Source organism: Chlorocebus sabaeus, chromosome X, assembly GCF_047675955.1.
Source record: "Chlorocebus sabaeus isolate Y175 chromosome X, mChlSab1.0.hap1, whole genome shotgun sequence".
Lineage (NCBI taxonomy): Eukaryota > Metazoa > Chordata > Mammalia > Primates > Cercopithecidae > Chlorocebus > Chlorocebus sabaeus.
The window spans coordinates 144,146,525-144,218,613 of record NC_132933.1 but is presented as its reverse complement, the minus strand read 5'-3'; the positions used below and the strand labels follow the sequence as shown (position 1 = coordinate 144,218,613).

The 72,089-nt window shown below is 39.0% G+C and overlaps 1 protein-coding gene and 1 pseudogene across 1 annotated transcript; both read right to left on the bottom strand.

Annotated features, from left to right (window-relative positions):
- Nucleotides 1–27,789: 27,789 nt before the first annotated feature.
- Nucleotides 27,790–31,917, bottom strand: LOC103231570 (draxin pseudogene; annotated as a pseudogene).
- A 3,582-nt stretch (nt 31,918–35,499) lies between these two features.
- Nucleotides 35,500–43,277, bottom strand: FAM9A (family with sequence similarity 9 member A). The gene is given in 8 exon segments (XM_037986266.2): nt 35,500–35,568; nt 37,830–37,928; nt 39,294–39,486; nt 40,325–40,439; nt 42,232–42,263; nt 42,445–42,565; nt 43,048–43,180; nt 43,182–43,277. Coding segments are annotated over 8 exon segments (804 nt in total). The 5' UTR covers nt 43,224–43,277.
- Between the last annotated feature and the right edge of the window lie 28,812 nt (nt 43,278–72,089).

The window sequence follows — 72,089 nt, the reverse complement described above, 5'->3', positions numbered from 1 at the left end:
CAAATATAGAATGAAGGTATCATTATGTAAAACATAAAAATAGCATAAAATCTTATTATAAGTAATATTTAATGCTTATTGTTTATTATGTCCCTGTGAGAGCACACATCTCTGTCCATCTACTACTTTCCTTGTACCTGCCCTCACTGTTCCTGGACTACACCTTCAAGCTCTGGCCTCAGGCTCTCTTCCAAGCAGGCACCCAGCTGGTTGGGCCAGTGGGAGGCAGTGGCAGGTGTCTCCGGGTGTTTGTGTCCTTTGTGCGTTTCCAGCATCTCTGGATATGCCTGTTTGGGTTTCAGCTTCCACCAGGTGGTGCCACCTTGAGCTTGCTAGTAACTTCCTCCCACCTAGGATCCTCCCTCTAGGGGTCTTAGTAGCTTCCGGAGTTTGCTCTTTCATCACTTCCTGAATTGCATTTCCTCTTTTAAATACTCAGAGTAGTTTTCCTGGCAGATCCTGAAAGATTTTTATATTTCTTCTGGTTTTTAAGTTGTCTGGAAAGTCAGGTCAGAGATAGCAAATCAACGCAATGGGCATTAAGTTCTTGTCCCACCACATAATAAAACCAAATAATTTTGCAGCTCAATAAGTTCAGCAGAAGTACTCTCATTTTATAAGTTTTCTTCATTATTAGAAGAGAGCTAGCTGCATCATCAATCACCACGTGTGGACAAGAGCTATAATCTGATGTACAGCATAATAGCAGTTGTCTATGGCAAAGTAATTTATCATGAGCTTTTAATGATACAAAGAGACACATTAAATTTATCTCTGTGTCCTTATCATTCAGTTCAATGCCTGGAATGTAACAGTTACCCGATAAATGCTTATTTAATGATGAAAAGAATGGACTGAAAGTATTAAAACATTATGCACAGGATGGCTATATGTTACACATTACAATACAAGATAGCACAAGAATTCTGGCAACCCATAAGCACATGAATTAAGAAAGATCTCCCTGGTTTGCAATACAAAAATGCTAAGGATGAAGGTGTCGTGCAGACAGACATGCTGTGAATCATAAGAGGGGGGAATTTCCAGGGAGTTCTCAGGATACCTGGGCAGGCAAACCTGCTGTAACCACATCTGTTGTTATTGGCTTCTCAACAGTGTCTTGGAACAGGCAATGGTGATTGATGTTCAATAGAGACAAAGAAGCACTCAGAACTCAGACCTCTGTGGGGAAGGTCATTCCCATAAGGTTTTGGGCCTACTTCTTAAAGGTCCTGGTGTTTAATGGACAAACAGTGAAACAGATGCAAGACTACAGAGCAGGGACAGAGACAAACTTGGATTATTGTGCCATCTTGCACACAGGACTACAGAGCAGAAGACGGAGGACACAGAAGACAAACTTGGATGATTCTATCCTATTGCCCAGGGTATAATCAGCAGGCTTGAATGAGTAGCTAAGAGAACCAAGATTCAATAATGACTTGTGCTCCATCATTTCATTAGTATACAATCCCACGTGATCTTAAACTGGCCCTTCCAAAGGCTGGCTTCACAAGTTGCTTGTTGGGCTACCATTGCAAGAGCTTCTGCTGGATCAAAGAGGACTCATGCTGTGTAGCATGGGTTTTCGAGGCACAGATTCCCTCCTCTGGCACTGATCAATTGTTCGTAGGCCAAAAGGTGCCACCATGCCCAGCACCAAATGGGCCACACAGGCAAAGGTTGACCACATTCTGCCCCGTGTCATGGTGGGATACCCCGCAATTTCTTCTGGAACCAGAGAAGATAACCTGGTAAGGAGCAGCTAAAAGGCATTTCCCCAACCCCACCTTGGGAAGACAGGCTCTCGGCCACTTCTCCATCTATCTCTCTACTTTGAGAGGAATACAGGCCCTTCTACATCTTACCCCTTTAGGATACAGCTTCAGGTTTCTGTGTGTCTCTATAAAGCTGCCTGGCTGTAGGTTAGAGATAGGACCTCAGCAGAGGGGCTACCCCTAGCTCACGGCATCTGTCACCTGGCCCCCCTGGTTTGGTATTGCCAGGTGGGACTTGAGCCTTGGGGAGCTGGCACCATACTGACTATACTTTTGTTGTCTGTGTAAGTCATACACTCTCAGAATCCATCTTGGCTCATCACCTCTTTACTGACCAAATCCATGAGATAGTGGCAAGCAAAGCTAGCAGGGGCTGCCACACTGTTGTTTAGGGGTGGTATGGCCACTTGGCTTGGTTTCACCTATGCTTCCGCATCCTCCTCTGTTAACCGACCCCAGTGCCTGCAAGGATGCTCTGCTGCCAGGCCAACTTGGGAGGACACGGTTGTACAGGACCTCCTCCCAGTGATGTGGCCACAAGTCTCTTTTGCTGTTCCTAAAAGGTTGGTAAACATTTTCCACATTTCTGTAGGTCAAGGTTCTCCTATAATCGTAGTAAGTCCATTGCACCATGCATGTGGCAAGTCACTGCGCCAAGACACAGGGTTGCAGCAGAGAAAGAGGTTTAATTATGGGGCTGCCCAATGAGGAAATGAGAGGAAACCTTAAATCCATCGCTCCATGGAATTTGGGGCTAGGGGCTTCACGGGTTTTGGAGTGGGCTGAAGCGTGGAGATCACTGATTGGTAGAAGAGTGCAGGGTGAAGTCATGGGCCAGGGAGATGAAGAAGCTGTGTTCTCACGCTGATTGGGTTTCTCTGTGGGGGTCTTCGAACTGGTTGGCGTCAGCTGTTTCACTGGAATTCAGATCTGCTGAATCAGTTCTTAAACAGAAGTCTGTGATTCTAACATCAGAGATCCTTTCAATAGGAACAACGGGGATGCAAATGGTCAGCATCTAGTGCTACAGGACTTGTGGTTACAAGGAAGTGGGTGCAAGTGCAGTCTGAGGAATGCTGAATGATGACTCTATTTCTGTCCGGAATTCTTGGGAACCCAGTGAGGATGGCTTCCTTCCCTGAGAAGCCCCAGAACTCTTGTGGAGCATCCACTAGGGATGTTAGAGGTAAAGGGGTTGATTCTATGAGATCCTCATATTGCTCCAGGTGTATGAGTCACTACTTGTCCTCAAATACACTGAATACAAAGACATTTCCATAAGAAAAAAGAGTGGGCTCATCAAATCAATACCACACTGTATTTCATCAGCGAGAGCCTTCCTTACACATCTACAGCATGTGAACATCTCCCGACTCAAAATACCCATAAAGTCCCCTGAGCAGACCTGGGAGCAGGATCATGGTTAAGTAAAGTGTTCAAGTCTCACTGTAGCGTATTTTCCTTTGGCCCCTAAGCCCTCTCCTAGCCATAGCTTTAAAATAAATAAATAAAAGCCCCAGCTTTCTCAGCCGACTGTCAACCTGTCATGTTTTCAGCTGTGGCTCTTGCCACAATTGAACTCAAATTCGTTTTTAATGATAACATTTCTATACTTTTGCAAAGTATAACCCAGATGTGATACATTGAGAATAAAAAGCAGATGTCTTCATCAGAGCCTGAATATGCTCCTCTCATAAAACATATCTGATCATGAATGTCTGAGGCTAGATGATGATTTATTGGAGCTGAGCTTTTCATGCCCCACCAAAAGAAAGGCTAGAAGCACAAGTGTGGGAGTTTACCAGCTGTCCTGATGGAACAAGAGAGAACCCATTCATGTCTTCATCACTATTTTGCCCAAGGACAGTTTTTCTAATCACACTATGTCGAGTTTTATTGCAAACAAGGTTGTAATTTCCTAGTTCCTCTCTTCAGAATCACAAGTTACTAAGGAAAAAAAGAAATGAAAATTTAAAAACCCTAGGGAGCAACTTTACCCCATTTGTAACTGCAGAATACTCAGAAAGAAAAAAAAATGAAGGTTTATTGTAGACACAAACGAGGCTACAATTTGTGAAAGTTGTGAGAATGAAATGGGGATCACTAACGTTAAGAAAATTCTATAATCCCAGCACTTTGGGAGGCCGAGACGGGCGGATCACGAGGTCAGGAGATCAAGACCATCCTGGCTAACACGGTGAAACCCCGTCTCTACTAAAAAATACAAAAAACTAGCCGGGCGATGTGGTGGGCGCCTGTAGTCCCAGCTACTTGGGAGGCTGAGGCAGGAGAATGGCGTAAACCCGGGAGGCGGAGCTTGCAGTGAGCCGAGATCTGGCCACTGCACTCCAGCCTGGGCGACAGAGCGAGACTCCGTCTCAAAAACAAAACAAAACAAAACAAAACAAAAACAAACAAACAAAAAAAAGAAAATCCTGGCAAACAGAACCAGGGAAAACCATGGAGAGACAGTTCGCATGCTTGTAGGTCTGATAACAAAAACTATCACAAAAGGCTGCAAAAACCACAACCTTGCACAAATGTCATCACAACCTTACACAAAAAATACTTCTATAAGGACATCTGCCAAACAACTCCCTGTTCAAACTTGGACTGGTGTCACCTTTGTTACTGACTTTTGTAGCCAAAGATAATTATTTCAAAACAATTACATCCTCCTCCTCATTTTTCCCTTTAAAAACCTTTGTCTTCTTTTACCTCCCTGAATATGCATATAGTTTACTATGGCATGTGTGTTTCCATTGCAATGCTCTGTTCACAAATAAACATCTTTTCTTTTGGAGAGATTCTGTTATTTAGGTTGACAAAGTGAAATGTAGTTTTCACTATTTTGACTTCATGGCATTTCCTTTAAGTCTCAGGCTCACCAGTGCATGTTTATATGGAATGAAAAAAAAAAATCTATTATTTGAACAGACACTGCCACCATAAGAATGTGGGATTTAAAGATGGTGTATTCTAACTTCTTGAGGGTCTGAGTTTAACATTGATTCCAGTATGCTGAGATTCCTTTGTCTTTGGGAATGACCTGCTTGTGTTTGGGTGGTAGAATCCAAGGGCCACTTTCTAGAAACAGAGAATCCCAAGTTCAAGGATACTTTAAATATTTACCAGTCCTAAATCCACAGAGACAGAATCCAAAGATTAGTGGTTGCCAGGGGCTGGGAGAAGGGAAGATTGGAGGGTGATTATTAATGGGTTTACTTTTCGAGGTGACAGAGATGTTCTGGAATTAGATAGTGGTGATGGTGATACTTGTACATCCTTGTGAATATACTAAAAACTAGTGAATAGTTATGAAGTGGTGAATTTTGGACTACGTGCAATATCTCAATAAAAATGAATGAAAAGGTCAGTACTATGTTAAAGTTCTTTTGTGTGCATGCAGGCACACACGTGTCACCAGTCTACACATTCATATAGTAATGCTCACATCAGCACCCTTGCCATGGGATCACCCAGCTTATGTACAAATACCCCCAGGATAGAGAAAGGCACCACCTTTCAAAGCAGCCCCTTCCATCGTTGAATGACTCTCTTTGTTAGAAAACAATTCCTCTGGCCAGCTGAAATAGGCTTTGCTGTGGCTTTCACTCATTGGCACTGATGTTATCCACTTGGAGCTTGAGAAAATGATTTTATGAATCTTTATGAAAAAGGTTCCTTAGGAACAACATTCCCATTACTCCTGGATCATCTCTTCTCCAGATTAAATAACTTCAGCATCTTCAACCACACATCCTGCAACTTGGTTTTGAGTCGCATTTCTCATCACTCTCCTCAAAGTGTGTTCAGTTCATCCAGGTTTTTTCAACAGTGTGGTGTCGTGAGCTGGAAGAAGTACTCCTGAAGTCATCTGATGCAGCTCTCCAAGAAGCAAAGCCCAAGTCCCCAACATCTCCCCTGACACTGTGGTGAACACCAAGAAGGTGTGATAAGATCAGATGTCTTCTCTCAAGTAGGGCTGCCAGATAAAATAGAGAACTCTCAGTTTAATGTGAATTTCAGGTAAACAATGGAACTTTTTTTGTATAATCATGTCCCAGAGACTGCATGGGACACACTTACACTAAAGAAGTATTTGTTGTATATCTGAAATTCACATTTATTTGGGTACCTCGTAATTTTTGGGTCGATTTTATTTTTTAGAATGGGTTTAGATTCACAGCAAAATTGAACAGTAAGTACATAAGGTTCTCTGGTATCCCCTTCCTCAACAAACCCACATGCACACTTTCAATATTCCACATCAGACTGGTACGTTTGTTACCATTGATGAGCCAATACTGATACACCGTTATAACCTAAAGTCCATAGTTTACATTAGGGTTCACATTGACGAATGTATAATGATGAGTATCCACCTTTATAGTATCACACAGTATTTGGACTGTCCTGAAAAATCGTCTGTGTGCCACCAATTAATCCTTTCCTGCTCCCAACCCCTGTAAACATGAATCATCTTACTGTCACCGTACTTTTGCCTTTTCCATAATGTCATCTATATAGCAGGAATCAAACAGCATGCAGTCTTTTCAGATTGACTTTTTTCTTTTGGCAATATGCATTTCAGGTTCCTTCTGATCATTTCATGGCTTACTAGATCATTTCTTACAATTGCTGAATGGTATTCCATTGTATGAATGTACCACAATTTGTTTAGGCACTCGCCCATTGAAGGACATCTTAGTTGCTTCCAAATTTTGGTAATGATAGATAAAGCTGCTTCAACATTGACATACAAGTTTTTGTGTGGAAATAAGTTTTCAAATCTTTTGGGTAATTACCAAAGAGTGCAATTGTTAGATCATATGGCACATCTATGTTTAGTTTTGTAAGACTATGCTTAGTTTTGCAACACTTGGCAACCCTATTCTCAATGAGTTGCACCTCTTTTGAAGAGGCAAAGAACAAGCATTACTTCAATGAGAAAAGGCTGTGAAGGACATCTGAAACTTGTGTTCACTCATTCATGCATTCATTCATTCATTTGATATTTATTGATCACAGTCGTGTGCTAGACCCTGGAAATACAGACATATGTAATGGGAAAAATTCATGCTGTAAAACAAACCAAAGCAACATAACAAGGGCAGCAGGAAAGACTCCCAATATGCAAGTGACAGAATGAAGAAAAGATGGAGGAATTTTCTCTGCAGTGGCTTCAAGAGAGGCTTAGAGAGGTATGAATTAGCAATGTAACACATTATCCAGTCAACATCTTTTACCTTTCTCCTACACTGGGTCTGAGGACACAGCTATCGTGAAACAGGTGACCCTGCCCAGGATCCTACAGAACAACAACTAAAGCACCTTTGTGCAACTAAGAACTACAAGCTCTTCCTCATGATTTGGACAATAGAAGCCTTCAAAGAGTGGTTATTTTTCCTATGTTTTCCTTCCTTTCTCTTAATGGAGAATTCCTTCTTCCACCCTAAAAAGGAAACATGACCATCAGTTTCCCAAATATGAAGAGGAAAATGCATGTGTGTGCTAACAGTGGTTACCACCTAGTAGAATTTTAAGCCTTTGTTAAAGGATTTTTCCCCCTAACGGTTGCAATTTTCTAAGTTGAGTAAACATTTAGTACTTCAGTTACTATTGTAATATGTGAGTTTTTTTGTGTCTTGTGCCCAATGTACTAGTTAGGTATTTCTTTATAGGCTTTTTAAGATTTACAGGTGTACCTGATCAAAAATAGGTGCAAGGATCTGAGATGTTTTTTACTGAATAATTTATTCCTTGTGTACCCAGAAGCCAAGCACTTGGCAAATGACCAAAAGATATAATTTAAAAAGTAAGAATAGCTCATGCAGGAAATAAGTAGCTGACAGATAAAGAAAAATGGCAACTTTATGCTTTAATGGAAATGTCAACTATCTAGAAGGGACATTTATCAGTTCAACAAGAATTGATTTTCTTCACTCTCAACTCCTATTAACAAATCTTCACTTTCTAAAAGGTAGGAATGTGTGCTCCAGTAATTAATTTGTTTATGTGTAACTAGTACATTGTGAGAATCTCTATAGGACATCTTTCTCTGGCACTTATTTTGTCTTGATCCTGGATGGAAGACAATGATAACCAAGTGACCTGTTTGTTGACTAGGGAACACTTCAAAGCAGGTATGAATATTTGATTTCATGTACATTAGCAGGACATCGATGCAAGTGTTGTGTGAGTACTGAGACAGGTAGGCAAGTGGCGGGGTGAACTTCACTCCTTAAAATCATGAGCTCAAGAGACGTGAACTACCTAAGCTGTCTGATTTTTTTCCATGTGCTCTTTTAAAATGACATATGGCAAAAGATATTTAACTGCTTAATTAGTGAAAATCTAACAACAAAGGATGTCTGGTTAATTCATGGAAAATGGGAAGTTAGAATACATTTCAAGATAATGTTTGAATTAGGCAAATAAAGTTAATTCTTGTGTTTGCATAAACACATAATTTGGAGAATTGCTGTCATTCAGCATTTATTATTTCTTTTTCTTTTCTTTTCTTTTCTTTTTTGTTGTTGAGATGGAGTTTTGCTCTTGTTGCCCAGGCTGGAGTGCAATGGTGCAATCTCAGCTCACTGCAACCTCTGCCTTCCAGTTTCCAGTGATTCTCCTGCCTCAGCCTCCCGAGTAGCTGGGACTATAGGCACCTGCCACCACGCCTCACTAATTTTTGTATTTTTAGTAGAGATGGGGTTTCACCATGTTGGCCAGGATGGTCTCGAACTCCTGACCTTGTGATCCACCCACCTCGGCCTCCCAAAGTGCAGGGATTACAGGTGTGAGTGAGCCACCGCGCCAGGCCATCATTTATTATTTCAATTATTTAGTACACGTGTATTGTGCACCTTCTGTATTGCTGGGAACATACCAGGCTCCAAAAATATAACTAGGACTATGATAAAATTTTTACTCTCAGGGGTAACAGTTAAGTAAATAACAGCCACAATGTGGGGTTTGAGAAGTACAGAACCAGTAAAAGAGAGAGAGGAAAAGGGACACAATTTTGTTTGAGAACCAACAGATTCCAGAAGAGGTGAAGAATAAGGTGGTCTTTGACACAAATCTTCAAAGATTAAGTAGGCACTTGCCACACATAGATGAAAGAAAGTGTAGCAGACAAAAGATAGACCGGTCATGATTATTAACTATCAACTAGTCAATTTTTACCACTTAATTGCTATTTATTCCCAGACACAATTGATCTCAGGGAGGTAGTGAGTAGAATGGTAGCTACCAGGGGCTGGAAACAGTAGCAGGGATGACCCGGAAAAAGAAATCCTGGACAATGGGTACAAACATACAGTTAGAGAGAAGAAATAAGTTCTAGTGTTCAATAGCACAGTTGAATAACTCTAGTTATCCTGTATTTCAAAATATCTAGAAGAGACTTGCAATGTTCTCAACACACACACACACAAAATGATAAAAGTTTGAAGTGATAATATCTTAACTGTCCTCATATTCCTAATTGTCCTCATATGTCCTTCCATATTCATGTATCAAAATATCACATTTATCCCATACACATTTGCAACTAATATATATCAATGAAAATCATGAAGGTATTGGTAACTAACAGTTAACATTAATTCAACATGTACCATGTGTCTAACCTTCTCACCATCATTGTTTCCTCTGTCACTCACAGTAACCCTCGGACACAGATACCAACAGTGATGATCACTGTCTGTTTTACAAATAAATAAGAATTGATTTCAGTGTACTTTGGATGAGCAGTGCTGAGCGAGCCTCAATTTGCCTGGATAAGAATGCAATGTGCTGTCTGGTTCTGGTTCAGTTTCACATCTCAGAGCTTTTGTACTGTGAGTGCAATAAATTAGGTGTGTGCACAGAAATCAGAGAAGAGCTAAGTTCCTCCTAAGAAGCGAGTAGAGTATTTTGTGATTTGACTGGATCACCTTAATTTAGATATCTTCACAAAGATATGAACCTATCAATCTAAAATGAAATTTTAACTAACATCAGGGAGATGAGATGGCCATTTCCCTCTGGTATCAGGAGAACCCCTCTCCAAGAGGCAGAGGCAAGAGACTGTTTCTCCTGGGTTTCAGTTGCTAAAGGAAAGGACTTGCCACTAGGCTGTAGGCAACTTTCTTGGGAGCTGTCTTTGCATATGACCTCTAAATTTTGTTCAATGCATTATTGCTTTAAGGATATATTTAGTGCTTTGTGACTGTACATTTCAACATTCAGCTGTCGAGTGGGACAACATTAGGAGACATGATGCTCTTGATATCAGCCATTCTTCAAAGCAAGTGTTTATTATGGAACAAAAGAAAATATGTGCTTCAATCTAGAATTTAAAAGCACTAACTACAATTTTTCAAGCATATGTATGTAAATAAAAGTTATTTGTCTTACCATTTTCAGGAGAAAAGTGAATCTTTACATTTCTTTTAGTGTGACTTATTTCTGGTATTCGAACCTAAAATTTAATGGTCACAAAAAAGAATAAATTAAATGTTCTCTTTATGAAAAGTAAAATATGGGGCTATAGCACAGGTGATGTGAGAAAAATAGTCACTAAAAAAGTAGTAACCAAGAGTGCACCCTAAAATAATCTATGTACTTGCGATGATAATGATCTGTTGATGTAAGTTCATGGATTGTAAGAAAAGCACCACTGTGGCAGGGGATATGAATAGTAGAGAACAGCATGGTGGGAGAACAGGTGGTAAATGAGAAATCTCTAGACCTTCAGATTAATTTGTTGTGAACTAAAAACAATTCTAAAAACAAAAGTCATATATACGTGTTTGTGCATCGATCTACACATATATGTATATATGTATATGCATATATACACATATATGTATGCATACATGTATATGCATATATACACATATATACACAGAGACACACACACACATATACATACACACACACATATATATACACATTTATACACACACATACACATATACACACCCCTAATAACTTTTAAGGGCAAAGACTTTCTTCCCTTCAGAATATCTGCCAAAGGGACTTCAAGCACACAGTTACTTATTCGAAGTACTAAGGGGTAGCATAAATATCAACTGCTCCACATTAAGTACATTGTGACCTAATTATCGTCCTTCCACTTTATAGTTAGATAGGTCAGTATGTATAATGGAACTCTCACATGGACCTCAGCAGTGCTTATTTTGCCTCTGTAACTACTGAAAGACGTCTCAAATAAGGATCTTCTTAAAAACCTGAAGGAGTACTTAGACTTATATACCAACACATGCATTGGGTAAAAGGAAAATCCTTTATGAAAATGCAACTTTAGGAATTAGATGCTCCCTATAAGGACCCACTTATTCCTGTATAAGTGATTGGAGGCAGAAAAACAGAATGTGAATGAACTTGTTTTTTTTCTTAAGCTTGGAAAATCTTGAAAAGGTAAGAATGGTACATAGGGGCCAATTAAAATGAAAAGCACAAGGAAAAATGAGAGGAAGTCTCTCGTCTACTCTCCCAATGGGAGCATTGTGTTTTGAATGATTCATGAATGGAATTTCAGAAACTCAGCTAAAAAAATACATTTAACTGACTTACTCCAAATATATTCTGAATTATATATTTACTAAATAAAGCATTTGGAAATGAACATTTTGTATGCTGTTACATATAAAAACTGCACATTACAAAAGGAAAGGTAGGAGAATTCATCATTCAAGTTTTCAGATGCATGTATACTTAAACTTCCACATGCTCCACAAATATTAAATTTGAACAAAGCACTCTACATAATTTACCTTGCCACAGATGTGAAATAATGGTAAGCATATATAAATGGTAACAAAATAATTTCAATCAATGCTAAGGGGAGGTATCATTGAATGGTGGACTAAAACAAACTACATGGCAATTGATGTCTTTGTGGAAATAATATACTCACAAGCCAGTGGCTCAACGCTGATATTAATATATCTTGCACAGCTGTCTTAAAAACACAGATGTTAAGGTGCTAGTAAAAATTTTGATAAGGCCATAGAGTATATCTATTTTTTGAAGTCATACTTTCATTGGAATTGCTTCTTAAACCTACTGATAAATAAAGAAGAATGCACAGATAAAATAGGTTTTGTCTTCTTAGAGACAAATGTACTTTCCCATGTCCATGCTTTCTACAGTTTTGGAACTGATACAGATCCACAGTGGCCAAACCTAAAACTAAACTATTTTTAATGTTGAAATTTAATTGACCACGTATATAACTGTGCAATTGCTGCTTTCTCTTAGAACTGTCTAGGGTTCATTCAACAGATTGCAGAAACAAGGTCTAACATATGTGGTTTCATGTAACTGAAGTTATGCTTGTATCACATAACAGAGGTTCAGGTTTTTTCTTCAGTCATCAGAATAACAGACATCGAAGAGACAAATGCGTAAGTGCCAACTCTTGCTGCAGCTGTTTCAAAAAAAAGAAATTTAAGTAATTTTGATAACATTTTTGCAAATAAAATATTCCAGTGCTTACATCAATCCTGAGTTATTAAGATTAAATATGCATTACTTACAGTCTCTGACACAGTTTTACTTTGGAAAACAGTGATTTCTTTTTTAAGTTGACTTCCTTCATCAAAAAGAGTTCTTTCATCATACTTTTCCAAGTTCTTGATACTTTAAAACAAAAAGGCTAGGTCACTGACAAACCACCACTTTACATCTCTCATTTTAAACAGGGTAAATTAAATGTCAAAAGGAAACAATTTTTGGTATTCACAGGATGCTAGTTATTTATTTCAAGTTTAAAAACTGTAATCAATACACGGAGCTCCAAATACCCATTACATTTTTTAACACCAGATTTTAGTGAAAGATTACAGCACGTCCAAAGGTCGGGTACTTTGCTTGGAAAAAAATGGGTTGATGAACATCTTAAGGTCAAAATGGAGCAAAGGCAGAAAAAAGCTAGCAGTCTGATATTATCAAATATCATATTTTTTCATCTGGTAGTCACTCATCTATAATCACTAATAGTCCACATAACATGGTTTCCATTGAAGGGATAAAATGGGCTGTGATATTCAAGCGGCATGGTTCATATGAGGTAATAGCCAAGGTTTGTTGCCTCATGCCAAGGAAATCAAGGACATGAACTACACAAGGAGTGAGTTTAAGAGTGGAGGTTTAATAGGAAAAAGGAAGAGAAAACAGAATAGCCCTCCCTCCTGCAGAAAGAGAGGGGCACCCGAGTGGGTCTTCCAGTTTTGTGGTGGAGTGCATAGGGTTCTATAGACTGACTTGAGGAGGCAATGTCTGATTTACACAGGTCCCAAAGATTGGTTGGACCAGGTGTGATGTTTTCATAGCACACAAAGAACCTGGCCGCCCCACCCTAATCTTTTGATTATGCAAATGTGTTCACTACTTGGTAGCTCCATGTTGTCTGCTCCCTTCTGCACACATGATTGGCAAGGAAAAGGAAAGATGGGGCCACCATGTTGGATATACCTAGCTCCCATAGCCTTTTCCTGCTGGCACAGCTGCCACCATGCAAGCTTTCAACTTTCTTATCTATGGCTGCAGCTCCGTCTTAGAGGCTGGTCTTTATTAGGAAAGAAAGGATTTGGGGACTGCTTTTTATTAAAAGGGAAACCTTACTGAGGACTTCTTTACCCTATCTGCCTAAATAATTTCTTTTTAATTCCTACACTATTTCCCCCTAAGGAGTGGTGATCGTAACTGCTCTTGGGAGTGTTGGACAATGACTCTTTCTGGCTGCTTTCTGCTGAAAGGGGGTGCTTTGTGGGCAACAGAAGCTAGGGCTGCTCCTGGGGTTGACCTAAGAGTCCTCAGAAGAAAGGTGTGTTGTGGTTTTGTCTGCAGCACCATTTGGAATTTGATTGCTGTCGGCCATTCCAGTGGGTTTTAATACTGGTTTGCCTCCACCAGATATTACTGAAATGTTAATTTAAAAGTAAAATTCTTTTTAGGATAAGTAGCATTGGATTTGGGTGGCTAGTGTAACTTTAGTGTTAACCTTGGCTGAATCTTTGCTGCAATTTTTAATCCTTTAATGACTCCCACAGACCATCTACGGTATGCTTAAATTTTCTAACTTGTCCTAAACATCCCTCTTTTTAACAACCAGTTATTCTCTTTAGGACAAAAATTTACCATGCAAGATCCTTTCTTAAATAAACCTCCATTTTTTACAACCCACTTTGCATAGCTAGGGTGTGACATATTACCAAATTCAATAAAAAGTCCCAGCAGACTCAGAGATAGTAAAACCTTCGTGTTTACTGCTTGTCAGTAGCTATTATTTCTGCTATAAGGATAATACTTAAGCAAAATGCAACAGTAATGGAAACTTTCTGTCCAACATTTCAGTTAGAAGGTGCTACTATGTATAGCTCTAATGCAAATAGTAGAGTATAGCGATTCCCACAAGGGTGCGATAGTAGATTATTTCCATCTAAAATTTTAAGTTGTCAAGATATAGAATTTCCCTTTTAGGGGGTCTATGAAGTTCTTTGGTTTTATTTTCCCAAAGAAAACTCCAGGTTATGGGCACCCTATTTATTTTCATTACCTGGCAGGATTTTCAGGATAATTGCCCAGAACTAGCATATTGGTCCAGATTTTTACTTTACCCATCCCTTTTTGTTTCTTTGGAGCTGCAGGAGAGCACTACTTGGTTCACAAGAGTAAGCAGGGTTCATCTAAAATATAGGCAAAAACACTTAAAAACAACCAATGAGACTAAAATTTTACAACAAATGTATGATAAGTTTTGGAGCATAATTTTTCTCTCTCCAGTCCTCATTTTTGGTAAAAACAAATTATGATAGAACCATATTGTTTGTAGAATGAACTTTAGTTTTATACTTCACCTGATTCTGTGCATAAAGTGCAGCAAGAATAATTATCTTTCCCATGGGCTTTTAAATTGACTTTGGCGGAACTCTGTTTCACAAGGAATTGTAGATAAGACCTCTTAAAGCCAAGTCCAGCCATGGGTTTATATCCTCAAATACCTGTGAGTTGAGTGATCCTTTCCTCTTAAAGTCCCAAGATAAACTCAGAGCTCCTAGATCTGTTATAAAGTGACATTCTTTGTTGACTACAGATCAGGAACCTTGTACAGGGACTGCATAGATGAGGGTATGAGGCCGGTCTATTTCTTTTTTTCCCCAAGAGGCTTTTACAAAGAAAATGGATTCTTAATGCACTGATCCAAACCATATTGCCATAAATTAAGAATACTCACAGTTTCTGAATTTTAGAGAAACCAGGCAGTGAATAACAAATATGCTTCAAATTTTGTTCAACAAGCATACCTTACTTAATTGACAAAAGCAATAGATATCTTAAAGGAAAAGTTTCCTTGACTTTGAAGAGGAAAATAAGGATTAGCAAAGTTTCAAGCAAAAAGTTAAAGAAGGTTACTTCAGACTTCTATTAGTGTAGTTTATGCAGTTAAACTACTGTTTGATATTCAGGAACATTTCAGCTTCTCATGAGTCCTGAATATTTTTTCTATTCCAATGTTATAATCTTCAAAGCGATTAGAAACCTGCAGTTAAGAACAATCGTTAAAGTCCTATAGCTTGATTATAAACCATCTTTTGAAAGGGAACAAAGCAAGACAACAATTGTCTGTGAAAGACAAAATTTCCAGGGTAGTTGCAGCTAAAAACATGACTGACAGAGATTTGGTAATTTCTGTTGTTTACAATAACTTCAACCTTAATTATAATTGATAGTATATATTTAAACATTAGAATTTTAGAAATCCCACACAATTTTGAAACATACACTAATATTATTCACTAAAATATAACCTGAAGAAGAGTAAACATCATTTTGACAATCTTGCATACCTAACCATGTTAAATAATCCTGTTTATCTTTTTTTCTGGACACTTTAAGGGCCCTTCTGAAGTCTCCAAAAAGCCAGGTGTCAGGAAAGACAATTTTAAAACTGAGGTTTGATTGTGAGAAGCCTCTTAAGTATGTTAGAGGTTTAAAACACTTGATGTTATCAAATAGAATTCCAGATTACCATAAATTATTTATTTTGCCAAAATGATGACTCATAAGGCAAAAATCTTTCATTAGCCTTTACTATTACATGAAAATCCTCTTCAAAGCCAAATTTTATCCTTGAATTAGTTTATTATAGTTAATCCCAATTTTTAGTGAAACCTCATAGACAATTACATCTAATCTTAGCCAATTTGACCGTGGGTAAAATGTTTGCAAACCTCTTATAACCCTTTTGCTAAAAGGCAGACTAGCATCTTAAGACCATCTTGCTGTGCCTTTATTTCAATGCTCAATTTATGAAAAAACCATGTAGCACCCTTTTGAATTTAGTTACTGTTTACACATGGAATTTTTTGCAAGATTAATTTTTGCAATCTTTCATAACTTGCTTAAATCTTCAGCTTTAGTTTATCTAATTTAAAACAATCCTTTATTCCTAGGCAAAATTTACATTTCCATGCCTTCTTATAATCATTTACTAAAAGCATATGTTACTGTCTCTACACGCCTTGAAAGTAAATCTATTTTCAGTAGTTTAAATTACATGTTATAATGATAACTTCTAGTAATTTGTAACTTTAATGTGAAACCTGGTGAGTTATTTTGATTATATACTAGATACAGAGAAAGTCTGACTTTTTTCAGTATAATTAGGGGTGTGGTTAATTTTCTATGTCCCCAGGCCTCACCAAGTAGTAAAGCAGGCAGTTTACAACCTTGAAATATTTAGCAAACCTAGTATTAGACTTGTATGATTTAGACCACCTATTTGCATTTTGACAACACTTTTATTTTACCAGTAATCCTTAGGACTACTTTTATTTATTAAAGATCAACACCACATGAACTAAAAGGCATTACAGATTTTATTTTTCCTTTAAAAAATATTTGATTTAAGCACTTATTTCTTAAGACAATCAATTAGAGCTCTTTTTATAGACATACACAACACATGTATAGCTACACAGACAGAAGACTCAGCACTTGTAAGATTTTTGATTTGCCATTTTCTTAACTGGATTACTGGCTTCAAGGTGGAGCCCTTCGAAGAACAGGGACAGGAAAGCGGGCATTCCCAGGGTCTGATAATCAGGCACAGCTGAAGGCAAAGCCAGATCCCCAAAATTAAGAGTGCCATTTTTTACCAGATCCTGGATCCCCCAAAGGAGGGAAATGCTATGGGAAAAGATAGCACAGTGCTTCTACCATGCATTTCATTGCAAGGCAACCCAAAGATAATCAGTTCATTCTGCAATCAGCCCATCCTCCGTGGGAGTCTCATTTCTCAGGTCTAATTGGGGATGTTTTTATGTCTTCTGGGTGGCCAAGAGAATGCCTCTCTGATCCAAATGTGCAAATAGTTAAGCAGCCCCCCATAACTAGTATTAGCCATCACTTAAAGTATATTTCCCTCCTGGTTATTACACATCAACTATCTCTCATAATGTGAAGTAGTTTCTGATATCCCCCAAACTCAAAACCATCAGATAACATGATGCAAAACAAAACAGAGTCCTGGATTTTGAAAGAGATCTATCCACTTTTAACTCCTGAGATTTCATGAGGAAAATAGAGGTTTTCTTCTAAAATGGACTCTGTGGCACATCCTCTGTTCCCAAGGAGTCTCAGGCTAACAGATGTTATCCTAGGGCCTCTCATATGTGTATTAAGAGTGGCAAGACAGAAAATGGAGAAAAATAATTCAGTTGACTGAGAACAAAATGAAACCTTTTTCACCCGATTGCTGGCAAGATGACCAAATGGGAACAGCTCCGGTCTGTAGCTCCCAGCGAGATTGACACAGAAAGCAGACAATTTCTGCATTTCCAACTGAGGGACCCGGTTAATCTCACTGAGACTGGCTGGACAGTGGGTGCAGCCACAGAGGGCAAGCCAAAGCAGGGTGGGTGTCGCCTCACCCGAGAAGTGCAAGGAGTCTGGGGATTTTCTGTTCCTAGCCACTGGAAGCCATGAGAGGCTGCACGGGAGGAACAGTGTACTCTGGCCCAGATACTGCACTTTTCCCATGGACTTTGCCACTGGCAAATCAGGAGATTCCCTCTGGTGTCTGACTTGGTGGGTCCCACCTTCAGGGAGCCCAGCAAGCTAAGATCCACTGGCTTGAAAGTCTCACTGCTAGCACAGCAGTCTGAGGTCGAACTGGGATGCCTGAGTTTGGTGGAGGAAGGGACATACACCATTGCCGAGACTTGAGTAGGTGGTTTTACCCTCACAGTGTAAACAAAGCCACCAGGAAGTTTGAACAGTGAGGAGCCCACCACAGCTCAGCAAGGCTGCTGCTGCCAGACTGCCTCTCCAGGCAGGGCATGTCTGAAGAAAAGGCAGCAGCCCCAGTCAGGGACTTATAGATAAAACCCCCATTTCCCTGAGACAGAGCACCTGGGGGAAGGGATGGCTATGGGCGTGGCTTCAGCAGACTTAAGTGTCCTTGCCTGACAGTTCTTAGGAGAGCAGTGGATCTCCCAGCACAGCGTTCGAGCTCTGATAAGGGATAGGCTGCCTCCTCAAATGGGTCCCTGACCCCCGTGTGTGCTGACTGGGAGACACCTCCCAGTAGGGGTCGACAGACACCTCATACAGGAGAGTTCTGGCTGGCATCTAGCAGGTGCCCCTCTGGGACAAAGCTCCCAGAGGAAGGAATAGGCAGCAATCTTTGCTGTTCTGCAGCCTCTGCTTGTGATACCCAGGCAAAGAGGGTCTTGACCGAACCTCCAGTAAACTCCAGCAGACCTGCAGCAGAGGGGCCTGACTGTTAGAAGGAAAACTAACACACAGGAAGGAATAGTAGCAACATCAACAAAAAGGATATCCACTCACAGACCCCATCCAAAGGTCACCGACTTCAAAGACCAAAGGTAGATAAATCCACGAACATGAGGAGAAACCAGTGCAAAAAGGCTGAAAACTTCAAAAACCAGAATGCCTCTTCTCCTACAAAGGATCACAACTCCTTGCCAGCAAAGGAACAAAACTGGATGGAGGATGAGTTTGATGAATTGACAGAAGTAGGCTTCAGAAGGTGGGTAATAACAAACTCCTCTGAGCTAAAGAAGCATGTTCTAACCCAATGCAAGGTAGCTAAGAACCTTGATAAAAGATTGCAGAAACTGCTAACTAGAATAACCAGTTTAGAGAAGAACATAAATAACCTGATGGAGTTGACAAACACAGCACGAGAACTTAGTGATGCATACACAAGTATCAATAGCTGAACTGATCAAGCAGAATAAAAGATATCAGAGATTGAAGATCAACTCAATGAAATAAAGCTAAAAGATAAGATTAGAGAAAAAAAGAGTGAAAAGAAACAAAGCCTCCAAGAAATATAGGACTATGTAAAAAGACCAAATCTACGTTTGATTGGTGTACCTGAAAGTGACGGGAAGAATGGAACCAAGTTGGAAAACACCCTTCCAGATATTATCTAGGAGAACTTTCCCAACCTAGCAAGAGAGGCCAACATTCAAATTCAGGAAATACAGAGAACACTACGAAGATATTCCTCAAGAAGAGCAACTCTAAGACACACAATCGTCAGGTTCACCAACGTAGAAATGAAGGAAAAAATGGTAAGGGCAGCCACAGAGAAAGGTCAGATTACCCACAAAGGGAAGCCCATCAGACTAACAGCAGATCTCTCAGCAGAAACCCTACGAGCCAGAAGAGAGCGGGGGCCAATATTCAACATTCTTAAAGAAAAGAATTTTCAACCCAGAATTTCATATCCAGCCAAACTAAGTTTCATAAGTGAAGGAGAAATAAAATCCTTTACAGACAAGAAAATGCTGAGAAATTTTGTCACCATCACACAGACCTGCCCTACTAAAGCTCCTGAAGGAAGCACTAAACATTGAAAGGAACAACTGGTACCAGCCACTGCAAAAACATACCAAACTGTAAAGACCTTTGACGCTGTGAAGAGACTGCATCAACTAATGGACAAATTAACCAGCTAGCATCATAATGACAGGATCAAATTCATACATAACAATATTAACCTTAAATGTAAATGAGCTAAATGCCCCAATTAAAAGACACAGACTGGCAAACTGGATAGACGGTCAAGACCCATCAGTGTGCTGTATTCAGGAGACCCATCTCACATGTAGAGACACACATAGGCTCAAAAGAAAGGGATGGAAGAAGATCTACCAAGCAAATGGAAAACAAAACAAAACAAAAGCAGGGGTTGCAATCCTAGTCTCTGAAAAACAGACTTTAAACCAACAAAAATCAAAAGAGACAAAGAAGGGATTACATAATGGTAAAGGCGTCAATGCAACAAGAAGAGCTAACTATCCTAAATATATATGCACCCGATACAGGAGCACCCAGATTCATAAAGCAAGTTCTTAGAGACCTACAAATAGACTTAGACTCCCATGCAATAATAGTGGGAGATTTTAACACCCCACTGTCAATATTAGGCAGATCAACAAGATAGAAAATTAACAAGGATATCCAGGACTTGAACTCAGCTCTGGATCAAGCAGACCTAATAGGCATCTACAGAACTCTCCACCCCAAATTAACAGAATATACATTCTTCTCAGCACCACATTGCAGTTATTTAAAAATTGACCACATAATTGGAAGTAAAACACTGCTCAGTGAATGCAAAAGAATGGAAATTATAACAGTCTCTCAGACAATAACTATGTGGAAACTGAACAACCTACTCCTGAATAACTACTGGGTAAATCACGAAATGAAGGCAGAAATAAAGATGTCCTTGAAATCAACGAGAACAAAGACACAACATTCAAGAATCTCTGGGACACATTTAAAGCAGTGTGTAAAGGGAAATTTACAGCACTAAATGCCCACAAAAGAAAGCAGGAAAGATCTAAAATTGACATCCTAACATCACAATAAAAAGAACTAGAGAAGCAAGAGCAAACAAATTCAAAAGCTAGCAGAAGACAAGAAACAATTAAGATGAGAGCACAACTGAAGGATATAGAGACTCAAAAAACTCTTCAAAAAATCAATAAATCCAGGAGCCTTTTTTTGAAAAGATCAACCAAATACACAGACCACTAGCCAGACTAATAAAGAAGAAAAGAGAGAAGAATCAAATAGATGCAATAAAAAATGATAAAGGGGATATCACCACTAATCCCACAGAAATACAAACTACCATCAGAGAATACTATAAACACTTCTATGCAAATAAACTAGAAAATATAGAAAATAATGGATAAATTCCTGGGCACAAACACCCTCCCAGGACTAAACCAAGAAAGAGTCGAATCCCTGAATAGACCAATAACTAGTGATGAAATTGAGGCAGCAATTAATAGCCTACCCGCCAAAAAATGTCCAGGACCAGATAGATTCACAACCGAATTCTACCAGAGGTACAAAGAGGAGCTGGTACCCTTCCTTCTGAAACTATTCCAAACAATAGAAAAAGAGGGAATTTTCCCTAACTCATTTTATGAGAGTAGCATCATCCTAATACCAAAACCTGGCAGAGACACAACAAAAAAAGAAAATTGCAGGCCAATATCCCTGATGAACATTGATGTGAAAATCTTCAATAAAATACTGGCAAATCGAATCCAGCAGCACATCAAAAAGCTTATCCACCACGATCAAGTTGGCTTCATCCCTGGGATGCAAGGCTGGTTCAACATATGCAAATCAATAAATGTAATCCATCACATAAACAGAACCAATGATAAAAACCACATGAATATCTCAATAGATACAGAAAAGGCCTTTGACAAAATTCAACAGCCCTTCAGGCAAAAAACTCTCAATAAGCTAGGCACTGATGGAACATATCTCAAAATAATAAGAGCTATTCATGTCAAAACCAAAGACAATATCATACTGAATGGGCAAAAACTGGAAACATTCCCTTTGAAAACCGGCACAAGGCAAGGATGCCCTCTCTCACCACTCCTATTCAACATAGTATTGGAAGTTCTGGCCAGGGCAACCAGGCAACAGAAAGAAATAAAGGGTATTCAATTAGGAAAGAGGAAGTCAAGTTCTGTCTGTTTGCAGATGACATGATTGTATATTTAGAAAACCACATCATCTCAGCCCAAAATCTACTTAAGCTCATAAGCAACTTCAGCAAAGTCTCAGGATACAAAATCAATGTGCAAAAATCACAAGCATTCCTATACACCAATAACAGAGAGTCAAATCATGAATGAACTCATATTCACAATTGCTACAAAGAGAATAAAATACCTAGGAATACAATTTATAAGGGATGTGAAGGTCCTCTTCAAGGAGAACTACAATCAACTGCTCAAGGAAATAAGAGAGGACAAAAACAAATGGAAAAACATTCCATGCTCATGGATAGGAAGAATCAGTATCGTGAAAATGGTCATACTGCCAAAAGTAATTTATAGATTCAATGCTATCCCGATCAAGCTACCATTGACTTTCTTCACAGAATTGGAAAAAAAACTACTTTAAATTTCATATGGAACCAAAAAAGAGCCTGCATAGCCAAGACAATCCCAAGCAAAAACAACAAAGCTGGAGGAATTATGCTACCTGACTTCAAACTATACTACAAGGCTACAGTAACCAAAACAGCATAGAACTGATACCAAAACATATATATAGATCAACGGAACAGAACAGAGGCCTCAGAAATAACACAACACATCTATAACCATCTTGTCTTCGACAAACCTGACAAAAACAAGCAATGTGGAAAGGATTCCCTGTTTAATAAATGGTGTTGGGAAAACTGGCTAGCCATAGGCAGAAAACTGAAACTGGACCCTTTCCTTAAGCATTATACAAAAATTAACTCACGATGGATTAAAGACTTAAATGTAAAACCTAAAACAATACAAACCTCTAGAAGAAAACCTAGGCAATACCATTCAGGACATAGGCATGGGTAAACACTTCATGACTAAAACACCAAAAGCAATGGCAACAAAAGCCAAAATTGACAAATGGGATGTACCTAAACTAAAGAGCTTCTGCTCAGCAAAAGAAACTATCATCAGAGTGAACAGGCAACCTACAGAATGGGAGAAAAAAAGTGGGCAAAGGATATAAACATAAACTTCTCAAAAGAAGACATTTATGCAGCCAAAAAACATGAAAAAAAGCTCATCATCACTGGTCATTAGAGGAATGCAAATAAAAACCACAATGAGATACCATCTCACGCCAGTTAAAATGGCAATCATTAGAAAGTCTGGAAACAACAGATGCTGGCGAGGATGCAGAGAAATAGGAATGCTTTTACACTGTTTACGGGAGTGTAAATTAGTTCAACTATTGTGGAAAACAGTGTGGCAATTCCTCAAGGATCTAGAACCAGAAATACCATTTGATCCAGCAATCCCATTACTGGTTATATATCCAAAGGATTATAAATCATTCTACTATAAAGACACACACACACGTATGTTTATTGCAGCACTATTTACAATAGCAAAGACTTGGAACTAACCCAAATGCCCCTCAATGATAGACTGGATAAAGAAAATGTGGCACATAGACATCATGGAATACTATGCAGCCATAAAAAAGAATGAGTTTATGTCCTTTGCAGGAACATGGATGAAGCTGGAAACGATCATCCTCAGCAAACTAACACAGGAACAGAAAACCAAACACCGCAAGTTCTCACTCATAAGTGGAAGGCGAACAATGAAAACACAATGGAAACAGGGAGGGGAATATCATACACCAGGGCCTATCAGGGGGTGGGGGGAAAGGGAGAGAGAGCATTAGGATAAATACCTAACACATGCGGGGCTTAAAACCTAGATGATGGGTTGATAGGTGCAGCAAACCACCACAGCACATGTATCCCTATGTAACAAACCTGCACGTTCAGCACATGTATCCCAGAACTTAAAGTAAAATAAATAAGTAACTAAAATAAAATAACCAAAAGAGTAAAAAAAAAAAAAAAAAAAAAAAAAGAATTAATGAAATGCTTAGCTAGGCATGGCCAATGGAATTAGAATTAGCCCAGTCTTGCCATAACTTTGTTTCCTTATTGTCCTGAGTTTCAGTGGGCAACAGATTCATCTTTGGAGATTACTACAGAAATCTCTGCAACACTGTCTTTTTCCATTCATAACTTAAGGCTTTCATAATTATTGCAGAAGTTTCTCAGTCTCTCCATGTGAAATTTCTCTCAGCTATTGGATTTTAGATATTTCACAGTTTCTTTTGTGCTTTTAAACACACAGGTCCAATTCTGCTACTTAAAGTGGTTTCATGTTCAATTCACCCGCTGAAAATATGCCTGTTTAATCCGTCTTCTATGGTGATTGATCTGTTTACACTATGCTATAGTATATAGTATAACTTCCCCAGTATAGACTGGGGAAGTTTTAAAGTTGACTCTAGCTTTTTAGGATGTAGACAGCAGCTAAATTCATGACAAAAATGACATGCTACCTTAAAAAGTCTATCCAAATGTACCAAAGGTATTTGCTGTATAGGTCATGTTCTTTGCATCATAACTTCCTTTGAAAATGAAAACTATGCACTTTTTGAATTAATAATAATGGTGCACATAGATAAACACATACTCCTGTCCATGCACACAGGCGAGTGCATGTGCACACGCATTCACACACGTGCCTCCCCCCTACACATTATCTTAGAGTGTGCCTTGGCATCCTTCACACAGACATACATCATTGCAGAAGAGACCCAGCTCTGTGTGTTCAGTCTGTGTGCCACAGCATCACCTTTGTCCCTCCACAGCTATGTGTCCACTTTGTGTGGTCTTTATATTTTCTGAAGAGTCAGGTTACTCATTCACTTTATTTGTGTACATACTTCAAAAATACATATTTTAATGTTTCTATAATATCCAATAAAAGGATAAAATTAGAAGATATAACTTCTGACCAAATAAAGGAGAAAATAAAATGGTAATACTCAAGCTAAAATGAAACAAACACAAACAAGATAGACAGAATAAAAGTGATATGAACAGCAAGTATACTAATAGAAAGTACAATATAAGATGACAGAAATGAATCCATAAACACAATGGATACAAACAGATTAAACTCTATAATGAAAAGATAAAGACACAAAAGATTTGAAAAGATGGAAAACAAAAGACCAAATATATATTAACCCAAGGAAAAGAGGCTTAACTGTATCAACATCAGGTAAATTAAATATTAATGCTAAAGTCATCCTTCTGGATAAAACAGTCATCCATATGAGAAAATCTGTTAAGTTCTCAGATAGCTATAACAATTTAAATCTACATGCATTTAATTAAATGGCATTAATATATATAATATACACAAAAGAAAAATTAACAGAACAAAAATAGAAATGAACAAAATCACCATTATACTGGAATAATTCAGCATATTCTCACCAGCTGTGAGAATGGTCTATGACTGGCATAGAGACCAAAAGTAATATAAATATAAAAGATTTAATAGTTTAATAAGCTCCTTATAATGGACATATATAGAAAACTACACCAAATAATTGGAGAACACACAATCTTTTCAAGTGTTCCAGAAAATTTCCTAAAACTTGGTTACCCACTTGACATAAAGTATGTCTTCTCAAATTTCAAAGAATCTGAAATTTTCTAACTATAACACAAATATTTAAAAATTAATATCAAAAGAAAACCTTCAATGGCCCTGTATATTTAAAAATGTAAAAAGACACATAAAGATCTCTGTGAGTTAAAAGTCATAATAAAAATAAAATTGTGCCTAGGAGACTTTGATAATAATAACAAACTTAATTTACTCCACTCATAACTTAAGGCTTTCATAATTATTGCAAAAGTTTGACAAAGTACATATTTAAAAGAAAAATTTTACCTTTAATTGTTATGCATGGATCATATTTGGGCCATAAGTCAAGCACATGAATATATACATGTATGTGTGTGTGTGTGTGTGTGTGTGTACACAAGATATTCTACTCTGGGGCAAGCAAAAATGTCTAGGAGTTGGGATGAAATGGAATTGGCCACAAGTTGATGACTGCGGAAGCTTGGAGAAGGTCTGTAGCTGTTTCTTAGACCACTCCCTCCCTCTCATCCTTCACCCCAATGAGTCCTGTATCTAGTCCCATATAACAGCACCACACACTGAGACAAATATTTTTGTCAGCTTCTTACATACACGTTGATATGACTTTATACATTTACAAGAAATAAGTAAAGGCATAAATGTATTTTCCCTTATTCACATAATATATAGTATATCGTACACATCCATTTACAATCCACTTTTTTCACCTAACATCATATCTCAGAAAGTCTTTCTTATCATTTGACTGTCGTGGCATTCCCACCATTTGACCACACAGTATTTTATTGAATCCTTCCTCTCCTGAGGAAGATCTAGGGTGTTTGCAACTCTGTGCGAGGGCTAGGGCTGCCATGAACAAAACAGTGCATCTGCCACATCACCCGGGTGCAAGTGTCTCTGCAGGAAGCGTTCTCAAAAATGGAACAGCTGGGAGAGCTGGGTCCCATATCTGATCATTAATACATTTTAATATTGGCAGATGTTACCAAATATTTCTCCTCAGGGATTTGTACCAATTTATACTTGTCCCAGAAGTGTGCAGGAGTTATTTGCAATACTTTAATAACCCAGTGCATTTGCCTCCTTTGCCTGGAATATGCGTCCTACCTCATCAGATGCCATCCTCTGGGAGATGATTTAAGAGGGATGCCTTCCATGACAATACCTCCTGGGCTGCACTAGGAGACAGACATGTGCCCCGAGGGGTCCCGCAAATGCATTTCTCATAACACTTCTCACACTGCATTGTGATTGCCAGGGTTCTTCATTTTCTCAAGTTCCAGAATACCAGTTCTGTCTTATTTGTCTTCTTTCACCTGTACTTCCTACCATGCCGAACCCACAGGAAGCTATTGGAGGGTTTGTAACATGAATCATTAAAAATAGGCTGAGGTCTCTATGGATTATATATACTTTCTAAATCAATTTCCAAATACAAAAATATACAAGCAAGAAATCAAAAGCACATATTTTAAAAGAGCATTACAGTGTGGAGATTCCTTGAAGAACTAAAAGTAGAACTAGCATTTTTTGGGTTATTTTTGCATTTTGTTTTGTTTTTAAACATGATACACCGTTGTCCAGGGAAGGCAGAGAACAGTGAAGTTATTCCAGCCACAGAGAAAGGTAATACCAGGGTGCAAGCCTCTCTTGCCAAAAGCCTTGGAGAATCTAGAAGAACATTTTGGTCGTGGAGAGGCAGGAACGTGGATCTTGGAGCTGGACAGCCTTGGCCCAGGTTCAGGTCCTTGCTCTGCCATGTACTTCCCCGGACCTCTCGGTGGGGTCCCTGGGCCAGCAGCATCGCATGCCCGGGGAGTTTGTTAAGAGCAGAGTCCACTGAGTCAGACGTACAATTTTAGCTAGACCGCCAGGCGATTCTTGGCATGTTAAGTTTTGAAGAGCATTGACCTGGGATTCTGGGCAAGCCAAATCAGTCCAGCGTGTCTCAGGGTCCTTATCTGTCGCATGGTGATAATGCCTACTTGAAAAGGTCGTTGTGATAATTCAATGAGATAAGGTAGTCCAGCCCTGAGCATAGTGCCTGCTCCATAGGAAGTGTTCCATATTTATCTCCAGCCCGTGGACCTTCTTTCGGGAAGTTTAAATTTCTTTTCCACTCTCAAAAAAGCCTCTTGAACTTGAAGCTGTTGTAGTGCTGCAGTCGGACAGTAGGGGGCAATCTCGGTATTGCCATCGCGGAGAGCTGGACACCGGGCCGACTGGGTCCGGACTGTGAGTGCACAGGTGATGCCGGCCGGCTCCTGGGCACCCACCCAGCTCGCTTACCTGGTAGCTACCCTCCCGGGGTTGAGAGTCCTGGGCCTGAGCCTACAGCCTCGGCCATCTGGTCCCCCACTTAATCTCCCACTGCTAGTTATAAACAAATCTTGTGCAAACCTCCCGGGCTCATCCCCAGTCCCGCGGAGCGGCTAGACGTTGATGAAGGATCCCTGGTCGCCTTTGGCCGTCTCGGTCTCCAGGCAGCGCCCCTTCCTCTGTGTGACGTGGGGTTCCGGTGGAATCTGGCATAGCAGCGCAGCCCTGCTAGGCAGTCTTGGTGATGGTCGCACGGTTCCGCTTCGGCTGATGATGTTTCGTTACTGTCACTGGAGAGTTTACCCTGGTTTTTCTTTCTTCTTTGCAGAGGGCCCACCATCAGGTTTTAAGTCTTCATAATCGGTCCAGTCGAACAAGGCCATGTCCAACGTGGGTATCACCTCCCCGTCAGGCCTGCGCTGTGCCTGGGGCCGCAGGGAGGTGATGGGCAGGATCAGGGACTCTTCTGTGGCAGATGCTGCCTCAAAGGTGGTGAGGAAGAGCATGGTGGGGGACCGACTGGCGGAAGATTGCTCCATGGCCGCATCCAGCTCCTTGGCTTCGGAGAGCTCCGCCTTCATCAGGGAGCTGGGACCTCGGACCAAGGCTCGGCCTCGGTGCAGCCTCAGCCTGTCCCTGCCTCTCTTGTGCTCCCTGCTGCGTTTCCTGGCCCTCTCCCACCCTGGAGACCGATTCTGCTTCTTGGGGTAGGGCAACTCGAGCCCCAGGCGCAGGTCCTTCACCCGCAGCAGGTCTGCAGGACTCTGCTCAGGCAGCGGCCCCTCAGACCCTGGCAGCCTGGAAGCCTGCCTGGTGGCGGTGAACACAGCCCCATCCTGGGCCTCCCTGGGCAGGCGTGAGCCCCACTCCTTCTTGCCTGGGCCGCGCTGGCGGTGGTGGCTGGCCTGAGGCGACCACAGTGCTGGGCCAGGGAGGTCGATGTGATTCTCGGGGAGATTCTGAGCAGGAGTCCCAGGTGCAAGGGCATTTGCCAGGCTCAGCTCCAGGGGCAGCAGGAGGACTAGGACTAGGGCCGCCAGGGAGGAGGCGGAGGGGGGCCGGGCCGAGCACCCGCGGGAGCCTAGCGCAGCAGAGGGTGAGCCGCAGAGCCGGGACTGCGGCGTGGAGGTGCGCGGGCGGTGGGAGATGTCAGAACTACCATTTGATCCAGCAATCCCACTACGGGTATCTACCCAGAGGAAAAGAAGTCATTATACGAAAAAGATACTTGCACCAGCATGTTTGCAGCAGCACAATTCTCAATTGCAAAAACATGGAACCAACCCAAATGCCCATTAGTCAATGAGTGGATAAAGAAACTGTAATATATGTCATATTTTTCATATGTATTTATCATATATATCAGATTTATCAAATATATATCAGATATATATTTATCATATATATGAGATAAAAAAACTATGCAGTCATAAAAAGGAATGAATTAATGGCTTTCCTAGTGACCTGGATGAGACTGGAGACTATTATTCTAAGTGAAGTAACTCAGGAATTGAAAACCAAACATCGTTATGTTCTCACTCCTAAGTGGGAGCTAAGCTATGAGGATGCAAAGGCATAAGAATGACGCAATGGAGGGGACTCAGGAGGAAAGGGTGAGAAGGGGGTGAGGGATAAAAGACTACAAATTGGTTGAGTGTATACTGCTTGGGTGATGGGTGCACCAAAATCTCACAAATCACCACTAAAGAACTGACTCATGTGATCAAACACCACCTGCTCCTCAATAACCCATGAAAATAAAATTAAAACAAATAAAAATAAATTTAAAAAAATAAGAAAGCATTACGAAGTCAAATTCAGAAAAAGAGATGGAAACATGGTTTAAAATGACCCCAAAATAACAACTTTCAAATTCTGAACACAAATAGGGATGCGGCTATTTGTTTATTTTAGTGCCTATAGAAATTGTATTATAACCAGGCTTTTATAGCTATTTGTTGGAAAAAAAAGTACAACGTAAAGTGAATACACTAATCAAGAAAGCTGTATATATGCTATATATACATATATACATTTTTCATGTGTGTCCATAGGGCAATGTCTATCATTCTGGAGAAGTTGCCTGGAGCTGTTTAGTACATTTTAACTAATGTTCCTAAAAAAAAAAAAAAAGAATTTCTCCTAAATTCAGACACCGCTTCATTGGTTAATTCATTTTGTAATCCATCCATTCACTCAATATCTCAGCAAATATTTTTAATGGCCTTTTTTTTTTTCCTTTTAGTAAAGGAGTATGCTAGGCCAGGCATGGTGGCTCATTGCTTGTAATCCTAGCACTTTGGGAGGCCGAGGTGGGACAATCACTTGAGCCAGGACTTGGAAACTAGCCTAGGCAACATAGTAAGACCCTGTCTCTACTAAGAATAATAGCTTATTTTAAAAAAGGACTATGCTAGTTCTATAAGGTATCCAAAGCTTATTTGATAAAAATTCCAGGCTCTATAAATTTATAGAAGAATGGGAAATAATTTTCTTTTATCAGTAAATTATATCATTGTACCTAAAATGTTTCGATTTGGCTTTGATTTTAAGAAATGCAAGGAAATATAAAATGGTTTACATTAATTATATATTGTACATATTTATATGCAAATATTTACAATATGTATTAAAATGTATATGTGGTATATTATTCAACCTTGTGAATTTAGGAAAAAAGAGATTTATACATTTTAAAACTTCCTTGTATCAAAAAAAATTCTGGAAACTGTAAGTGTGAGCTATCTACATTAGTGTTTCTGTGTTTGCCAAAACAGTATTACAGCCCAAAGGGGAATGGCTGAGGACAGATAACTTGGCCAAATGTCCTCGGCTAGAAAACCAAGGAGATTGCATCAAACTCACTCCAAAAGCCAATCAAAGAATAACTTAAAACTGCTGTCACTCACTTAGATTTTGCTTCCTGGTCCTTAGTGGTAGCTGATGAGGTTTGGAAATAAGCACATGTATCTGTCTATACTGAAGGGAAGAAAATAAATCTACTATGGCATCAGTTCAAAACACTGCATGAGCAGTCGAGAGAAACAATTTACCAGAACATGCTTAATGGTAAATCAGAAATGACATGTATGAAATGACATGTATGAAAACATGGGGCTGCAACTTGAAAATATTGGAAAATGAGTCATCTATCAGATCTTGGACTGATAACACTTTGTAAGTTGCAATTGCTGGATATCATGTATCTATGTGATCAGGACCATCTGTAATGATGAATGGTTCATGTTCACACAGCTTCAAATGCCTGATTTCTGAAATGATCAACTATTTATTAGCTGTAAGGTAAGGGGAATGATGCATATTATCTTCTCCTGTGCTTAGAGGAGTTGTTAAAATTCGTTTATGGAGCTACAAAGATTATGACATGCAATAAAACTTCTAAACTATGTAATAACATCCAAGGTAGGATTTTGTGGATTATGTGTTAGTAATGATAAAGAGAATATTAACATTTTGTTAAGCAAATATATTAACATATTAATTATGTGATAATTTTAATTTTAATTACAATAAATTAATTTTATCATAAGCATCTTCTTTTCTATTTACACATAAAACTCTTACAAATTCAAATAATAAAAAATGATGTTTTTAATCTGTACTCAAGAATAGACAGTCACATGTTTATATATAAAGAGAGTCTACTTCAACATGGCAAAACTCCTTCTCTACTAAATATACAAAAATTACCTGGGCATGGTGATGCATGCCTGTGGTCCTAGCTACTCGGGAGTCTGAGATGGGAGGATGACTTGAGGCCAGCGGGCAGAGGTTGCAGTGATCTATGATTACACCACTGGCCTCCAGCCTGGATGATAGAGCGAGACTCTGTCATAAAATAAATAAAAAATAAAATAATAAATAAAATACAATAAAATAAAATAGAAAGCGTATAGGTCAGCTGGATGCAGTGGCCCATGTCTGTAATCCCAGCACTTTGGGAAGTTGAGGCAGGAGGATCACTTGAGGCCAGGAGTTCAAGACCAGTCTGGGCAACACATTGAGACCACGTCTCTAGAAAACACACACAAAAAAATTAGCCAGCATGGTAGCACACGCCTGTATTCCCAGGTACTTGGGAGGCCTGAAGTGAGAGGATCACTTGAGCCATCACATACAATTTGCAGCCAGGTGGCAGACAGTACAGACCTCAAAGCCTCCATTAACTCAATGAACCCCTTCCGCAGCACACGGACACATACACAAAGACTTACACTCATGTCGCTTGCTTATGGGAGCCGGCGTTTCTCCTTGGGGGTAGCAAGGATGAGCTTTTTATTGTCACTGTAGCTTCTCGGCTTATGCAAGTCAACACCTTTGGACAAGGGCTGAGAAGAAGATGGAATCCATCCTACCTCCCTCTTTATAATGGTGCCATTTAAAAAATTATTTTGTAGAGATGGGATCTTGCTATGTTGGCCAGAGTGGTCTCAAACTCCTGGCCTCAAGTGATTCTCCCACCTCAGCCTCCCAAAGCGCTGGACTGCAGGCATGAGCTGCTGTGCCCACCTAAAACAATGCCATTTTACAGGTGAGGTGCATTTAAAGAAAGGGTGTATTTGGTAGGCAAAATAAGTACCCTCCAAAGATGTCCAGGAACTCATCCCTGGAACCTGTGAACGTGTGAGACGACAAGGCAAGGGAGGAAATGAACTGGAAGGTGCTAATGACAGGTACCAATCGGCTGACCTGAAACATGGATATTATCCTGGGTTATCTCTAGGGGAGTCCAGTGGAATCCCAAGGGTCTTTCTAAGTGTGAGAGAGGCAGGAGGAAGGAACCAGACAGCCACATGAGAAGGCTCTGACCCCCCAAAATACTGGCTTTTAAGACGAAGAAAGAGGCCATGAGATAAGGAATGATAGGAGCTTTCAGAATCTGAAAAACATAAGCGAACAGCTCCTCCCCTACAACCCGCAGAAGGGACACTGCCCCACTGCCATCTTGAATGTTACCCCAAAGGCACTCAGTCCAGACTTTACATTGAAACTACAGAACTGCAGGGTAATAAATGTTTGTTTTTATGTTTAATTCCAAACATTTTAGAAACTTATTTTAATTGACAAACTTAAATGATATATACCATCTACAACAGGTTACTTTGAAATATGTATATATTGTGAAATAGCTACGTCAAGCTAGTTGACATTTGCATTACTTCACCTAAGTATAATTTTCTTTGTGGTGAGAACTCTTAAAATCTACCCTCTTAGCAATCTTTAAAAATCCAGTATTATCATTATCTGTTGTCACCATGTTTTACAATAGAGCTCTTGAACTTACTCCTCCTGTCTAACTGAAATCTTGTACCCTTTGGCCAACATCTCCCCAACCTTCCACCTCCCCCAGCTCCTGGTAACCATCATTCTATTCTCTGTTTTTGTGAGTTCAGCTGTTTTAGATTCCATATAAAAGTGAGATAATGCAGCCAGGCTCAGTGGCCCACGCCTGTAATCCCAGCAATTTGGGAGGCTGAGGTGGAAATACCACTTGAAGCCAGGAATTTGAGATTGGCCTGGGCAACAAAGGGAGACTGCATCTCTCAAAAGAATATATATTTTAGTTGGGCGTGGTGTGCACACCTGTGTTACTAGACACTCTGAAGGCTGAGGTGGGAGGATCGCTTAAACTCAAAATGTCAAGGTTGCACTGAGCTATGATCACACCACTACTGCACTCCGGCTCGGCCAGAGTGAGACAATATCTCTAAAAAAAAAAAAAAAAAAAAAAATGTGACTTCAAGTACACAGTTACTCACTTGATAGAAAGGGGTGGCATAAATATCAACTGTTCCATCACTAAGTATATTTTGGCTTCTTTCTCATCCATCCACTATAGAAGAAATAGTCAGATAGCCCAGTATGTACAACAGAACTCGCACAGTGCTTATTTTGCCTCTGTAACTACTGAAAGAAATCTCAAATAAGGACCTTCTTAGAAACTTAAAGTAGTACTTAGGAGTACTTAGTACTACCAACACACGCTTTGGGTAAAAGGAAAGTTCTTTACGAAAATGCAAACTTTAGGAATTAAATGCTCCCCACAGGGACTAACTTATCCCTGTACAAGTGATTATAGGCAGAAAAACGGAATCTAAATGAACCTGCTTTTTTTCTTAAACTTGGAAAACCTAGAAAAGGTAAGAGTGGTATATAGGGGCCAATTAAAATAAAAAGCACAAGGAAAAATGAGAGGAAGTCGCTCCTGTCCTCTCAATGAGGGTATTGTGTTCTGAACAATTCATGAATGGAATTTCAGAAACTCAGCAAAAGAATACATTTAACTGACTTACTCCAAATATATTCTGAATTTCGTATTTACTAAATAAAGTGTTTCCAAATGAACATTTTTTTACATGTTGTTACATGTAAAATTCCTTTTACATGCAAAAACGTGTACATCTTTTAAACATGTTTTTGCATGCAAAAATATCTTTTTAAACATGCTGTTATATGTTGTTACATGTTGTTGCATGTGAAAATTGCACATTAAGAAAAGGAAAGGTAGGCGAATTCATCATTCAAGTTTTTAGATGCACATATACTTAAACTTCCACATAATCCATGAATATTAAACTGAATAAACAAAGCACTCTACATAATTCACCTTGCCACAGATGTGAAATAATTGTAAGCATACATAAATGTTAACAAAATACTTTCATTCAGTGCTAAGGGGAGGTATCACTGAATGATGGACCAAAACAAACTACATGGCATTTTGATGTCTGTGGAAATGACATGCCCACAAAGCAGTGGCTCGACACTGATATATATATATATATCTTGCTCAGTTGCCTTAATTATTTATAGTAGTTTAATTTTTTCAAGAACACAAATGTTAAGGTATTTTTAATAATTTTGATAAGGCCATAGAATGTATCTATTTTTGAATTCCTACTTTCATTGGAATTGCCTCTTTATCCTAATGAGTAAATACAAAAGAATGCATAGATAGGATAGCTTTTGTCATCGTCTTCTTGTTTTCTGAGAAAGAGTCTTGCTCTTGTCGCCCAGGCTGGAGTGCAGCAGCACAGTCTTGGCTCACTGCAACCTCCAACTCCGGGGTTCAAGCGATCCTCCTGCCTCAGCCTCCTGAGTAGCTGGGACTACAGGTGCATGCCACCATGCCTGGCCAATTTTTGTATTTTTAGTAGAGATGGGGTTTCACCATGTTGGCCAGGCTGGTCTCAAATTCCTGACCTCAAGTGATCCACTCCCCTCGGCCTCCCAAAGTGCTGGGATTACAGGCATGAGCCACCACACCCGGCAGGTTTTGTCTTCTTTTACTAAAGAAAAATGTACTTTTCTATGCCTGTGCTTTCTACATTTTTGGAACTGATACAGATCCACAGAGGCGAACTGAAATCTAAATCATCTTTAATGTTAAAATTTAATTGACCGTGTACATAACTATGCAATCCCTGCTTTCTCACAGAAGTGTCTAGGATTCATTCAACAGATCATAGAAACAAAGTCTGGCATTTAACAGACAAATGACGGAGGAGCTATACTGATTTATACAAGAATTATCAAAACACTGTCATGTAGTTTACCGTAGTTCAAGTTGTGCTTCTATCATATAACATAGGTTCAAGTTCTTTCTTCAGTCATCAGAATAACAGAGGTTGAAGAGACAACTAAGTGTCAACTCTTCCAAAAGCTGTTTCAAAAAAAAATTTAAGTAACTGTGATACACATTTCTGCAAATAAAATATTCCAGTGCTTATATCAATCCTGAGTTTTTAATATTTAAATATGCACTACTTACAGTTCTGACACGAGTTTATTTAAAAACACGGCTAGTTATCAAGTTCACTTTCTTCATCGGAAGAAATGATGCAATAATTGTCTTTAGAGTCCTTGGTAGCCTAAAAGAAAAAGTCTAGTTCACTGACAAACCACCACTTTACATCTCACGTTTTAAACAGGGTTAATCAGATGTCAAAAGGAAACAACTTTTAATATTCAAAGGATGCTGGTTATTTATTTCAAAGTGAAGAAAACTGTAATCAATACATGGAGCTCCAAATACCCACTTAAATTTTTTAATGCCAGATTTCAGTGAAATATTATTTTAGCAGGTCCAACTGTCATGTACTTTGCTTGAATAAAATGGGTTGATGAGCATCTTAAGGTCAAGATGGAGCAAAGATAGAAAAAGATAGGCAGGCTTATATCATGAAATACATTTTTTCAGCAGGATTATCAGCAATAGTCTACGTAACGTGGTTTCCACTGAAGGGATAAAATGGTTGGTGATATGACCTCATCAAGTTAGAGAAAACGTAACTATGTTTGAAACATACACTATTCCCTCAACAAATAGTTCAACAGTTCCTACTCCCTAAAATGTTGTATGTTAATGCTGAGGAAGATGTAGAAAATGTAAGCATAATCTCTTCCATAATCCTGTGACATGAGCAAATGCATAAACAAAAAAATTAATACAAAAATTGTGTAACGCTATGGAAGGGCAACTCACTTAGACGTGTAGCCAAAAATGGAGACTGATATTGACTTAGTTGGCAAAAGGTTTAAATTGGTCAAAAAAAATTTTTAAAGCATTGTGAGGGAAGAGCATGAGTAAAGCATGAGCGTAACAGTGAATTCCTTCAGGGAAAGCTGTCAACCTGGATAGGCAGGAGCAAAGACAGAGGGCGGCAAAACAAGCCTAAGAGGGGTCACGTAAAGTGGGGAGTCTCTGAACATCTAAGAACTGAGACGGGGCACCACTGACAGGCTGGAAAGAGCGAAGGGTTAGGAAGCATTTTAGGAAGGGGAGGGTTGTAGGAAGGTAATATTGCCGATCAATGAAAGATGGCTCAGAAGAGAAGAGAGAACTCAGAAAAGAGTTTAATAGTACAAGTAAGGAAGAATGAGGTCTTGAACTAGGGCAGCTGCAGTGGGAATTTTAAAAAACGAAATTTAAGGGCCATTACAGAGGTAAAACTTGCCTCATGGTAACTGTATGGGAAGGATAAGGGACTCAGAAGAGTCCAAGACGATAGCAAAGTTCCTACCTTAGGTGGTAACATGCAGCATTAACATTGACAGGAAAACTTCTAGTTTCATGTTCATACCAATTAATAAATGGTTTCTGGGGAACATTATAGCAACATGTTCTCTACTTGTGACTTCTATTTAAATAACTGTTTTGTGTATAGATCATTCTCAAGTTGCTTGAAAATGTTATTTTCAAACTCTTTTCTCAGTTTATTTAACACATCTCAGTTAGTGTAGAAGAGTGACATATGAACATGTATTTTCACAAGGTTATTGAAAAGAATACCTTATTTCCCAGAAAAGAATTCCACTATTACCTAAATAATATACATCTACATGAAGAAGTGATTGTCCGATGACAACTTGCTAATGTGCTATACGACAGCAGATAATTCACAATTCACAACGTGTTAATAATCTGCTGGCTTTCCCATTCTGTTATACATCTGAACCATCCCTTATTATTACAAATTGTCACGTAAAACCATTACTGATAATTTTGTGAGTGAATATGCCATAAAACACTCCTATATTATAGCAGGAAATAAAAGAGACACTCAGTAGTTACACTTGCCTACTTCCTATTTAACTAAAACTCTTGAAACATCACAAGTAAAAAAGACACCCAGAAAGGATTTATGGTCTTCTTGCCTTCCACCATAGATTTGTCATTGACGTCCTGAAAACTGAAAATAAAATCATTAAAACTCATTTATGCCTAGTGTTCCATTATTGGAACGCTAACCCTGTGGGAGTCATGTATATCCTACCACTCAAGATCATCGCCAAGGTCTGATTTTTCACACACAAAAAACGTGCAGCCTCTGGCATAAATGGGTCAATGTGTTAATAAAATGTCAATTTTATACACAAGATGTATATTTCCAGGTAAAATTTCCAATTTACCTTTTCCTGTTCTAAGTAACTCCCACAAAACTATTCATAAATCCTAAAAATACATTTACCAATTATGTTAAATTTGGAACAATACATTCAAAGTGAAAATGGTAAGTAATTTAAAATGCATAACCAAAATGTCTTTCCGTACATTCAGAAACAAGCAGACTTTCCTCTGTTATGCACGTGGTGTATTTTATAATGTATTATGTTACCAAATAGAACAGACCTTTATGAATTGCTCACGTAGCGGCTTCACCTCTTTCAGCCCCCCTCTCCTAACACTTGTATGTTGTTGACACCTCTTCTGTTTTTCTTGAAATGCTTTCTAGAAGTACAAAAAAGTAGTGATGAAAATTGGGTAACTTTTAATACTTACAAAACATAATTCTGCATTAGCTTTATAGGAATACTCTTTAAATCTATACTTCTTAACACTTTCTTTTAAACAACGTTTATGACCAATTTTAAAGAACTGTGTTCACCACTCATATGCTAAAATGATATAATGACCTTTTTCATCAGTCATTGAGTAAGGAATTTTCTTTCTTCTACATACATATTCAACACATATGTCTTAATTCTTGATTTTGAATGTAGAGTATATGATGACCCTTCCTATAATTTGTTGACTACAGATGGGTAAGATTTATACAGAAATTAACTAAGAAACATCTTCTTTCTTACTAAGATTTTAAACTGGTATTAAATCTTGGTCATTTCAGTATGCACATAGATGAACCTTACAAAAATGATGGCCTTTCTGCACCTTGACCTAATCTCCAACAACAGTGTTCTCCTCTCCTCTACATGGCACTCACTTATACAGTCATCCCCTAGATTTTGTCATTCCCAATGACTGCAACACCTACGTAATATTAATAATAGCAATGATAAAGAGCAATCATGGGTCAGATCACATCCTGAAAAACTTAAATAAACCCGTTACACAGGAACCCTTCAATCCTCCAAATAACTCTGACATAGGTACTCTTACCATGTCTCCTTTTGTAGACAAGGAAATTTCGGCACAGAGATAAATAGTTTGCCCGTGGTTCCCGAGCTAACAATGGTCAAGCTGGAGTTGAATCACAAGCAGTGGGGTTGAGTGCCCCAGCCCTTGACCACTGCACTCAGCTGTTTCTCCATCTTCCCAACATACAGCCACTACCTCCCTGCCACTGTAGGTCACTCACTTCAGTACTACAGCTCAGGAGTCTGTTGGGATATGACACCCACCGAATGGAACACTTTTCACTGCCCATTGCCCACCCCCATGTGCTCAGGTAACTCAGTTCCAGCTGAAATTCCACAGCCAGTCATCATACCCCCATCCCTGTGTCTATGCCCTGCCCAACTCTCCCTCTATCAACGTGCTTGGCTACACCCCAACCCAGGAAATTCCAACCCTACAGCTGCTTTTGCACAAATATGCCAACTGGGCTCACTTTGACTTCTTAATTGCTATGATGCTGACCTCAGTTGGACCACAAATGCTTCATGGCAATTATATTCCCCTGGTACATGAGTCTACTAACGGGGCCCTCTCTCTGGGCTCATGCTCTCTTCCTTCTTTGCTGGATTTCTGCATGAACAATTACTCCCGGAGACATTGATACAATAGGTTAATCATAAAGCTAAGCCTGATACCAACAATTACTTCTTCTTCTGTTTCTTCTCCTTCTCCTTCTTCTTTCTCCTCCTCCTCCTCCTTCTCCTCCTCTTCTTGTTCTTCTACTACTATTACTTCTGCTGCTGCTGCTGCTGCTGCTTCTGCTGCTGCTGCTTCTGCTTCTTCTGCTGCTTCATCATCTTTCTGCTTGTCTGCGATGTATTCTTTAAGGACATTCAGCAACTTCCGAGTATGTCTATAATCACGTTTCTGCCTGTAACACATAATATGTAACACTGTCATATGTCATAGAGAGATGAAAAATTAATCCTATTCAAACTAAAACAGACTTGACATAATTTATACTATAAAGTAGCAAGGGAGTAATAGCAGCTGAAATCTTTTTGGGAAAAGGTGAAATGAGTTACTCTCATTCTGAAAGGATCCCTTCCTAACTGACTACTAGAGCAGCTATCTCACATTATTTACATGCTGAAGACAAAGGAGGGTTTACAGCACTATAAATTTCCCAGAAACAATCATCTTCTCTAACAGCAGTTTACTTTTCATTTTCTCAAACTAAACAACATATGGGTTCTCATAAGTAAGTTCAAGAATATAACAGCCATTCGTCCCGTAAGATTTCCCAAAAGAAATGCTTCACTTAACTATTTCTCCACATTGGCACAACAGTGATTTTCTAAAGGGAATAGTGAAAACAATTAAACTAAAATAGATAACTTATTTACAACATAAGGTTGTCCCTTTCCACATAACTTAATATTGTTAAGGATCTACAGGCTAAACGTTGAAGACATTTATCTTACATGCAGCTGCCGTATTTCTAGAAACGGATAAAAATTAATTTTACAGGAAGACTATTTTTATCTGCAAAAAGAGGTTATCTTCATTGGCTTCTAGGTAGTATCTCTCAATTCTGTTAAACTGAGGTTATAAAACTAAAGAAACTTACCTGCTTAGGGAACAATCAAGTAAAATATGTTGTTCCCTAGAGACACCAATATGTACAGGATAGTTTTTGAAATTATTTGCACCAACATATACAAAGAAATCATATAAATATCATTATGCAAAAAAGCCAACAATCATACCTTTTTAGTTGTTTTTTTCTCAAAGCACGTTCAATTGTGTTCTTGGTTTTCCTATAAGCGGCTTTATCTATTTTTATCATTTTTCTTTTTGCAGCAAGGTCCTCTTTAATGTCAGCTAGGTAGTAAATGAAAATGCATTAAAAGTTAATGCTGAAAAGTAGTTTCTTCGCATACATTGAAATCAGTGTGAGACATGATGGTTCAGCAATATCGGAAGGACATTTACATTGTAAAATGCAAAGATCACTTCAAAAAGCAAGATTTACTCATTTGTTTTCTGTAAAACCTTTTAGGTATTAATATTAGCACTCTAATTCCAATTGGTATAACTGCAAATCACTTAATTGATGGATGATGAAAAAAAGCAAATAATTAAAAGTTTCTATTTTTTAAATGTGCAGAAAGGGTTACAAACACAGACTCTAATTTCTACATTTATAAAATGTCTTGTAATTTAAAGGACATGTTTCCATGAAATACTGTCACAATTCATTATGCAAAACATACAAAAAAGTATCTTATTTAATAAGACCATCAAAAGGTTAGAAATAATACACAATAAGAAAAGCATTTTTTAAGCAATCTAGTGATTGATGCTATTAACTGTATTTTAATAAAAGAAGCATCGTCCATGGGTGTAAAAATTTAGGCTTAAGTAAAGAAATACATTCAAAAACACTTTTGAAATCTTTTCTTGGAGCTTTTTATATGATATTTTTATCCATAGTGTTGTGTTTCAGAAAACTGTAATACTGCAAGGAATGCTTTCCTAAACATGGTTTCACATTAGAGATCTACCATCAATTGCTAAAGATAGTTTTCAGCAATCATAAAAGATCTGCACCATAATACAAGTCTCCATCTATAAGGAGTCTCCACTATATAATGGAGACTTTTTATAGTCTCCATCTATAATGCTCAGTTAGGCAGCTCACAAAACCAGCACTTAGTCACTAAGCAGAGCAAAGCTTTCCAAAAATACTGCTTGTATGAATTATCGCTATAGAAGAGCTGAAAACTGAATTGAGCTTTTTAAAAATATGAGTATTTCTCTGTCGTCTTTACAGAAATTTTCTCAATTTTTTTTGAAAATATGGTCCTATAACAGTCAGTGCAACTAACAGTTCACATGGCAATACAAAATGTATGAGTTTTTGGATCCAGTTACATGTTTCTCACTGGGTAGAAAACTTGTCTTTCTTTTTCTAGTACACAGTTTATTACTGGAATAATAATAGAATATCATCATTTTAGATAATTCGATTTTCTCTTGTACTTTAAAGAAAACAAAATCAGAATGTTGTGACAATAGAATAGCTAAATTAGGAACATAAAAACTCATACTAAAAACTCTGAGTACATACGGACAGGAAGAGGGGAACAACAGATACCTGGGCCTACTTGAGGGCAGAGGGTAGGAGGGTGATGATGAAAACCACCCACCAGGTGCCATACTTACAACCTGGGTGACAAAATAATCTGTATACCAAACCCCTGTGACATGCAATTATCTATATAACAAACCTGCACATGTACCCTCAAACCTAAAATAAAAGATAAAAAAACTTATATACTTAATCTGTGTACACTAAAAGAAACGAATATAGCTGTTTCTCCTCCAGCATCCTCTAATATCCCCCAAATAATTAAATTTCCACAAGTATGAAAGAAAAGCCATCCCTCTCATTTCACCATTGTTAGAAGCATTCTCACATTCCACATCAACAATCAAAAAGGTAAGTATGAAAATTTATTAAACACATTACATTAAATACGTATGTTAAATGCTATATATGAGAAGAAGGCATGTAAGACAGTCTTGTCATCCCCTAATTCATATAACCTACTGTAACACTTGTATGGTTGAAAATAATTTTCAAAAACTACGAATAGCTCCTAAAACATACCTGCAATATATTCTAGCTTCATGGTATGAATCCTGTAAAAAAAAAAAATTACATCAAAATTTTAACATAATGCTACACAAAATGCCATGTTTGTTGGGAAGAAATGTCTTATGTGAAATGTTCTGCATAGAATAGAACAGTGATGACATGATCCGAAGCTGACTTTTCCCAAAATACTTTATCCGACAGGCAAAAGTGACTTAAACACTTTACCCCATGTGCTCATCTTTTTCAGCAAAAGGTTCTCTTTCCCCATGCTTATCAGTTACATCTTTCTCCCTTGTTTCTGTAAAAGGGTTTCTTTCCTCATGTTCATCATTGACTGGATCCTTTCCTGCATTAAAATTTAAAAGACAAACCTTTTTTAGAGGAAAACGCTGTTGTAGACATTTTTCGTGGAGAAAGGTACCATTTGTGGACTTTTTTGCCTCTAGATTAAAGCTTTAAAGCAGAGCTATGCATGGAATCACTGGGCCCCTGGCCATTTTACGGAGGCATTTTTGGAAGCCCTTCGGGTTCAAGTCCCAGTAAACAATGCTCACAGGTCAGACCCCTTGGATGTTAGGACCACACTCATGGAGAAGAGCTGCTCTGAGAGCATCTGTAACCCTGCTATGAGGCGGAGCCTCCCACGGGAAGCCTTAGGCCCTCGATCCTGCTTTGAAAACCTGGGGCCTCTTAGCACATGCATGGTGGACTCCAAAGCCACGAAGGGGCCAGGGGTCTCGGGCTGCCTGTGTGTCCCCAGCGCAGAGAGCAGACAGATCGTCTCCTTGGGCGTGCACCTTCTTTCGTGGCCCCTTGGGCTGTGTTTACCTGCATGCTCCTTCACGCGGGCGGCCACAACTTGAGCCTCCAACTGAACCTTGGCAGCCCTCTTGCTGCACTTCCTGCCCACGGGCTCCATGGTTGGCTGTCCTGGGAAGTTAGAGGCGACCCCTGAACCTGGTTGAGTGCAAAGTCAAACTAAGTAGGCTAAGGAAACAGGGCATGTGAAAGGAGAGCCATCGGGATTGCGAGTTCAAGAAAGGGTGGGGCTGGCCCACCCCGTGTGTTCTGTGGGAGCAGGAGGGGACGGAGAAGATGTCAGTGTCCCCTTCTATCCTTCCTGGCCCGTCCAGCCCGTCCCTGGGGCTGGCTGCAGAACTCACAGCTGCCTCGCACACCTGAATGGCCCCTGCAGGACCCTTGCAGTGCCCTTAGGACACAGCTCGGCCCTGCCCCTGTGTTCCCCAGAGACCTGTGTGGCCCCGAGGACCATGGGTGACACAGGACCTGCCCAGCCATCTCCGGGGAAATGTCAGGGGCTGCACTCCCACTCACCTGCCTGGATGCCCAGGTGACCCCTAGCAACTCCAAGTGTCCTGTCCTGATGGGCAGCCGGGCTGGAGGGACCCACTCGGACTGTCCCCCACAACACCCCCGCCCATCCCCTCCACACACACTCCGCCCCTCCTCCTCCCCTCCCCACAGCCCCTGCCCATTCCCTCACCCCACGCACCCCACACCCCTCCCCTCCCCTGCCCCCATCCCTGGCCCCACACCCAGCCCCCGCCTGTCTGCCACTCCCCGGACCCTCCCCCCTCCGCCACCTCTCCACCCCCTCCATTCCCCCACTATCCCCTCCTCTGCCCCACCCCTCCCCCTTGCACACATGCACAAGCCCCCGGGACACTCCCGGGCCCTGGGGATCACTCAGGTGTCTCCAGCTCCCTCCCTGCCCTCATCCATCCCATCCCATCCTCAGGGCCTCGCCCTGACCCAGGCCCCAGGCGACGATGCCAGGGCCATTTCTTCACAGGTCAGCCGGCCGCTCAGCGCTTCACACCCTGGTTCCCAGAGGGCCTCGTGCTCACCTTCCCGCCTCCCCACCGCGAACGCTTCACCTGAGAGATCCCTGATGCTGCTTCCTCACAGAATCTACAGACACTGGCACCACGAGGCTCTCTTACAAAAATGGGTCCTCAGTTCTCGTGAGAGCAGCTGGCCTGGCTACCCACGCTCCTCGCTGATTGGTCAGCTCAGTGCGCATGCGGGTGAAGGATCGTGTGGGGCAACGCCACCTGCTGGCACGCTCTCCCCACTGCCTAAGAGGCCGCGCATGGTTGCTGTGGACTGGGGTAGGGGTGGCTCTTTGGGGCCTCTGTCCCCAGAACCTTTCAGCTCCTCCTCCTGCGGAGGCACGCAGGGACTCGGGATGGAGGCCAAGTGGATGGGGCCTAGGACCTCGCCCCTGAGCTCTTTCCAGCCACCCCTGCCCCTCTGCCTGGAATGGCCTTCGCCTTGCAGGTGGAGCCCAGGCTCCCTCCCATGCCCTGTGTGTTTCCAACATGCCCAGCTGTACCCTTTTTATCAATGGATTGTGCTTTTATGTTTTTTTGCTTGCTTGTTTGTTTTTTGAGACGGAGTCTCTCTCTGTCGCCTAGGCTGGAGTGCAGTGGCACGATCTTGGCTCACTGCAACCTCCATCTCCCGGATTCAAGCGATTCTCCCACCTTAGCCTCCCAAGGAGCTGGGATTACAGGTGCGTGCCACCATTCCCGGCTAATTTTTGTATTTTTAGTACAGACGGGGTTTCGTCATGTTGGCCAAGCTGGTATCGAACTCCTGACATCGAAGTGATCCACCTGCCTCAGCCTCCCAAAGTGCTGCGATTACAGGTGTGAGCCACTAAGCCCAGACCCAAAGTCGTGTTTTTAAAGGCATCAACTGTATGATGTATAGTTGTTTCCAAGAAATGACCACTAAAAGGTACTGATTGAGAAACTCTTGTCATTTCTTTCTTCAAAAAAAGTCAACTAGTTTCCTGCTAGTTCTTTCCACTTAAGTTGGCCATAGAAATCCCAGGGGTGACCCTCAGGTTGTCGTCACCTTTCTTCTTGTTGCTGTAAGGTTGGCCTGCTGACAGTAACAGATACAACCCACTCTCGGTTATTTCAGGATCAAGTAGATCCATTGGCCATGGAGTGATGGTCTTTTCAAGTCAGGCTATTTTGAGAGGTAATAAAATATTCATGTACTTTATTTCTCTTTTGTACTTGCTTGTTTTAAAATACAGTTCTGCACGTAAATATTTTTGACAAGATGAACAGTATAGATCTATTTTGTCACATTGCAAAACAAATTATTAAGTCAACAATGACTGTAAGTAGAACATTGTATTTCGTTATTAATTTTCATTAGGCTTTCAAAACATTTTTCTGTATAACATATTCAGATATTTTGAATTCAGCAATGCAGTCAGATGCTGGGTGCAGTGGTTCATGCCTGTAATCTCAGCACCTTGGGAGGCTGAGACGGGCAGATCATTGGAGGCCAGGAGTTCGAGACCACCCTGGCCAACATGGTGAGACTCCGTCTCTACCAAAATTACCAAAAAAATTAGGTGGGACCATGCCTGTAATCTCAGATACTTGGGTGGCTGAGGCACGAGAATCGTTTGAACCCAGGAGGCGAGGTTGCAGTGAGCCGAGATCGCATCACAGCCCTCCAGCCTGGGCGACACAGCGAGACTCTGTCAAATAAAATAAAATAAAATAAATAAAATAAAATTCTTATGTGATGATTATCTGAATTGTTTCTTTTTTCTTTACTTTTATTCTACATGGGTATTACTTCACTTGTTTTAAATAGTTGTGTGTTCATAATAAAGGCTCCCTTTTCTATGTAGTTGGTTTTCCCTTCTTCCCTCAACATTTAAAAAAAAATTCTACAAAATCTAGACAATCAAGGTTCTTCCTTTTGATTTAAGCTCAATTATTAATTTCTCCCCAACAGTACAGTTTTTCTGCAGCTGGAAAATGGAACCAAATGATGTCTAATTCTTCCAGCAGTGATGTGAGGGAACCTGCACAGACTATTGCTGCCCAGGGAGCTCCCCCAAGCCTGACATCCGGTGTGGTTTTGGGAGCATGAAGGCATGGCAGACTGTCTGCATGACCGAACTTAGTCACCAGCCCCTCCAGAGGTCAAGACTGATGCCAGGTGGCCCAAAGCCCCCACTATAAATCATCAGCACTAACTATCTAGCATGACTCAAAGCTCCAGGTAAACAAACACATTATGATCAGGCAGGATATTCCAAGGGCTTAGAGGTTATCTCCTGGAAGGCTGTCAAAGAACAGACCTTTCTTTGGAAAGTGCAGGGTTTGGACAACACAGACCTGCTGAGCTACTACTGCACTCTCAGTGAGTGGCTCATTCAGCTCTTAGAGTTCTGTCTCTCTCTTCCTAAAATGTTCAGATCCTTATGGATGGAAAATCTGGGAAACACAAGCACTCATTGTAAACATACCATTCCTAAAATGCAGCTCCTCTTCAACAACCCGGGCTTTTGAACTGGGGCAAAGTCACTATGCCAGGATGACATTTTTTTTTTAACCTTAGAATGAATTCCTCCCAGGTGGCTCCTCATCATTCAGGTAACAAGGCTCCTGGATGACCCATGGCATCTACAGGGCACACCAGAGTCTGAATCACAGCTTATTTTCTGGATTGCCCTTGGACTCAGCAGGATGATTCCACATCTTCCAAATTCTAGATATCCTGATATCACAATATTTTTTATCCCTGTTTCTTAATAAAAGAGTAAATGGAGGTAGAGGTGTTTCTCAACAACCTGCAACAACACATGTTTCTTTCAATTATTCAGTACTTAATTGGAAATCAAAGCCCTTTCCTAATGTATTGATAACATTGGCAATTGATGACTATTGTGTAGTTGTACTTAATCTACACCATGCTCATTCCTAACATGGGCTATGGAAGCAGCAGAGCGGCAGGTGACAACATATGCACTTCTCTCCCCCTCTGCCCAAAGCTGCTCGTAGTAACTGTCAAATGAGCAGAGGACAGGGGAAACAATAGGAATATTTTAAAACTGTGGTTTTCAGGATGGGAATGTATTAATATCATACAACCTAATTGTTTCCTTACTTTGCCTATATTGTTGTATATTGCCCAAGCTTCAGAGCTGTCAGAGCAAACCTCAAAGATGAGGAGCCAGCTGACAGGTAAAAAGCCAAGCAAAACAAAAACAGCCCGTTTCTCATTGATTAAGATTTTTAGTTCAATTACATTTCCTTGTGATCTAAATAGCCAGATGCAATGACCCATAGATAGAGCCAGTGTAGAAAATATTTCAACCTAACATAATAATGTCTAAAGGGGTTAGTAATTGTTCTACCCAATTTGTTTCAGCCATTCTATTGGAATTCCTATTAACTGGAATTGATTATAAATATATGGAACGTCATGTAGTGAAACAACCAACCTATTTAGAACACACCAAATTTCATGGACAACAAGTAACAAATTACTTTTTAAAAATCAATACCAACCAGGCCAGGTGTGGTGACTCACACCTGTAATCCTAAAACTTTGGAGGCTGAGGTGGGAGGATTGCTTGAGGCCAGGAGTTCAAGACCAACCTGGACAACATAGTGAGACCCCCATATATAAAAAAAAGAAAGAAAAGAAAAGAAGAAGAAAAAAATGAATAACGACATATACAGTGAGATCAAAGAACACTAGCTACCATCTACCCTTGGTTTAATACTCTTAAATCCTTGAGAAGGCTGGCATACATGGAGTCTCTCCAGGAAGACATTTGAGGCAGAAAACTGGAATAGGAGCAGGCAGTGTGTCATTTCATCATCTGAAATGGGGACTTTATTAACTTGCCTGAGTATAAAGTCAAAAAAGAAGGTATTTTTCAGGACTGTTTGATTAAATGTCATTCTGTTTATCAAAACAGGGAAATCTGGCAGCAATTTCTAACCATATGGGATTTTTGAAAATATATGAGAAACATGTGATTACGTGTTTAGCTGAGTATTATTTAAAATGTATGCAAAATCCTGAGAGGGCTTTTGAACTAAGTTCCTAAAATCATCCTCTGGTGCATTCTATTTGATATGCTGTTGTGTGCATAAAATTGTTCCAATAGAAATAAAGCAGATCCTTAATAAAACCAACCCGGCCCCCTTTAATGACCTGCTTCCTGTAATTGTAAATTCCATAATCGTTTCCTTTGACTATAGGCAACATAACAAGACAAAACCTATAATGTTCCAAAGGAATAGAATCAATACAAAAACAAAGGTGTTTCATACTACTTACAGAAGATAAAGGTATCCTGCAAGCTGAATGATGGTAGATCAGCTTGTGCTTTTCTAAATCATCTAAATATCTCAGTGCCTTGATTACAGCCTCACGCCCAGTTCTTAAAAAATCAAAGTTCACTTTCAAGGAATGTCATTTAGAAACTGCTGATCATCTAAGCCTTGGGAGGTCAAGGACACTCTTATTTCCTTTATACTTACAAGTTTAATTTGATGTTTGCCAAAATAGACTTAGGTATAAATTTTATATCAAGATGCTAGGCAGAGCCCCATGCAAAATGTTTCTAAGTGAGATTTGTTAAATATAAGATTACTTTTATGACTGGGACATTAGAGATGCAACCATCAATGAATAAAAAAATAAAATAAATTTTAACAACTTTCTCTAGCATCAAGTTGAAACTCAAGTCTCAATAGAACAAGTTTCAGGAACAGATGAGATTTCAGGAAGTTTCAGGAACAGCAGCTCAGGTCCTCTTCTTAAAGGGGGATTCCCTCTTGACTTGAGGCCAGCAACTCACTCTGCATGCAGAACATGCAACATATTTCCATGCCGGGGAGAGAGAGATGTGACCTCATTCATTCACTCATTCAATCATTCCCTTATTCATCTATCTAATAGCTGTCAAGACTCTTAGTATGTGTTGGGCATTGTACTACATACTAAGTATATAGAATCTCTTTTCTAAACTCAAAAAGTTGTAAGTAGGTGGTAGTAGTGGTCAGGTTAAAACATTTGTGAAAAGAGGAAATTACAGTGACAAGTGCTACAATAGATAGTAAGTGATGTAGGATCCATAAGGAAGAAGGACAAATTATTTATAATGTCGATAGGGAAGACTTTACAACAGGAGAAATCATCTGAGATTAGTTTGGAAGGATAAGGACAAAAAGGTATTCCAGTAGAAAATGGGGACAAAAAGTAGAAAAATGGGGCACTTTATTCTGGGAGTCATAAAAGGTGGGGTATATTTGGAAAGAGTAAATTTTTTGTAGAACTGTAAGAGATTTCAGGGTGTGTGTGAGTTATAGTTTTAGGAGATAAAGTTGAAGATATTTGGGTACAATATCTTGAAGTATATTATAAGCCAAGAGGTAATATAGATTTTATTTTTGCAGATCAGCGGTTCTCAATCAGGGGCAACTCTGTGCCCCCTCCCTGGGATACTTGGCAAGGTCTATATTTTTCTGTTACAACTGGGGAGGCGGCAGGCTACTGGCATCTGGCAGGTGGAGACCAGGGATCCACTAAGCATCCTACACTGTACAAAGTCCCTACAGCAAAGACTCTGTCCCAAATGTCGACAGTGCTAGGGTGAGCAACCTTGCTCTGGATAATGGAGAGTAAATGAAAGATTTTACACGTGGGAGAGAAGTAAAGAGGCACTGTCTAAGAAAGTGATGCGACATCTTCTAGGAGGTTTGCCACATCACGATGGTCATCAAAACGCTGAGTGTCAATAAGGGAAACAACATTCATCTACAGGGAGAAAGATGAACTAACTTCTTAAGCATCTATTCTGTGCTGGATATTCAATGTGTTATATCAATTCCCCCCATGATATTGGCAACTGCTACTTTCTGCAGCAGTGGGAACTGTCAGATGAAGCAGGATGAGACTAGAGGCTGGGAGACTAGAGGCTGTGAGACCATATAGATCAATGTTCACTCTCACATGGAAACAGTGGAGGTCTGGACTGTAGTAGTGTCTGTGGAAGTGGAGATCTGAAAGCAAAGAGGAAGGTCAAATCAAAAGGAGTTCTTTACCAAGTATATGTGAGAAGGGTTTAGCCACCAAATGGAAGGTTTACAGAATAACTTCGAGGTGGGTGGTTCGGAAGAGTGGGTAGCTGGAGAGACTGTAAAAGGAAGTCTCAGAGGGCAGGTATAGGGCTACCCACAGTTGTGACCTTTGAGGTGCCCATGGGAGGTTCAGATGTAGATGCCTGGTAAGCAAAGGGAAAAATAAGTCTCCAGTTGTAAAGAGACCTCAAACAGAGATGTGTTAAAGAGTTTGTAACATCACAATGGTCATCAAAACACTACAATATTTGCCTGTAGGGAGAAAGATCAACTAATTTATTGAACATCTATTCTGTGCTGGACAGTCAATATGTTATCATCTCAGTCTCCCCATGATATTGCAAGGAGACTGAATGCAGACAGGCCCAGGAAGGCGCTCAAAGTCAGGCAGCCAGTCAGAGGCAGAGCCAAGCTTGGAGCAGTGTCTCATCAAAACCGATCCCCATCCATTCATTCTTTCAATATTATTTATAAAGTGAATTGCTGCATGGAGAGAAGAAGCCACAGAATAGGTTGAGAAAGAAGACCCTGAGACAGGAAAAGAAAAAGTGAAGAATGATGTCATCAAGTCCAAAGGAAGGGAGAACTTCAAGTAATAGTTTCAGTTATCAATCGTAAAAAGACTCAGAGTCAGACAAGAGGATGTTTCTGCCATAAATTGCTATCCAAATGATATCAAGTCATGCACACACACACAGAGTTTATATCAGAGTTAGAATGTGTACACTGCATTAAACATCACCAGGGTCTTGCTGTAGTGCAAGGAACAAAAGACAGATGGTAATTTGTAGAAAAGTAATTAGAGTCTGAGAAAGTAGAGTCAGGAAGAACAGAAGGAAGGTAGCGTGGTTGCTAAAGGGAAAATATTTTACAGATGAAGATTCAGACTTGAGCGTAGATGTAGGCTGAAGGACTTGAGTGGAAACACCAAAGTTTGAGTATGTAGGAGTGAGAGTTTAAATGAGAGAATGAAGGAGTTGGCCTTGGAGTGGAGAAGGGTCCATTGTTCCTCTAAAATAGTGGTCTTCAATCTTGTTGGGCCCGTAGACTCTCTTGAGAACCTCGTGAACGTTTTAGATGTCTCTCCAGAAAAACAACGTAACCATTCTGAAAACTGGGTATGATCTTAGGGAGTTCTTGCTAAAATCTCCTAAGCTTAAAATTTAACAGGCTCTCCTTGAGAGTGAAGAGGTGCTGTTAATGTCATTATAGAGGACAACAGGCTCCATCTAAGCTTCAAGCAATCCCAGACTGGTGAATTGGAAGTGGTTGGAGAATAAGATGAGCTGAATTTCCTCTGTGCTGGCATTGATTATCAAGTTATTTTTATTGATTATTATTATTAATATATTTTATTATTAGTATCACTATCAATAATTATTAATAATAATTTATAATTGATTTGCTATTTAGTATTAATAACTATCAATAATAAATAGTATTATTAATAATCAAGAATCTATAATTATTGATTGTGATTAATAATGATCAATACTTAAAAATTATTATTATTAGTTATTGATTATTATTAACTGAATCACTGTAAGAGTTCCCCTGAAGTTCCCCTGAAAAGAGTAGTTTGCATTTGTTAGGAAAGTGGTGCCCTGGAAATTGATTTCTTTCAAACAATTGACCCCTGTGAAATCCTTGCAATATCCTTGTGTAAACCCAGGGTTATGTGGATGAGCTCTGAAAGTCATTGATGTGGAAATTTCTAATGTAGAAAAGGTATCAGAAATGTTTCTGGAAATGTTTACACCTGGAATAGCAATTTGGTATATCCCGGGGGAAGTATCCAGAGTGAGGAAATCAACAGGAGCCCAAAGTTTTGCATTCTATTTATTGAGTAAAAATGTATAGAGTGCTAGCCACATGACAAAACCTGTTCCAAGTGCTTTATGAACGAATTCATTAAATCCTCATCATAAGTCTACTAGGTAGGTACTGCTATTATCCCCATTTTACAGAAAGGGCTATACAGGTGCAGTGAGATAGCAGGGTTGATCTTGGTTTGAGTCAGAGAGTAGATTTGGAACAAGGCTGTCTGTTGCCAGAGTCTGGCCTCCCACTTCTACTCTATATTGAGAAAGTTTACATATTATAATATGTTCACATATTCACTCAGTCAGCTCTTCTTATAAGCTTTTAAATATCATACTTGTTTAATCACCTGTATTCTTTAGTATTGTAAAGGTAACTATCCATCGTCTGACAAGGACTGTAGATGGGAAGAAATGCATCCAGGAATCTAATTAATCACACCAGGGTCCTATAGATAGATTTAGGGTTATGGGAACAGTACCTCATCACTGCTTATAGGTTTTGCGAGCCTTCAATGAGCCACCTCTGAAAGCTTTTTAAAGATGGCTGGACACGCTTAGGCAGAGGGTCCCTGATTTGTGTGCGAAAGCTCCTTCAAATGAAGGAGTTTGAGGTGAACTGAAATTCTCCGATGTTAAATGCTGCTACCACTCCTGAAACACCACCTACTCCTGCCAGGTGACCAGAAACTCAATCACCTTCTCCGCTAACTGACCTCAAAGCAACTTTACCCATAATACCTAAGAATACCATCGAGTACTTGCTGCTGAGTATTTCCTGTGGGCCAGGCTACACACACACACACACACACACACACACACACACGCAGATGCAGATGCAGGTACTCAGTTTGCACAGCGGTACAGTAGTGCAGGGTCATAAAAATAAGCATGCAAGTTGAAACCATCTGAAGCAAGCTTTATAATCAATGGGAAAATTATAATTGATCTGTGGCCTTTAAAATTTTTGCCAAAATATTGTAAATTCTCATATTGTAAGTTATAAATACGTAAGAACATAAATGCGTAAGTATGATCAAGTATTTTGATGGGTGCAAAGTTTCCTTGGGGAGTGATGAAAAAGTTCTGCTTGGCGCCTTTTTATTGTATAACTTTTGCTGCAGAGAGCATCTTTTCTATGCCTTAGCAGATAGTCATATTCTTTTCTGTTTGGTTCGCCTTCAAAATTTTATCCTTTGTGCTGAAAATATCAGGATATATTTTACAGTTTCTTTAGTGTGAGAGTTTTTGCCAACATTGCTTCCTCTGGGACATCTTGATCCTTTTCCCCACAGTCACCTCATTTCTATTAACAGGTTTGGCCTCACCACTTTTCTGTGGCTGCGTACCTAGAGTCTCTCAAATGATGGCAATACTCCCACAGTCAGCTATTTCTTCAACGACTCCTTTATGTTTGATTCTAGCTTTACCACTCTTCATGTCTTTGCTTTGTTAGCCAAATCCCTCTGTTGAAAGCCTGCTTTGTTAAATGTTGTGTGTGTGTTTTTCATGGGAGATAAGGAGACATGCTTTGTTGTCTTTGCACGAACGGATATGCGATCACGATGCATATCGTTTTTAATGCAGTGATGTGTGGATTGAAGAGCTAGCAGCAAAGTTTGTGCTGTATGCAATTCCTCACAGTTAACATAACATGGTGAATGAAACTTGAACTGTGCTGTAAGGAGACTGATGTTATTTGACTAAACTAGGGTAACTGAAATTCAGGAGTATTAGAATCTTACTAATTAAGGACTGCTTCTGTGTGTTTGTGTGTGTATGCAAAATCATTGATTTATCTTACACATTGCAAGCTCTATTATTAAAACTAATTTACATAAGGGAAACGGAGGCACAGGATGATAAAGGACCCGCAACTAACAAGGAATGGGGCTGGGATTTGTGTCCAGGTGGTCAGCTCTGGAATCCAAGTACTGAAGCTCTCCAACACGCTGCATTTTTTTTTTTTTTTTTTTTTTTTTGAGACAGATTCTCCCTTTGTCACCCAGGCTGGAATGCAGTGGTGCAGTCTCAGCTCACTGCAACTTCCGCCTCCCGGTTTTAAGAGATTCTCGTGCCTCAGCCTCCGGAGTAGCTGGGATTACAGGCCCCCACCACCACGCCTGGCTAATTTTTGTATTTTTAGTAGAGACAAGAGTTCAGTATGTTGTTCAGGCTGGTCTCGAACTCCTGACCTCAAGTGATCCACCTGCCTTGGCCTCCCAAAGTGCTGGGATTACAGGCGTGAACCACCACGCTTGGTCCATACTGCATTCCTCAGTTGGCCCAGTATAATTTACATTTTTTTAATGTAAAAAAATCTATTTTCTTAAATACTTGGATGATAAAATCTGGGTTTTTTTCCCCGCTTAATATTTCTTGGAGAATGGCCTGGTAAGAAACTGTGTTAGACACTCAGGGTTAGGAACACTAAAGATTAGAAAGGGGAGAACAAAAACTAGATGAGGCTAGTTGTACAGCAAAAGTGTGCATGATCTAGTGTAGCTGCAACATAGCTCTTTGTTTTACTTTGTGGCAATTTCAGCATACACCTACATCTATTGTTTTTCCTTCCATGGGTATCTGCTGTTCAGACACCTTCAACAAATATTTATTCAACTCTTACTCGATGCCAGGTTCTATGTTAATCTCCTGCCTTCAGAGCATGGGTCCTTTCCCTGTTTTGCCTCAGTGTGTGTAATAGTTAATCAATCTAGGTTACAGCATAATTCTTTTCCAATAAGGAGCCAACTACTTTAAATAAAGAGGAAAGAAACACAAAATGTGACTTAATAATCAAGGACAGGTTTATTTTAGAGAAATAAACCTGAGAGGGTCTTCTGGCCAATTTTGGTCAGGAGCCTTCTCTCTTACAGACTAAGGATATTTAAGGGTTTTGGAAAGAGGGGCTTATTGTAGGTCTGGAATGTTTCTATGTGAGGGAAACTTTATTGTGGAGTTGGAATGTCTCTGGTCTGAAGGGAGGCTATCAGGGTTGGCATGTTTCTGGTTGGAGAGGGGTTTATCTTAGGGTCGGAATGTTTCTGGTTATGTTGACATTAGCTATTAGGCTGATGTTTTAGGGTTGGACTTAGGTGGTTTTTTAATCAAGGGGAACTTAGAATGGTGGTGTTCTTTCAAGATGGAGATGCTCCCGCTCTGTCAACTACTGTCTGCAGAAATCTGTTGCTTCGAAGGTTGGCATTAGTAAACACAATGGCATACATTTATAAAAGTGGGCTTTCAGTTCTTCATTTCAAGTTTCCCTGTTGTCTTTGGTGTATGTCCCTAGAGTTCTGCTACCCTAGAAAATATACACATTATAAATGTAAATCATAAATAGTTTTGGCAGGTGAAACACAAGACATCCCACCAAATCTGAATTTTTTTCCATTAGACATACTTCTATTAAAAATTTATCTGTTGTTTATCTGAAATTCAGCTTTAACGATAGGCATCCTGTATTTTTATTTGCTAAAAGTTTGGCAATGCTAACTATATATGAACATTGTACATGTCCATAAAAGAGCAAGAGTTTGATGAGAATGCATTAATATTTGTTTACATTCGTGAATAATATAGCAAAATACAAATAGGATACAAGTCAATAATGCAACTCATTTTCACTCAAGGAACACATAGGTGGAAAATTCCCTTAATCAAAGCAAACCTTTGATCAGCTGCAAAATAAAAGACTTACTCTCATATGCCAGACATATGTTAATGTGCATAGCTAAAATAAAGCATGGGAGGCATATTAGACTCAGAAACATCCTCTAAAACCATAACTGTAGCATCTGAAATCTCCCACAAATAATGAATCCAAGTTGGCACAGACTAACCCAACAGCAGCAAGCTGGGTAACATACACTATGTGGAAATCTAAGGCACTGTTCAGCAAACGTTTTCTGCAAAGAGAAAGATAGCAAACATTTTCACCTGTGCAGCCATACAGCCTGTCACATCTACCCAACTCTGCCACTGAGCTCGAGAGCAGGCATAGACACAGATACCCATAGTGGAATGTGTGTGCCAGTGTGCCAGTAAAACTTTATTTACAGAAGCAGGAAGTGTGCCAGAATTGTCCCACAGGCTCTAGTTTGCAAGCCCTACCTAAAAGGATTTTGTTGGTACCTCCTTACTCTGTTGATAAGCTTTTTTTTCCCCTCAAAGGAAGAAACAATTGTAAGAATTATTAAATGCTGTCAATCTCCTGTCATAGAATAACTAGGAAACTGAAAAGGCTTAGGTGGGTGAGTGAGATTATAAAAATTCAAACTATTCTAAGAGCAGTTAAGGGCAGATAGTTATGAATGAAATCAACTAGATTTTTAAATAACATCTAAATTGTGAGGGTCAAAAAGATGAAGAGGTCTGCTTGTGTGGTGGACTAACCACATATATGATTTCCTCTCCTTTTCGAAGTTCACGATAATGACATTAAAGCAATGTATTAATGCATAGGAACAAACAAAATGGGAAAGACAGGAGTAGAGGAAATTTCAGCAAATTTTGAAAACTGGAAAATGTATATAAAAGTACTACCTGATTTGGAAACTAAGTATAATTAAAATCTGGGCTCTGTACACAGGCTCTGTCCTGTTTTGGGGGAGGGGTATAGACAGAAATGAGGAATCTGGGCCCTGACTGAGAGTTTTTGAATTGACACACACTACAGAATATGAGCAGTGAGCCTGATGGTGAGTTTGCTCCACCAATCTCAACTCAGCTTTTCCATCATCCTCAGTCATCTCACCAGAGTCCAGTAATAAAGCAAAAAGAGCTATATGAAGAAATGTTGAACTAGAAAAGTCATTTTCCTTATGGATTGCAATGTAAATAATTCTTTTCAGGTCTCATACAGTCCAATGGCATCATTTATTGGGAAGAAGAATACCTTTAGCCATATAATAAAAAAAAACGAAGCACCTTCAAGCCCTGAACTAGTATTGGTTAATAATCCTGATTTGATCAAATGCAACTGATGATGTATGGCTCTACCAGATCTTCATGTTACATTGGATTAAAACATGCAGAATAAAAATATTCTATATGATTTCTTTTGAATTTCGTGTGTTGTTCAACACCAATGGAAATCTAATTTACCAAAACAAATAATACTATATATACTTAAATTATGGTCAATCCCATGTTATTTCATCTTATAAAATGTTTAATACTCTCCCATTAATAGCACATAAAATTATATGGGCTACTGGGCTGACTAACTTTTAGTTTTGTATTCTTTATTTTTTGTGTGTGCAACAAAGAGGAAAAGTAAGATCATGATGCCTAACAGAATTAGTGGAGTTAAGTCTGAATTATAGATGGTCCTTAACTAATTATTCCCAAAAGCCTAACACCAACACCCATATTTACCAAGAGAATATTATGCCATTTATCATATTCCTTGCTTAACAAGAACTTGCGATTTTATACATCACACTACAATACTGCAAATTTTAAAATGCGGAACAACGTATAGATTTATTCTTGTTTATATAGCCTATAATAAAAAGTGGATAGATTCGTTTTATTAGCTCTTGATTGCTTTTGGTAATCGGTCTTATAAAAATGTTTATTGTAATCTATTTCTCAGTAGGTCTTATGATGTTTTATTAAAAGTATAATAGCTCATTCATTTGAATTGAACTATTTAGCCTGACTTTTTTGACAAAAAGGAAGTCTGATATGGTTAAGTACTTTGTTTTGTTTTTGTTTTTGTTTTCGTTTTGTCACTCTATCATCCAGGTTGGAGTGTAGTGGTGCTGTCATAGCTCACTGCAGCCTCGAGCTCACTGCAGCCTCAACCTCCCACGCTCAGCCAATTCTCCCACCTCAGTCTCCCGAGTAATGAGTAATGAATCCCTTTGAAATTCAGTGTTTCCAAATCTTTGTGTTCTCAAAATTGAAGGAATGGTCAATGGTGGTTCTCATGAGAAGGAGGATTGTTTCCCAGGGAATATTTGGCAAAGTGTGGAGGTACTTTTCGTCACCACAGCTCGGAATATACCACGGATATCTAGTGGTAGAAGCCAGGAATGCAGCAAAACATCCCACAACGAATAAACAGGACAGTCCTCCCTCCCCCCAGGAATTATCCAGCCCCCAATGTCAATAGTGCCAAAGTTGAGAAACCATTGTATGTGAATATGTAAATAAATAAAAACAGAAAAATGGAGGAAACCTCCACTGATCCCATTAAGAGATTCATGTCAATAAATTTTATTGAACAATGATCAATGTTTATGTTTTAATCATGTATGATTATATTTTAAATGCTGTGTCTTTATGTTGTTTTGATTAACAATGTTATAATAGTAAATGTATTAATAACACAAGCTACAAGAAAGTTTTCAAACTCTTAGAGTCTTGTGGTTGCAAGAATTTTTGTAAAGAAAATATTTACAATATGATGCAGTTTTGTTTTAGGTAAGTAAAATAAGTTATCGATAAAATATTTTCAAACATCAAATAATATGGCTTTAAGATAAAATTGTCTGAGGAGAGCGGAATAGAAATTAAACTTCAAGGAATAAAACAAATGATTGGAAATTTTCCCCTGATTAAGAAGAGCAGTTTTAGGGATTTTAATTAACTGTAACAGGTATCAAACTGCTGTGATAATTAGCTTACATTGGAAAGGTTTAAAAGCATGACGTTGCAGTTCTGTCTTTAAATATTTATATTTACAATATGCTAGAAATTTCATTCTTTCCATCTAGTTAAAATTATGATGTAAAACTGTAGATGTAACAAAAATGTGCCAGGAGATGTACAGATTGGCAAGATTCTTTTAGAGAGTATTCAAGTAAAAATGTTTGAATACCACTGTTGTACAGAGCTGATCCAGTTCCCTAAAATCGAACTCTCAGGAAGTTCAGGTTCCCCCTTTAGCCATAGGGGCCTGCAGACACATGGGTGATAAATCCCTTCCCTTTTGAAGAGCATAAGCCCCTTTCTGTCTCTTGTAGCCTAAAAGCATTTTGAACATCAACTTTACAAATCCAAATAGTTATTCATGATATAAAAGCTTTTAAATAATAATTTCAAAATTACTGGGTTAACTAAATAGCATTTTCATGCAATGAGATCAAAGCAAAAAAACTTTTGCATTGTCAGACTTAAAGAAGGATCCTTTTGTATGAAGAGAAATGATCCTATAACTGCTTTGTTGGATTCTTAATTTAAATATTCATTAAGTGAATTTAACATATACAGTTTATAATTCTCTTCCTTTGAGAAAGAAAAGAGGGCATTTATCTGAGACTAAGAGATTTTCCTACTTAACAAAACCCAAGGGCTAGAAATCTGAAGATTTATTTCAAATTTTCTGAAGGGCATTTGAATAATGTATAAGATGTACAACACCAGATGGCAGTATTTCCATGTTCTAGATCGTGTGTGTCTCTCTCTCTCTCTCTCTACACACACACACACACACACACACACACACAGACATACATATATCTATATACAAGTAGACAAAAAACAGTGTTTCTATAGCGACCAATGCTGGGCAGGGAGACTTTAAAATCAGTATCGACAATAGGCACAGATATTTACATCAGAAATTTCTCTTTACACTTGAGATATGTGACTCATTTTTCCCATAGAGTTCACTTAAAAAACAGTTCACAATTATTATTATTTTTTTATTTACTGAAGCTGCAACACATAGGTAGGTAACCCATATAAATACGGACAAACAATGAAAAGAAAAAAATAAGCAAAAAATTAGCGAAATTGCCAAACTAGCATATAATATCAGCAAATTATGGCTCAATTTAAAGGCTTTCTTTATTTAAATAACAAACTATGTAGCTTTACCTGAGCCTAATATACTTACATGAATGACTAATATATAGATAAGGAGATGTAGTCATATACATATTACCTGAAAAATGCACATACACGTTTATGAAAGGAAAACAAATTTTCTTTTCATATATACTCCATAATTCGTTGCAAAAATACAATTAGTTAATTTTTCAGAATTAATCTGAAAAGTTTGTATCTGTTAAGCCAGTGAGATCTGTTACTTTGAAGTTGTAGAAACTTCATAGGCTCTTTAAAAAAAACCCTCAGTGCCTCATTCAATTGTTTCTTTTCTAAGAAAAGGTATAGTTTCACCCACCTGGTTCTCAGTAGTAAAAGAGGAAACAAGCATGAAATTGCCTAATCTTGCACATATGAAGCATAGTAGGTGCTTATTTAAAAAATCATTGATTAGTTATTATTGTTTGTTAATTAAAATTATCTTAAAATGAGGACGTGGTGTATGAATCATCCACGAAGGAGGCCAACCCTAAGGAAATTAGGAACGTTCTAGCTCCCAAGACCCCTCTTCCTATGCTTTGCTGCTCCGTCAGATGGAATATCAAGCCAATTACGCCTTATCTTTTTGCCAATTTTGTACCGACTACTAGTCTCATGAAGATTAGTTTTTATACATTACTATTAACTTAAATAAAAGAAAAAGAAAGTATTTTTAACACACATGTATTGATGCCTATTGTATCCCATTTAGTTTACAAAACAAACATATGCATTTTATTCCATTGTGCTTATCTGACAATCCAAAAACAGAGGATTTGACTAGGAAGTTTTGTGACTTAGGTCCCAGAGCAAATAAAGTGTAGATTCTGGGGATTTCAGCAAAGGTCTGTCTCTTCCCTTGGCCCATGTACTCAGTAATACTCCAGGCTACCGTGGACAAATCTTTCCATGTTAGAAGAAACACAAACATCAGCTGAGCAGAGAAGTTTTGTAGAAGGCACCGCCCACTGCAGCAGTCAGTGGCCTTGAAACGATGAGGCCATAATCCAATACATTCACTCTCCTCTTCTGGGCTTCTCCTTCCTACTTAGGCTTCCAACCTGCATCCTTTCACTGTCCCTGGAGCACATTCTCAATTCATTTGGACAGATGGGTTGCTTAGGCTTTGAGTTCCGTTTATTTGGGGTTTTCAGAATGGAGTATTGGCATGGAATTTACAGGCACTGATTTCTTCTAGTCTTTGTCATCACCATTATCACCATCACCATCATCATGGTCATCACCATCATCATCATCATTGTCATCACCATCATCATTGTCATTATCCCATCATTACCATCATTATCACCATCATCATCACCATCACCATTATCATCGTCATCAGGATCTCAGATTAAGTGTTCCCTTCATGTAAGTTTCTTCCCAATTCCTGACACTAACTCCAAAGATCATGTATGTCCCAGACTGCCCTGGTGATGGCGCTGCAGATATTCAAACCCCAAAACCGACCTTCAGCAGGCAGAGCCCACTCCTCCAGCCTTTGGAACACATGGTATGTTCCACTAAATGCAGACTTGTCTGCTGAGCTCCCACAAGGCAAATCTCAACTGTACTCACCCAAATGCCATCCTAGACAAAGGGAGACAAAGGGTCATATTTTATCCCTTTTATCAGACTCTCAAGGAGTCTAGAGTCAGTCAAATAAAGCCAAGCTGGCTGCTTCCAATCAATGACCCAGAATCCCAGCACTTCCTCACCCACGGCAGTGTTGGGAGCTTCAGATAAAAAGCCCACATCACTCTCCTCTGCTGCTACTCCGTTCTTAGGTGACGTTTTGTAGTTTTCTGCCCTGAGATAGTTTTGGTGTCCTAGTTAGTGTGTGGATTTTTGGATGAGCACATGTAGAGCACACGCTCATGAGTACACACAGTCTATAATGACTGAGTTCTGACATTGTTCTGCAGAGATCAGAGGGCCCAGCCAGTCCTTTCTGCTTCTGCTTTGAGAACTTCAGGAACTGCTTTCAGGACTGAGCAGAGATCCGATGGCCTCTCTGAGACTCTAATTCTGGACAACGCATCATGTACTGACCCGCAAGGAAGCTCTGGCCCTAGACTGTGGGCAATGGATGTCTCCTCTAGACTTACCCACCTTCCTATTTGATTTCTGCAGCTTTCAGGTACCTTTGTTATTTTCCCTTGGACGCTTCCCATTCTCTATTTAAGTACGTCTTAAAGGATTTATCGAAATCAATACAGTGTCAATGTATATACAATAAGAGAGTAAAAATATTTGGGGCGGACTGTAATCTCCTGACACCATTTTATTTGACTTTGTTAGCATGATACCGGCAACCTGGCGTTTGACAGCCTCCTTTAGAATGAATCATCTAAACACCTGTCAAACATTGACCTGAAAGTTGCCCAAACATTTGTCTAAACCTTGCCAAATATTAGATTACGTGACAGGGTTCTCTGTTTCCCTTCCGGATTGTGCCATTAAACTGCCATTTGAACTGGAAAGTTCCAGTTCAGTGTCAGAAAATGTCTGTTTGCTGCCTACTTCAGGTTTAGCAGCACAGAATTAATTTGCTGTTGATAATATTCCTTGGGGAAAGATGCTGTATAAGCGTATCGGCCATGTAATTCCAACATGAGCCTATACCAAATCTCAGATTCAAATAATGTTCTCTGTAAATAAGTTCTTTCTTGAGTTTGCCATTGTCTAGCCTTTAAATAAATTACTGGCATCATGTCTCCAGTGGGTTTGAATACATACACTGCAACTAGAAGGACGTTTCTTCACTTTCATGCATCTTTGTGAGAAGTTCTCACCATAACAAACTGTGCGGTCTGCATCATTCCCCAAAATTACTGGAGATTCCTTCTTATTTTGACTCACATTTGATTCCCACTCTTCCCTTCATCACCAGAGGATGATAAAATGGAGAAAACATGCTCTTAGAATTCAGAAACAAGTGCAAGCCATTATTAAAAGTGGAAATTTATTTTTTAAAGAAACTGTATTGCTATGGAAATTCTCAAACCTAGCTCCAAATAGAAAGGACAGGGTAACAAACCTCCTGGTACTCTGCCCAGTGCATTCAACATCAACATTTTTAATATGTTCTACTCATCTAGTTTTCCTTTAGTGGAGCATTTTATTTTATTTTATTTTATTTTATTTTATTTATTTTTGAGACAGAGTCTTGCTCTGTCGCCCAGGCTGGCATGCAGTGGCACAATCTCTGTTTCCTGCAACCTCTGCTTCTCAGGTTCAAGCTATTCTCCCACTTCAGCCTCCCGAGTAGCTGGGAATACAGGCATGCAACACCATGCTCAGCTGATTTTTGGATTTTTAGTAGAGACAGGGTTTCACCATGTGGGCCAGGCTGGTCTCGAACTCCTGACCTCAGGTAGTCTGCCTGCCTCAGCCTCCCAAAGTGCTGGGACTACAGGTATGAGCCACCGCGCCCAGGCCTAGTGGAGTATTTTAAAACAAACCTCAGAAATCAAGTGATCCACTGTCCCAATTTGTCCAGGACTATTCTGATCTTAGCACTGAAACTCCCACATCTCAGGAATCCCTTGGTTCTGGGATGGCAGCCACCCATATCATTATTCATCTTTAATTTTTTTCACTGTCTATAATTAATAAGAAATTAAAAAAACACAATACCAATATCACATCAAACAAAATTAACAGTTGTTCCTTAACATCACCTAATGCCAATCATGTTCATTTTTTCTTGACTTTCAGCAAAAAAATACAGTTTTTACAATTAATTTGTTTTAATCAAAATTCATTTGGTGAAAATATCACCTAAATTTATTTTCATCGATAGCAGTTCCCCCTGCTTTTTTCTTTCTGTGCCATTTATTTCTGTAAGAATCTGAGTCATTTTTTCTATAAAAATGTTCCACATTTTAAATTTTGCAGGTTATATTTTTGTGGTGATGTTTTACATACTTTTTTATGGAATAAATTGTCTATATATTCCCAATTACACCTAGAAACTTGATTAGATACCAGGACAATTTGTTTTGGCATTCATACTTACTAGTGGTGCTAGGTACTTCTCATTGCAACCCAACAGGAAGAAGATTAATAATTACCAAGAAGACCTGTGGTTCTGCAGGGGTCACCCTGATGGAACTATTTCAAAGTTCTTCATCAACCTATCACCTAAAGATTTTAGCAGACTTTGATTATCATTGCCTTGATTTAAATAAATATATCATGATGCCATAATATATAATCATCAATATATCAATGACACCATAAAATAACATGGCAAGTACCCAAGTGCAATTTTCTTTTTCAAATATTCATTCTTCGCTTATTAGTATGATTCTTCTAAAACAAATAAAGGTCCACGATTGACTATCAGGTTGTCTTGCAGAAAAATCCAAACAAAAAAGTCAGGATAAATGTGTATTTTTCAGAAAAAATACTCATACTCATTTTCAGTGTAAATGGCTGGTACCCAAATAACTTCCAAAGATGACAAAGTTTTTTTGGGAGGCATACGGGTAGATAGGGGGAGAAGTAGCATTTTGAACTCTCTGGTGCCTGTTCTTTGGTGCATTTCCATCATTCTCTTGGCTGCTGTACACAAGCAAATGCATTTGATGCTGTACCATAATTTCCTTAACAGATGTGCACATGCAAATTTGTAAGACAAATTTACATTTGGCATAGTATCTTTCTATTCTCTTCACCAGGAAACATTTACCCATTTCAGGAACAATCATGATGACCATGACAAGCAAGAGGCCAAATCATTAAATAGGTAAAAGATACCTGCATACTTTTGTCTCAGCATTGTTATTATTATTCCCAACCCTGCACCCTTGATTTCCTGGAGGGTGATATTTACGTCCATTGCAATCATCTAGCCTTGCGATCACCAAACCACACATTATACTTCAAAAGCCTCCTTCCCGATGCATCCCACCACTCTTTTCCTTTAAATTATCCTTCTCCCAATTGCCTGAGATCTCGGCCCACAGGAGAAGAGCAGTATCATAAACTAATGTACAGTGAGCTAAGTGCTCCTAACCACATAGCTCCAATATGTTCCATCTCTTCTTAATCCACTCAGCTAGTCCCAGAATTTACATTTTAAAATAAGTCAATCCTTGGATCCAAGGAAACCTTGGTTTAATTGCACTTTTCTAGAACGTCTTGAGTTTTTCTCCCTTGAGATTTTGTTCATGCTTTTCAAAACTCCTAGAATACCTCTCCCACTTTCAGCAATTCAATCCTTTCCCTCCCTTCAAATCTGTTCAAATTCTATCTCCTTTGTCACAGCAGTCATGTATCTTTGGAACTCATGGGATTACTATTATCAAATCCCTTGTAAAAATGCTTTTACTCTTGTCATGAATGCTTATTTCCTATAATGTTGTTTAACCCTTTTATGGACTTAAAATAAGATTTTCCTACTAAATTGCACATTCTTTGAGTGAAGGGATGGTGTGTTGTATTTTAAAAATAGTACCTAGAAAGGTGTAAGAACAGCATCAATATTTGTATCAATAGTAAATTACCAGTAAGTGCTTTAGATGAGAATGGGGTCATCAGGGACAATTTTAGAACATTCCATTTACTACTAAGCTGATAAGTATTTACAATGCCTGTAACTTAGCATGATATTTCCTTCAAATCATTCTAATATTGTTTAAAGTTTCTATTTTTCATCTCTACTACTAGAAAATTATGTATTTCTGTATAGAGAATGTGGCTGGTGTATTTTAGAATACATGTAATTCCCAGTATAACCTATGCTAGCCGACTTGACAGGGAACTTTTTCTAGACCAACTGCATGAGTCGGGGTTCGGTGAAATACAGATTCATTACATTTCATGCACTTTTAATATGAGACATAAACTCATATCTCCTTCTAGGGGCAATGTGGAAATATATGCCAAAAACCTTAAGACTGATGCTACCCTTAGTCCCAGCTATTCCACCTTTATGAAGTAATTCTAAGAAAACAATCAAAGGTATATACTACAAAGATAGACGCACATTAATTCACATCATTGATATCTAAAACAGTAGAAAATGTCTAAAAAGAGGAAGATAAACTGTGTTAGATATGTATAATGCAATAACTACTGAACCATTAAAATATTTTCTAAAGGAAAAGCTATAAAACAAAATTCACTATTAAGTAAAGGCAAAATGGTTTAGATGCAGTGAGTAAAATGTATATGTAAAAAATTGGTTAGAATATCCTGAAACCTTAATAGTGGCTATCTCTGAATGTGAGCATTACAGGCAATTTTTATTCTTTATGATTTTCTACCTTATGTTTTTATGTGCTTTCCAAATTGGCTAAAATGAATAAATATTATTTTTAAACTCAAAAGGTGTTATCCTATAAAATATCTAAGCTACATGGCAGTTTTATGATAGCTATTTAAAAATACACCCATAGTTATGACCCAGCAATTGCATTGCCAAGTACATACACAACAGAAATGCATACATACATCAACCAAAAACATGCACAAGGATATTCAGAACCTTTTGGGGTGGTGAAAATGTTTTGGACCTGGATAGAGGTGACAGGTGAACAGTTTTGAATATACTAAATGCCACTAAATTGTACACTTTACAATAAATACTTTCATATTAAGTGAATTTCACTTCCAAAACAAAGTTTTTAAGTCATATTCAGAGTAGCGCCATTTGTAATAGAGAATAAAGGGGCAATAATCCAAATATCTTACAATAGCAGAATGGGCCAATAAATGGTGATATAATGAAAACAACCGACTGCCACAACAACAGTGAAAATTAAGGAACTGCTTCTGCATCCAGGTGCATGAAAGAACCTCAACATTTACCACCAAGTGAAAGAAGGCACAAAAAGAACACACTATGATTCCACGCACTTAAAATTCAGAAGAGATTCAAGTCACTTATAGTGTCAGAAGTCAGTTTCGTGGTTACCTACAGGGAGGGAGGTAGTGACAAGGAGTAAGCATGGGGTGGGGGTCCCGTGTGGATGGGCATATTCTGTGGGCTTATCTCAATAGTGGTTGCATACATACATTACCCATAGTGAGAATTCATCAAATTGTACCGTTACATTTGCATTATTTAAACATCTTATTGCTTTCATTTTTACCTGGTTGCCTGCAAATTCTCCAGCCCCTAATGACCACTTTGTTGCTAAATTTCTTCTTCAGTTAATGAGATAATTCTCTCTCTTCAATTATAAACTTGGATTCTATCTTCTTCATTTCCAATTTTTGACATTCTACCCATTCACTCCACATGCATTGAATTCTACTACGTTCTAGGTACAAGGTGGGGTGATGAGGAGACAGAGGTGGTCTCAGCACTGGCAACTCAGAAAGACGACACACATTAGATAAAGTTTTTAACATTCATCTAGGTGTGGAACTTTTTCTAAAACATGTTTGTTAAAATTTGCATATATTTTAAAGGGCTCAAAATCCCCCTGGAGACCCTTCCCCAGTTCAGATCAAGAGCCTGGCTTTATAGACAATGCTTCATAAGAATTCATTGACATTTGTCTCCTGTTTTTATTCGGTAATAAATGAATGTTTGCTTTCCTAAAGTAATTAAATTTACACCTTCTTATAAATTGGTACTTTAAGATCCCTTTATTTACTTTATTTGGCTATGGTGTTATATGATTATTCTCCCCTAAATTGGCAGCACATATTCACACTTTCCGAAATTCAAGAATTCTTCTGAAAAGAAGTCCTATCAAGTGTCCTAATCTCTTTAAGTGCATTAGTTAAGAAGCTGTTTTTAAAGACCCACACATTACACTGTACTTAATCAACACAGTGATTTTTATCTGCTCAAGATAAACCTGATACCATTGTAATTAATTGTTTCCAAAATATTTTGACATGTATATTTTTCATTAGACTAAGATAACTAATAATAAGGCTACTTGTTCATAGCTAAATTACACAGGCTATTAAAATTTAAAAATCAATTTCTAAATTCTTAATACTATGCAGCCAAATATTTCGCTCCATGGAAAACAGTTCCTGGCACTTGGATTTTGGTAACCAGTAAGGATCATAAGAATGAAACTGGACTGGGAGCGGTGACTCATACCTGTAATCCCAGCACTTTGGAATGCTGAGGCTGGCGGATCATCTGAAGTCAGGAGTTCAAGACCAGCCTGGCCAACATGGTGAAACCCTATCTCTACTAAAAATACAAAAATTAGCCGGGCGTGGTTGTGGGCGCCTGTAATCCCAGCTACTGGGAAGGCTGAGGCAGGAGAATTGCTTGAACCCGGGAGGTGGAGGCTGCAGTGAGCCAAGATTGTGCCATTGCACTCTAGCCTGGGCGATAAGAGTGAAACTCCATCTCTAAATAAATAAATAAACTGATAATTAATGCTGCAAAAGAACAAAGCCATATTTTAATTTGTAGTGCTAATTAAACCAAAGAAGTTTATACCAATTTCCCCAAGCATGCAAAGGAAAAAGAAGTACGAAGGAACTGTCTCATGGAAATAGGCAAAAAGGTGGCATGCTCTCACTTAATGTCATTCAAAATTGCAAAATAAAAACAAATAAACAAACTGCAATTTAGGAGGTGCATTCACAAATTTTATATATACACGTATGTGTGTGTGTGTGTATGTGTGTGTGTGTCTATGTATGTATCTCTCTTTTTCCAAGAAATCTGATGTGCTCCCTTAGAAGACATCAACCATCCTCCATTCCAGGATGAGAAATACCTTCATAATCTTGTCATAAATCAATCATTTTCCAGATTTTGTCAAGTGAAATGCTTTGTTTTTCATTTTCTTAAAGTTTTCACATATCTTATGAGCATGACCTTTGTGGTCCTGCCTTGTGCGGAGCGTGTGCCACAAATTGCATCTGATTGTGCAAATTGCATCTGATTGTGCATCTTCTAGCTTTCTTAGCAAGGACTATATCTAATCCTGTGCTTTTTAGGAAAATGGAGACCTCATTCCTTTTCAGAGTTAAATAAATTGTATGTCCTAAGCTACAGCAAGAGTATATCTATCTTCTAGGTGAAAAGATGCCCTGGCTATGAAGAATTATCTAAGACTTCTGGAATTTCAAAATTTTATTGCCCCATTTTATGCAAGATTCCTTCTCTACTTCCTTCAAAAAATGTTCTGTTCATTCATGGAACATTATTGCATTGGGCTAAGACTTTGGCATAATTATAAACAGTACTTTCTCAGCAAACTTTGAGCAGAAATATGAACAATTGACTGTTGTTGACAAAATCCCTTGGGCTATTCTCCTTACTTAACCTGAGTTTCAGCGGTCCGGGATAGTACAGATACAGAGGCAAGACAGGGGCAACAATATTCTGGAGTTAAGAGAGAAACTTCTGTCAACTTCAACCTCTCCCTCTATTTCACACCATCAGTCATAGGTTACACGGTCCACTCAATTCTATTTCTACAATGTTTATCCATGCAATTTGTTTGTCCCCAAAATTATTGCCCTACTCTACATAGATACAAGTTGTGTCTTGCCTGAATTATGTCCGTAATCTCTCTTTGGCTTGCTAAATCTGGGCTCTTCTCACTTAGTATGTAACGGTTTCCCACTACATAAAACTAAAAGCACAGCCTCAAGAACATTTAAACTCAGATCATATCCTTTCATTTCATTTCATGTAGAGCCACCCCATTTTCAAATCTTGGGTTTAAGCTATGACAGACACTTCATTGTTACCTGATGAAGCCATTCACACTCAGGTTTCCATGCATTTGCTCTGTGGAAAGCTGCGTCCTTTCCTGCCTTCTCTCATTGATGAACTTACATCCACCTTTCAAACTCAGTTCTAATTTGGCATCATGGACCACCTCAAGCCCCAAGGTAGAATTCATGGCTTTCTCTTCTCTATATCTGTTTATAATTTGTAAACTATAATTTATAAAGCACAGGTATGATGTTAAGCTGTTTATGATGCTGGTTATGCCTCACAGTGTGAATTCCTTAAGACTAGCATCCATTCGTTTCAGTGTCCAATATATAACAAGAACATGTTATTTACTCAACCCGCAGCCCCATAATGAACCAGTTATGGTAACCTGATGCAAGATATTTGGGCTGTAATGGTGAACAAGCACATTCCTTGCTTTTAAGAAACTTCCAGTCCAATGGCTCAGTGGTCAATAAATGTGTATTGAGTTTAACTAGCATTTACTTATGTCATGTTTGCACAATGGCCTATGGGGTAGCTTAAATGATGACAGACAGCGTATCTCAACTCAATCTTCATTTGTGAGTACAGATGGATTCTGGTCTTGTGAAGTGGCTACTCATTTTGTTCTACTGATTACAGCCTAATTGGTTCTCTAATGATGCTTGAAAACTTCTACATCATATGCAGTTGGGATGAGGGAACCACATCTCTGGGGTTCTCCAGGAAGCTGACGTGTCCCACCCAGTGCCCCCTTCTTAATTCCCATCAGGCCTTAAAATCATTATCAGTCTATTGGAAGAGCGTAAAGAAAAGTCTCATCCATGTGGGCGCCTATGACATCACTGAGCTCTGAAGTCTGAGGTTGTCAAAGAAGGTGTCCTTTGGGAAGCTCTTTCCTTCATAAAAGGGTCATATTTTCATTGTTTCACAAACCCTATTTGACAATGACTTTAACCATCCCTTTTAGCCCTCCTTGCAGAATTGGCAAATAGGATTTTCATTGCAGGGGAAGCTATTTTTCCCAAACCAGGTCAATTCCAACTGTTAGTGCTAGTAAGAGACATCTTCACTTGAGAGTTGGTGCTCAAAACAATGCTTCATTATTGGACAACAGTACTGTACAGGCAACATCCAGTGCCCAAGAAAACTAATTCTCTCCTCCCCAAGAACACCTCTCTTTATGGTACAGCTGCATTCCTGAAAATTTTAAGGCACTTTAAAAATCAACACATACTCTGAAAGCATAAAGAGTACAGACACCATAAGATACTCATTTTCAAGACCCGTTAAACAGCCACATATTTACTTCTGTAATTTAAAGTTTTCTACTTGGAAATTATATATCCTTACACTCACATTCTACTTATTTCTACAAATAGTAACCCTGCACACTGCATCAGAAAGGACAAGAAGTACTGAATATGTCTTTTGTCCTTAAAAGGAATGGCTGTTGTTTGGCAAAGGATGAATAAACCCTTCCCTCTAGAGGCCTGAATTAAGTTCACATTCAATTGCTTTGATTAGATATTAAACCTAGCAAATTAAGTTCCCCATTCCAGGTGACCCCCGGAAGTATTATTAGGAAAAAGAGTGGGAGAGGAAAAAGAATGACACTTAAATTCAGTTAATTATTAGGATTTGATTCAATAATTAGTCGCATTCAATTGCAATAATATAAAGTTTTAAATTAGCCAAGAGTACAAGAGTGTGAAAAGAGCCTTTGAATATTAGAAAGACATTTTTCTATTCAAACGAACAGATTAGAAGATGTCGACAGCTTGCCTACTTTACCCAAAAGAATGCTTGTGATAAGCGTATGTTGATAAAAAAAAATAAAAATAAAAATGATGGTGATAACAATGAGAGGAAGAAATCACAGGGAGAAAATTTCTGAGAAGTTGGGGAAGTCAATTCTTCCTCCCTGTCTTTTTATAGATTAATATCCTTGCTCCCTGGGGCAAGTCAGCATAGCCCAATTTTATCATTGCAAAATATGCAATAAAAATACGGAGTCAGGGCTGGGGGTGGTGGCTCATGCCTGTAATCCTAGCACTTGAGGAGTTTGAGACCAGCCTGGCCAACATGGTGAAACCCCGTTTCTAGTAAAAATAAAAAATTAGCTGGGCGTGGTGGCATGCACCAGTAGTCCCAGCTACTTGGGAGGCTGAGGCAGAAGAATCGCTTGGACCCGGGAGGCGGAGGCTACAGTGAGCCGAGATTGCACCACTGCACTCCAGCCTGGGTGACAGAGTGAGACTCTGTCTCAAAATATATATATATATATATTCAGATATATATATTCATATATATATTCAAATATATATTCAGATATATGTATAAATATATATATAGTCAGATACTAGAGGAAAACAGGAAATACAAAATGACATTATTAATATGCAACACAAATTGTCCAAAGGATGAAATCTTGAAAGCAGAGCAAGATTTGCTTTGATGAAGCCATCCTCCCTTGTCATGAGATTATTACCTTTAGCTTTTGCATCTGACAGCAGGACTCCATCTCAGGTATAAACAGTTAAACTGTTGCACCTTTATATGCTGGAAATGGGTTATGGGCTTCCAAGAAGTGAATATTTAAAAAGAATCTTATCTCCGCTTCTCTGAGATGTC